At 43.7% G+C, this 72,089-nt stretch overlaps 1 protein-coding gene across 1 annotated transcript; it reads left to right on the top strand.

Moving 5' to 3' along the window:
• The first annotated feature begins 20,098 nt into the window (after window positions 1-20,098).
• Window positions 20,099-43,839, top strand: RIPK4 (receptor interacting serine/threonine kinase 4). Its single transcript, XM_054384348.1, has 9 exons — window positions 20,099-20,144; window positions 20,176-20,367; window positions 28,961-29,252; window positions 37,753-37,901; window positions 38,672-38,721; window positions 39,716-39,874; window positions 40,808-40,914; window positions 41,415-41,667; window positions 42,662-43,839. Exons 2-9 carry the CDS (start codon window positions 20,186-20,188, stop codon window positions 43,837-43,839), a joined length of 2,370 nt encoding a protein of 789 aa, XP_054240323.1. The 5' UTR covers window positions 20,099-20,144; window positions 20,176-20,185.
• The last annotated feature ends 28,250 nt before the right edge of the window (window positions 43,840-72,089 follow it).

Here is a 72,089-nt window from a genome sequence, read left to right as displayed (position 1 = left end):
CACTGGGCACCACTGAAAAGAGACTGGCACCTTCGTCTTGACACCCACCTCTCAGATATTTATAGACATTGATAAGATCTCCTCAACTCCCAATTAGTCTAAATTGGGAACTGCCAGTACGAGGCTGGGTTTCCTCATAATCCTGTCTGTGGTTGATAGCTCATACAGCATCCAAACACACTTTTTAGTTCTACCACTCAAATCAAGGGAAGTGAGCACACCTATTGCCATCCTAGTATTTTTCATGCACTCTCTTATATTGCTAGCTACCTCCTGTGTTAAAATTATTGTCATGTGGCTTCAAAGCTGATGTTATGCCCTTGGCTCTACCATAGAAGCCACATTCCATTGACAGTCTTTCATAGCAGATGCCTTGATTGTTTGAGTAAGGGCTAAACTATTTGGACTGCTACTTGATGTGCATGCCATACAGCTTCAGACCTACAAAGTGCATGAGGAGAGCCTCTGCAGAAGAAAGGATTTTCTGCTGAAGAACAATTGAGACAATTTGTGGGACTCTGTTCTTGGAACAGATCATTCTGTGCTTGCTTTAAAATAATCAGTTTGGCTATGTCTTGTAAAACGTGTCAGCAATGTCCAGGTTTGTTTGGAACCCTCATGGTGGACTCCCCAGATAGGTGTCTTCTCAATTTATGGGTTGAACTTAGTTTTAGGGTTAGCTATCCACTGCAATCAGCAAATGCAAGGTGACATAATTTTGTTCCTTTTCCCTCTTGTGATTGGCTGACAGATGCGCAGGGGTTTTTTATGGATGGGTAACTCAGTCCAGTGACCTGATAATCTATCATCCTTAGAGGAGGAAAAATCACACATCAGTGTGAGTATAGCTTCAGAAAATAAAGCTCATTAGCACATGTGAAGGGGCTCCCCTGACTGTGTGGCCTAAATAACAGAAGAGGGAAAAGGGAAATGGGGAAGAAAAGGAACATGATATGTCTCCAAACATGTTTAAGAAATGTCTTGCTGTTAGGAACAGTGAAATCATCTGTTCTCCATATCTGTGCTAGAAAGGATGAGATGTAATGAGCTTCAATTCTAACAAGAGAGGTGCAAGATGTAAGTTAGGAAAGCCATTTTAACAGGGTATTTTATAATTCTGTAGTAGTTGCCAGCTGACCTTTTGGAGGTTGACTATCACTAGATAGTTGACACTTCTTTTGAGACCCAGGTGAGGTGATCCCATCTCTGGACATTCAGGGTGGGGGTATTTGAAAGTGACATATGGAATCATAATGCCCAGGCAGTGGAAGACATTTTCTCATTCACACCTCCAAACTTAACAAGCAAGGACAAGCCAAAATAGTCTGCTCTTTGTGAGGAAGTAGTTGTCTTGAAACTGGGACAACAGATAGAAAGTGATCAGTTTTTTCCAGGGACCCTGGGTGTACTAACTGGTGATCTGAATTGGTTTGAATTGGTGCAGGTACAGCAAGAATGGGCTGCTCTGCAAGGGAAGGCAAAGTAGGAGCTAAGGGTGACAATTTATCAGGCAGGGATCTCACTGGCAGGGTGCAGTCTCACAGAACCTGAACAAGAAGGTGCTAGCCAAGGTCAGCCACAGCCCAGTGATCACCAGCCAAGTCGACTGTGATAAGAAAAATCTGGTAAGAGTCTTCTGGCCAGGAAGTCCAGATAGCAAGTCAGTGGTAGGGCCAGTGAGGTGCAGCTCCCATGCCAGAGAGCACAGGGTGTGTGAGAGGAGGCCCTAGATGAGGCAGTGAGACTGCTCTTTTTCACAGAAGTGTGTTACAGCAGACCTCAAACTCCTCTTAGATGCGTGGAGTGGAACTTGCTGCAAAGGACTACAGACAAAGATGGCTGCATCTTTGTCTGATCAGGGCAGCCAGCGGCTGCTTGGTATACTCAGGACCCTGGCAGAGTTCACAAAGGAAGCATCTAAGAGAGGCTCAATCTGATGTCTTGCATATTACATTTTGAATCTGAGGTTAAACAGAAAGAAGCTCTCTGTGATGCTGAATAACCAGTCCTCAGGCTTCGAACTTAGACATGGGAGCTTGTACATTTTTCTATAGCTGCACCTGATTGGAAGTGTCCTTGTCCTTCCCAAGGTCCCTTTACTAAGAATGTTAATCTGGAGCTCAGAACTCCTTTCTGAGAAGCTGCCTGCATTCTACCTACTGCAGTGGATGTGGGTTGCTATCAAGGCTGTTACATTCTTCTTGTACTTGAGCAAAAGTTCTGATGAATAGAAGAAATGGAACTCATAACAGCCATACCTGGTTAAATGAACTAGGCAAATTCTTTATGTTAAATGAATTTTATGTATGCATTTCTGAGATCTAAAAGTATCCTACCCATTACTAAATTTGATACACTAGTTACTCCTATCGTGTGTCATCCACACAGATTCACAGACTGCATTGGGTTGAAAGGGACTCTCAAAGGTCATCTTGTCCTACATCCCTGCAGTGAGCAGGGACACCTCCAACTAGCCCAAGCTGGACAGGGCGACCCAGGGTCACAAAAGAGTAATTTATCTTTCCCTACCTCTTGGTCTTGATTTTGAATTTAGTCCTTGATTCTTGGGAGTCTTTGAGTCCATACTATCATTTCACCTTTCTAAAATAGTAGCTTTCTGCATAGATTTTATCCTTGTTAGGTAGGTGTGAGAGATTTGTGGGTGCTTCTCCTTATGTGAGGAGGGTAGGCTATTCCTTCACATCTGTCCTGGAAGTACTTGATGTGCTCCATTTACACCAATACATTAACCTACTCAGTATTTTCCCCTTATTTGTCACATTGTCAATACCCAGAACTTTCTATTTGTGCTATTAAAACTTGCACTGCATCCACAGTACCAGAACTGTTCCTGAGATCTTCAAGAGATCACAGTGTCACAGTACATTAGAGGTTGGAAGGGACTTCAAGAGATCGTCAGGTCCAACCCCCTGCTAAAGCAGGATCACCTGGGGTAGTCCTCATAGGAACATATCCAGGTGGGTTTTGAATGTCTCCAGAGAAGGAGACTCCACAACCCCCCTGGGCAGCCTGTTCCAGGGCTCTGTCACCCTCACTGTAAGGAAGTTTCTCCTCATCTTGAGGTGAAATCTTCTATATTCAAGCTTGTACCTGCTGTTCCTTGTGTTATTATTGCATACCACTGAAAAGAGATTGCCCCCCTCCACTTGACATCCACCCCTCAGATATTTATAGACATTGATCAGATCCCCTCTCAGTCTTCTCTTCTCAAGACTGAACAGCCCCAGATCTTTCAGTTTCTCTTCATAGGGGAGATGCTCAGTCCCCTATGAAGTCCCCTAATCATCCTCATGGCTCTCCATTGGATTTTCTCCAGCAGGTCCCTGTCTCTGTTGATCTGGGGAGCCCCAAACTGGACACAGTATTCCAGGTGAGTATTCCAGAGATGAGGACATAGCTATTTGCATGCAAAGATTGTTTGGTGGATAGCTGATTGCTTGCAGATAACCACTATGAGCATGTGGACATAAATATAGAAAATGTGAATATATATGAAAAAAACCAAAACAAAACAAAACCAAAACAACAGTAAGCAGAGTTCTTGAAGATGTACAGCTGTCATGTATTCAAGACCCCATCTTGTTCTTCCAGTTCTCCAGAGAGCATAGCAATTGCTGGAGTTCTGAGACTGGGGGGGGGGAGGGGGAAGCAACAGAAATAGTAAATAAATGTTATCTCTATTCTACTGCTGCGCCAGGGGAGGTTTAGACTGGAGGTGAGGAGAAAGTTCTTCACAGAGAGAGTGGTTGGCCATTGGAATGGGCTGCCCAGGGAGGTGGTGGAGTCACCATCCCTGGAGGTGTTCAAGAGGGGATTGGACGTGGCACTTGGTGCCATGGTTTAGATAGTCATGAGGTTTAGGGTGACAGGTTGGACTCGATGATCTTTGAGGTCCCTTCCAGCCTTCTTGATTCTATGATTCTATGATTCTATGATTGTTAAGCTTGGCAGGGACTGGGAGAGATAATACTTGTTAGCTGCTTAACAGCTTTTGAGTTTTGTCCAGGGGGCGTCTAAGCTACTGTCGGGTTATATGTATATATATGGATATGTTTATTTCCTTTTATACCTAGTTTACTTTTGTATTTAGTCTAGTTTTGTAAATATTATTTTCATTTAACTTCCAAATTCTATGCGAGTGTCATTATTTACTCTTTTTGGAGTAAATTCTGCATTGTGTCTGATGCCAAACTACCACACATGGATATTCGCAAGGTTAACTGTCACCTGATGTTTAATAGTACCAGTCTGACTTTTTTTTCCTAGAAGCAGCTCTTTTATGTGTTTCTAAAAATATGACAGTAAGAGTATGTAACAGCCTTTTCTGTTTCTACCTAAGAAAGAGTACAGTACTCATGTGCAGCTTTTTTTTTTTCTGTTTGTTTGATTTAGATCTCTTAGGTGTATATAAAGGAAAGCATAATGATAACTTCTCTGTATCTATAGGATCATTTGAGAACCCACACATGAGAAAGAGTTGTAGAATGTCCTGCTGGTGGAGGAATGCTCTCCAGTAACACTAAGGCATTTTATCATGCAAATAACCAAGTTTCAGAAAATAGGAAGTGGATATGTTCTTATTTCTGTTTGTTTCAAAAGGGATTATCATTTAAGGTGCTTTGAAATAATATGCTCATGTGATTTCATTAGTATTTCTACTTTTCATATAAGTCAATTGCATGAAAGCAGAGTTTACTCCAGGAAGGCAGTTGCTTTCATAAAGCATGGAAGTTCTCTTGACCTTGCATGTCTGATGAATTAGGGTAATGAGCCTGAGCAACACAACACCCTTAGAGCCACGTTTCAGCAGAAAAGCTGTCCACTTGGCAGCTGCCTCTCTTTCCTTGGTGCCCATGGTATAGCAAGATCTTCCACTGACACTGGGAAACTGCCTGTGAATGGGAAAGACTTTTGATTACTGAATAGAGAAAGTCCACGAGAGCCAGACTTGGATTACAAAATCTCTGCAAGTAATCAAAATAAACATTTAACTACTTTCAGGTTAAAAGGCAATTTTTTTTCCTCTTCATCTTTGCTTTTCCAGTAAGTATTTTCTTCACCAGAACACTCCCAACATCAGCCAATCGTGTTTCTGCTGGCATGCTTTTCTACATGCTAAAGAGGGAGGGAGAGGTGGGTTTTTTTTTTTGGTTTTAAGTACTCGGAATATATTTAGGAACTCTGAATGTTTTATGAGGGAAAGTAGTTGCATTGTAGGTAAGCTCAAATTTCAAACTGTTGGAGTGTTGAACAGATTATTATTATTCTGTTTAGGATAAAATTAACTTACTGATAAACAATTCTTTTTCCTTAAGCCTAAACTGCATTTTATTCTGAACAGTGTTGGTAATTAAAAAGAATATTGAAGCTGTCTCACTGCTGTGTTAGTTTATTCATGAAACTGGCAGCTGTGGGTTCCTAATTAATAAATCGTTCATAAGTTATTTGTATTGCCACTAAATAGTTTCAATTTAAATTCAGTACAAATATTTGTTTGCCAGAACTGTCAGAAGCATTTTGCCAATGAGAAGCTGCTATGAGATCACATGAAGGGACATGGTATGTCAGAGCTTTTTAAAATGTAATGTACTTTTCTAAAGGTCACCTTGTACACACCAGACTTGATAAACTACAGTTATAAGTGCCATTATATAAGCTAACAAAATTACTACGTGCAACTAGGTGCTGGAGCATGTCCAGAGAAGGGCCACAAGGATGATCAGAGGGCTGGAGCACCTCTCTGATGAAGACAGACTGAGAGAGTTGGGGCTATTCAGTCTGGGGAGGAGAAGGCTCTGAGGAGACCTTATTGTGGCCTTCCAGTATCTGAAGGGGGCCTACCTGAAAGCTGGGGAGGGACTTTTTAGGATGTTGGGTAGTGTCCAGAGAAGGGCAACGAAGCAGGTGAGAGGCCTGGAGCGCAAACCCTATGAGGAGAGGCTGAGGGAGCTGGGACTGTTTAGCCTGGAGAAGAGGAGGCTCAGGGGTGACCTCATTGCTGTCTACAACTACCTGAGGGGAGGTTGTAGGCAGGTGGGGCTTGGTCTCTTCTCCCAGGCAACTAGCATCAGAACAAAAGGACAGTGTCAAGTTGTGCCAGGGGAGGTATAGGCTGGATGTTAGGAGGAAGTTCTTCACAGAGAGGGTGATTGCTCATTGGAATGGGCTGCCCAGGGAGGTGGTGGAGTCACCATCACTGGAGACATTCAAGAGGAGACTGGATAAGGCACTTAGTGCCATGGTCTAGTTGATTGCTTAAGGCTGGGTGATAGGTTGGACTGGATGATCTTGGAGGTCTCTTCCTACCTGGTTGATTCTATGATTCTATGATAGGACTAGAGAGGGATGGAGCAAAACTAGAAGTCGGTAGATTCAGATTGGATGTTAGGAAGAAGTTCTTCACCATGAGGGTGGTGAGACTCTGCAACAGATTGCCCAGGGAGGTGGTAGAAGCCTCATCCCTGGAGGTTTTTAAGGCCAGACTGGATGTGGCTCTGCGCAACCTGATTCAATGGAAGGTGTCCCTGCCCATGGCAGGGGGGGTTCGAACTGGACGATCCATGAGGTCCTTTCCAACCCTAACATTTCTACAATTCTATGATTCTAACCGCATTACTAATGCTGGGAGGTAAGAATTTCATTGCTGGTCCCTCTGAAGCATGAAAACACCCTTCTTCATGCCTTCTGATTGAAAGTCTGCAGACCTCTTCTGTTTTGCAGTAGCTCCCATGCAGATGCTTATTCTTCACTCGCATCTCTACTTACCTGCTTGCGTGACTAGGGGCATGGTTAAAGCCAGGCAACGTTGTAGCTTGCACTGCAGCTCTGCTCACCTTGCAGTGCATAATCAGCCTCACTCAAATTCGTTGACCTAGCCACAATATCCCTGAGGTCCCCAGATTATTCCCACTAGTTATAGTACAACAGCTATGACTTGCTGGGAAAGAATCCTTCAGCATCTAAGCACAAGGAAATGAATGATATTGCTGTTGGACTCACAGGAAACGCAGAAGCGGAGAGGTGGGTGGGAATGTTTCAACCATGTAGCCAGACTTGGGGACCAGTCATTTAGGTTGTATAAACATAAAAGTAGTTTTGTGCTGACATGCTCAGTCAGGGTAGATTCTGCTTTCTAGTTGCATTTTTACAGAAATGTGATTTTTTTCATTGTCTGCAAGTCAACAACGATGCTTAGCATCTATACATTTGATTTGGTGCATACTGTGACTGACCAGGACTGACCACGTTTGTATATCAGTATTTTTATAGTTGACATGCATCTGACTAAAATGTCTTAACTTTATATTTGGTACTAGAAACTAGAGAATAATTTTTATTTACTAGATTAGTTTTATTCCTTTGTCTCAAAGTGATTTTGAATAGAAAATGGAAATAACTACAAATTCATATTTTATTAGCTGATGAAACAGTTTAACTATGCTGGTTTGGTTTCTTCATCAAAGCACAACACACATTAAGGTAGATTTGCTGTATTAAATAAAGCACATGGCTAATTTAGCTATTTGCTTCTGGTCACTCTGGTTGTGCTTGTGAATTGCACTGGCTGTCTTTGTCCACTGATCATTTAGACCATGTTCTGCTTGCACAGTCAGGGAAAATCACAAGGTGGCTGAACCTAGGAACAAGGATGTTGTGAACCTGTGTCATGTTCCAGGAAGCCACAGAGAACCAGCTGCGATGTGAACTTGGCTGTGGGAGCCAACTGTTGAGGCACAACCTAAATCCCTGCAGATACTGGAGCCAGTTACTTCTATGGTTCATGATTCAGCTTTCTTTAGAAGTCCTGGCAGCATATGTGTCTGCATGTCAGCACAGACTGCTAGTGCAGACATGGCATTTGCAGATTCTTGCCCCAGTATATTTCATAATTGCTTGCTGGTATAGATAAATATATTGACATTTTCTTTTACAGAGCTTGCTTACTTACAAGAAAATATTCTGAAATGAGCTGTGATGTGAATGCAAATGCTATAGGTATTCTGAAATCACTTCATATGTAGACATAGCTACATAATAGACAACAAAGTAAGCTTCTGGGTACTCCGGTTTCAAAAGACTGGTGAATTTGACAGATGCTGTTTTTCAGACTAAGTTCTTCCAGACTCAGTTTCCCCATGAAACTTTAGGGAAGAAAAAAAAAAGGAAAAGTCATTTTTCCTGGTTTAAGAGAAACTATGAGGAAAAGTTCCTATGCAGGGAGTGACTCCAGAATAGTCACAGTGCATTACATTTCTTCCTTTTTTGAGAAAACATGAGCACTTCAGCTGCAAGGTTTTCTTTGGCCACCTGTAAAGCCCTGGGCTGATGATAAGACAATGTGCTGTTTCAAAGTCTGAAACAGAACAGGTTATCTAAATCCAAAACTCTTTATTGAGACTCTTCCTACTGCATTCATCAGGTTGCTGATTCATATGCAGCAAAGCAAGCATTTGTTCATCTTAAGATGTTAGAGCCTGCCTGCCAGACTGCCAGAGGTTCTCCCTGGTTCCAGAGTCGACTTGTGCCTCAGCCACTGCAGTTTATAGTCTGGCGGCTTAAGTGAACATATCTGAATGTGAAAGGGGGAGGCGGAGGACAGGCACAGATTCTTTCTGCGAACTCTTTTACGAGTGGTAATACCTTCAACACTACAAGTAGATTTGCCAGTGCTTGTCTGTCAGAAGGCCTCCAGACAACATCCACCTTTTACAAATCCTCCCAAAGTGCCAAGGGCAAGATGATAATCAACCTTTTTGTTAGAACTTAGAGAGTGAAATGTGATCCTCTGCATCTTTTTCCCTTACCACACGTTTTTTCAAAGTAACTTAAAACTTTACAAATTTGACTATTATTTTACCACTCTCTTTATGCTATTTGCATTCTATTTCTATATATTTTTTCTGTGTATTTTACTCCCAAGCATATTGTCATCTGTTCATTTTAATATTATATTTTCATATATTTTTTTGTCTTACATTGCAGACAATATCTTGGTGAAGCTGTGATACAGAACTAAAAGTATCTTTCTTACTACTGTTTTTAACTAACCATTACTTGTGCTCTTTGTGATATGGTATGCACAAGTGTCACCTTGCTGAAAGCACACATCAAATTCCAGCACTGTGATGAACATCCTTTGCATGTTCAACCAGTGACAGAACAAGAGGACACAGTCTCAAGCTGTGCCAGGGGAAGTTTAGGCCAGTGGAATGGGCTGCCCAGGGAGGTGGTGGAGTCACCGCCCCTGGAGGTGTTCAAAGAAAGATTAGATGTGGCACTTGGTTTAGTTGTCAGGAGGTGTTAGGTATTAGGTAATAGGTTGGACTTGATGATCTCTGAGGTCCTTTCAAACCTGTTTGAATCTGTGATTCTATGATCACCTCTGTGACAGCAGCATAGAAAATTTAAGGTTCATAGCTATGTGAGCAGAACTGTAGAACCAAATTAGTGTTTTACATGAGTTAGTAAGGAAAGAAAAGTTCTCAGCCACCAAATCAATGGTTCAATGAAGAAATCTAACAAAGATTCATCTACTGGTCATCTGCTTTCAGCTGCTGAGACACTGTAGTTTATGATCTAATGGTGCACAGGGAACTGATGCATTAAAAGGTCAATTTTCTTGGTACTGAATTTTTCTGCCAAGGATGTGGTTTTACTTCATAGACTTTACTAACTTTCAGACAGCGTTACAAGAGAACATGTGGTGACTATATTAAATAGCAGAATAAAATATTTTGCTCTAAATGAGAGTAAAGTTTCAAATTTAAGATGGTGTATTACAAAATGGTCATCATGACAGGATGAGAACTGTAGCCATTGTGCTGGTTGTTTGCTAGGAAAGTCTTCTCTGAGAGATTTTCTGCCACAGCCTTGATCTACCTTCTGTTGTCTTGCATTGTCATTTTTCTATGGGAGATTCTTTTTAGCTTTTACCTATGATGCCACACAGCAGCAAAATAAAACATTTAAAAAGTAATACTAAAAGTGGCACTGTGATGTGATAGGTTTGCATATGTAAGCATTGGCAAATTATGTTTAACTTTGCAAGAGAGGATGAGAGGTCTAGCCTTTGCTTGCTGGAAGTGGGATAAAGCATGTGGGTAGACAGAGGAAATCATCTGAATTTCTAGACCAGAGAAAAGGAAGTGACTGATCAATAATGGATGAGAATTTTCTCTGTGTTAACAGAGAGAGAGGCTGAAACCTTGCAACATGGCTGTGGAAAAATTACCTAGATTTGGGCATGGTGTGGATGTGTGGGAAGAAAAAGGGAATAGAAAATGAAATCCAGAGCACATCAAAGAGATGTCTGTACAATCCCCTTTTCACAGGTGGAAAAAATGAGCTGGAGAAGCGATTTACACGTATTCCGCTTTCACTTGTCATTGTCGGAGCCAAAAATTGCTACCTCCCAGTCCTAAACATTAACCACAAGACTACTCCTCTGTACTATTATATCTGTTATTTATTTTACCTTGTTTCCAGTTTTAAGAACACGTAGGATCTGCATAAACATGTTGAAACACACAATGATTCAGATGCCTACAGCTGTGATGTTGAAGGATGTGGTTTTACTTCATGGACTTTACTAACTCTGAGAGAGCATTACAAGAGTGAACATGTGGTGAGTATATTAAATAGCAGAATAAAATATTTTGCTCTAAATGAGACTGAAGTTTCATATTTGCTTGCATTTAGTTTCTTGTGAATTAATGAAATGTTTCAATTTTGCATCAGATCAAGTCTTTATTTGCACACGTTTCTGGGACTCTTGCAAGTATTATCTTATTGTTTTTGTCTTATCACCAAGACAAACAGTCTTGGAAGTGAAGGAGAGAACTCTTGCAAAAGAGTCCTTTTATATAAGATAAAACTTTTTCACTGCGAGGGTGGCAGAGCACTGGAACAGGCTGCCTGGGGAAATTGTAGACTCTTGCAACTATCTGACTCACTCTTACCTACAGATTTTGTGTGCTTACCTTACGTGCATGCAGCTGCATGCTGACAGTCTTGAACTCTGGCCAATGCCCTGTCTCACTCCCCCCCCCTCCCCCCTCTCCTCCCTTCCCTTTTTCTTTTTTTCTAAAGAATAAAAATAAAAAGACCATGCCATCCTAATCTCAACAGCAAAATAATTTGGGCATTAAAATCCAATGTCATCTTTCTCCTCACGTTGGAACTCCATCTTTAGAGCTAATATGCTATCTGAAAATAGATAAAGTGTGTAAAGCTTCCATCACTCTTAATTGGGTGAGCCTGGCTACATTAAAATACAGTTTGGCTCCTATAGTTGATACACACTTGCTGCCTGTTTCTTCAGCTTCCTGATGTAGGATCACTGTTGTGTTGTAAAATAAAAATATTTCAGTGTAGTAGAAGCTGCATGTCATACTGCTGTTGGAGGTATCTGCCATATTGATGGCCAGTGCAGAGAATTTCAATGTTCACTGGGGCTCCTTAATCAGACAAGTCCTAAACTCCACAAATTGTAAATGTTTCAGGAAGCTAACTTCAAAAAGGTTTTCATCTAGTTAGTGTGAGTTTCCCCTTTTCACCAAGAATTAATTATTGTCATTTACACATGCAAACCTTCAATGACTCTAACAGTCTTTCTTTCTGAGAGTAATGACATTCTGAAAAAGAAATTCCACATCTGTTCAAAATCTTTCTTTTGGAGTTGTACATTGACTCTACATCTTTGAAAAGCTCATAAACTCTGAACAGTCATTCTAATTTCAGATGTTACCCATTGATTCTTGTTCACATCACAAAATACTATTCTTTAAGCATTTTGTTTATGACATCAAGATATTTAATTAAATGCTATCTTTAGTTTGGTTGCATTTTAAACATTCAAGCATGAAACAATTACTGCTTAGGTTTCACTATCATGATGGCAAAACTAGTGTAAGATGGCTAAAAAAAAGATCTTCTTGCTTTTATAGCTTTTACCACTGTGAAACACTTGTAGCCTAGACTGTTGAAATAAACTTTTTGACCCTGCAAGCTTTATCCAGCAAAAAGAGTACACAAATCTATCAACAGCTTCTGCAGTACAAATAAGTTGTACTCTCCATCTGGGGGGAAGAAAATCCAGCAAATAAAATGTAATTACAAATAGGCATATCTTATTTTCTGTTATGTGATATTTCATAAAAACTACTTACTGGAACCCTCTTGCAGGTGTTCCTTCATATAAAGTGTCTTTTGTTTGAGTGTCACTTAGTAAATAGCAATCTAGTTCGTCTTTTAATTGCTGACATTCTCAGTTTTGGCAATCTAATGAGATTTTCTCCTTATTTTCTCCTGTAAATGTTATGTCTCTAACTTGTATTTTCAATTTTATTCCCTTAGATGTAAAAAAGATGATGAGGGTCATATATGTTTGAATGTAGCCAAACAGGAGTTTAGGTCAGACTCTTAGTAACAAGACAGCAATTAAGTCTTCACCAAGACAAAACAGTTTTGGAAGTGAAGGAGAGAACTCTTGGAAAAGAGTCCTTTTACGTAAGATCAAACTTTTTCACTGTGAGGGTGACAAAGCACTGGAACAGGCTGCCTGGGGAAATTGTGGCATCTTCTTCCCTGAAGACATTCAAAACCTGCCTGGATGTGCTCCTGTGAGACCTACTCTAGGTGATCCTGCTCTGGCAGGGAGGTTGGACTAAACGATGTTTTGAGGTCCCTTTTAACCCATAACATTCTGCAATTTTGTAATTCTGTGTGACACTTCAGCAGCAGAAGTACTTTTCAGCCACAGTCACAAACTACTAATGTTCTGGTAGCAACAGAAACTTCTACATCAGAGCCTTCTATTCTGAACTTTGAACTACTGTACAGCCTTTTGAAAGCTGTTCAACATCTGCTGATGAAGCAGCATCAATGAATGTGAAGGAAATACTAGAAGTGGAACTGGGCTTGGCAATTCAGATAGCTTTCTAGGAAAAAACCCATCCTTTTGGTGAATTTTTACTGTGAAAAACATACTCTTCAGAAATGCTGTGGGTTTGTTTTGGTTTTAAACAAAATATGTTTTAAAGTCTTTGCATTTATCCTTGTCAAATGTTGTACATAATACTGTGTTTTTCTCAGCTTTCATGTTAAATTATACAATGTGCTTAGAGAATATATGCAAGATAAACACAGTATTATACACATATAATACTTTCATTTATAGTCTTTTGGAGAAGAATGTATGTATATTCACATAGCATATATAATGCGTGTGTGTTTATTTATTTATTAAATAAATATAACCTAGGGGGCGAAAGTGTAGAGCCAATGCATGAGACAAACAGTTTGAACTGGTAGATAAAACATCCTGGTTTTTATTAGCCCAACATGTTTTTTACTAGAAATCAGTTAACAGTTTATGAGATATTTATGAAATAAATAAATAAATAAATACAATTTTGGCAGTTTTCTTAGCTTTACTTAGTGACCAAAATTCTTTCAAGATTTATTAGAGAGACTTTAATATTATAACAGAATTTTAAAATACATTGTATTCTTAAATTAATACACTTCAAATAAAAAAAAGAAGGTCGTGTGTAAATAAAACAGTTAAAGATGTTCACAGAGCTGACTTTAGGATTTATATACCCTTTGGTATGATGGAAATTTTATAGTTACTTGTTGGGTGCTGCAGGTACAATGACAAGAAGGTAAATGGATGATATTGGCAGCATAGCTAAATGTACCTCACTGTATTCTCATAAGTAATTCCACATAGCCATAGTTATTCTGACCTGTTTGGAAAGGTGCTTGGCACAGACAAAATGATAGGTATCATTCATCACAGTACAAAGGAATCACAAAGTTTGAAACATTTTTTAAAACAAGAACTGAATGAGCCCTCAACTAAAACACGTGAGTCTCACACACAGAAGGTAGTACTTAGCCTGTTAGAACCCTCACTTAACCTGTATTAGCTACTACCAGTCCTCTCCTGAGGACTCTCAAAGGGCTTGCTGTGCCACTAGAAAAGCAACTTTCAGTGCATATACAGAGCAATAGTGCATCACCACTGCATACTGAATGTTCACTCCTTCATGACACTGACAGCCTGGAACAAGCAATCAAACTGCACACAGGTGAGTCCCCAGCCAACTGGAATGGAGTATCAGACAGACTGGAGATAGTTTGAACAAAAATAGGCCATCTGAAATGGAAGTGTTCTTGCCATGTAGCCTGAAGCACTTGAGCACCTCAGTTTGGTGCATCTTTTGTAGAAAACTGACTCCCCTGAACTGGCCTCTCATTTAACTGCTGACTGCTGTTGCACATGAGGCCTATGGAGGATATGGGGCCATGCTAGATCTGTGTGCAGGGCCAGGGAAGGAAGGGCTCATTCCCTCACAGCTGGAAGCATACAGTGCTCTGACCAGGACCCCCATGAAGCCTGGTAAGAGTGGGTGAGAAGGTAGTATCAGCATAGGATCTGTTACATTCTTACATGAACTGTCCTTTGCTTCCTACATTTGGTGTCAAAAAGAGCAGGGGGAGAGTAAGCCAACTGAAGGGTCTGTGCCATTCTGCTACAGCTGCTTTGTTATTGGGAGTGGGGCTTGCGGGAGGAGCCCTAAACCACATCTCTGACCATGCACCTCTGTGCAGATGGCAGTGCTCACTGCTGCTTCAGCCTAACCTACACCAACATTTAGCAATCTTGGCCAGAGAGAGAAATCATGTCACTCATACAGGCAGATTTAAAGTGACAGCTGTAAAAAATCTCCTTCCATAGCTGTCCACCTTGTCACTGCCTTGAAAGTTCCTTCCTCTATAGGCATCTGAGATCTTTGTGCTCAGGTTTTAGTGTTATTAAATATGCTGGGCTGTAATTTGTGGCTGAATTGCTGATGTCTGAAGAGCAGTTGAGCCATCTGTGCAGCAGGGGTAGACTAGACAGATGTGGGTGGCAGCCTGATTTTAATCTGCCTTTGTGCATGAATCAGAGACCCAGCATTTTTAATACTTTTATAATCCTGGTAAAACTGACTCACGTTTCTCTGGGCAATGAATAGGTACCACTATAGCCGCTGGGATTTCCCCTGCTAAATATCAAAGGCCTGCAACAAACAACAGAGGTGTTAAGGCTTCCCAGAGAAAGAGTCCTTTATAATGGAAAGTATTAGTCAACCAGAATATAGAGGAGTCTTTTCCAGATCTTTTACAATAATTTACCAGAAGCCTCTAATCCAATATCCAACAATTTACTTCTTTGGACACATCCCTATGCCTGCCTGATTGAGAGGCTGCTGCCTGCAGTGCAAGCTGCATTGCAGGTACCAAAGTTAATTTGCAGAAAGGCCATTCACATGACAGACTTAAACATGGCATTATAGATTTGTACTTGAGCTCTGGAACCACACTTGCAGGACAGAGGTATGACCTGCGAGTTCTAAATTGCCACAGCTTAATGGGAGCTTATTAAACACGTTGTTGAAGACAAAATCAACTGTTGGAGCAGACACGATGGGATTACAATTTATTAATAGAAACCTAATTTTAAAAATCATATTCGAAAATCGTTTCCCTCATTTATGATGCATAATGACACTCCAGAGTTTATTCTACCAGTACTTGGGTTCATCATCCACTTTATTATTATTCACAGTGTTTGCATTCATACAAATACTTTGGAAAGCTAAAAAGTTACATCCATTTTCTTGTCAGTCATTTAGAATAGGATTTACATTCTCATATTAGTTTGTGTATGAAAGCTTTGTTAATACCTGTGTATTTACCAGGCAAGAGTAGAGAACAGATTTCAAAGTTGTTTTTCCAGAGTTTTTCCAAAGTTCATATTAAGTGTATAGATGCTGATTTGCATGTACAAAACAAAAGGAAACAGCCATCTGAAGGAAAGCACTTTGTTGAAAAGAGGATTGGTTATTTTTATACCAAATTAGAGACTCGTCAGGGTAGTTATTTGTACTAAAATAACTGTACACCTATAGTAAAATCTATTCAGTAAATCTATTCAGTTTTGAAAACTAATTTGTTTGTTTGTTTGTTTCTGCTCGATTTCCAACGTGATTCAGAAGCTGCTTTCTCCCCAGGAAGCGCGGCTGTGTGCCGTCCCATGAAGAGTCCATAGAGGGTGCCAGCGGACTGAACGCTCTGACTCACCCTGACACCTCGTCGCACAACGTCGTGTGACGTGGGGTATTTGTCAAGCAAATATCTTGGTTAAATACAAACTTTATTCAGCGCCTCCTAGAAGAAAATATCTCTACGAAAACATTATTAGCTGGGATATGTGGGACCCAGCTTGAAAAATAACTTCTTCCCCAGCGCACTAGGTATGAAGTGGACATGAGTCATTAGGGATTTGTTCTCATGGAGCTAGATTATCAGATAAAGTAAACTGGAGCAGGTCCACTCGAGTCTGCAAAACCAGAATAATGTCTAACTGCAGCTCTGGCACAGGACCTTTGTGGATTTCAGTGAGACTGGACTAGCCCTCATCTTTGTGGGGGCAAGAGGAAACAACTTGCCAAGCTGACAAAGAAACCCTGTGATGGTAACTTCGGAGATGGTGCCCTGCAGCGCTGCTAACAGCAGGGAAAAAGTGTACCTAAAAAATGATGGTGTCTGCCCGGAAGCAGAGCAAGATCAAGCTGGAGGAACTCACGCAGAGAATGTTTTTTGTTCTTAAAGCTTTTGAGATGAATATGTAAAACTAGGCATTCTTTTTCCTAATACCACAGAAACAACTATGTTGGTCATTCACTCCATACATGAATATGATTAATCTTTCTTTTAACTTGTATTTTTTTTCACTTTGTACAGGCTCTCTACCATCATAAACATGATGCACATTATGATGTGTCTCAGTTTTCTAAAGAGTTCTCAGCTTTACAAGGAAGCCATGAGATTTTTATTAACTTCTGTTCTGATTTGTTCAGCTGCTACAGTCACAAGCACTGAAAACACAAAAGTGAAGGCCCAGGGACGGTCCTAAACTTGCTCTTTAATTCATGTCTTACTTTTGTAGTTCAGATCAGATTATAAAGGAACTGACTCTTGAGGTACTGAGCAGGCAGAGCTGCTATTAACTTAATCTCTGAACTAGCAAAAATTCACAGATGTGTCTGACTGGGCACTAGTAGCAGCCTAGCTGGAGTGTGTTGTGGAGTTCAGTAAAATTACGTACACTGTGATTTATTTGTTCATTTTCTTCAGTGGAAAAGTTGGTTTAAGAATTCCCACCCTCTTCCTGCTGCTCATTTCCACACCACGCTTCTCGGTTGTTTGCGAGGGTGTACTCTAAATGAGATCAGCAAGGAACTCCAACATCTACTACGATGTGTAACTATGCACCTTTCATCACCTTCCTCTTTGGAGATAGTTTCCTTCCAGAATACTTGCCTCCCTTTCTGTGGACAATAATAAGCATCTGGTAAGTCAGGCCAGCTTTCTGATCTGTCTGAAAACTAACCAAGTGAGATCATTAAGCTGATTCAGTTACTGTTAAACCACGTGAACCTGAGCACAACCATGTGAATACGAGCGCCCACACAAAAAGAGAATGGCAGCCTCCTTCCAAGACAATGTAGGTTGGCTTAAGCCAGCTGCAGTATTACACTGTTTATGTATAAAAACCTAAGCCGTAGCTTAAATGTTCGTAGAGTGAGTGAATAGGTGGATTTTTGTTTTATCTCTGCAAGTTGCAAATTAGTGCTCTTTTATATCATCTTTAAAGCAATTGCACAGTTGTCATCTGCTATCTGTTTGCAGAACATCAAATCAAAATAGTTTAGCTCTAATACTCAGGATAAAGGTGCCCTACAATCTGATGAAACTTCAGGTTGGCCGACTTCATACAATTGTTGAGAAAGATTTAATTCTGAAAAGAAAAGGCTAAAGCTCTGGATTAAATCCTGTTCTCCGAAGGACTGAGAAATACTGCAAGACAGTGAAACAGAGTGGGAAGAGAATCTTTTTGTGATGCCACTGCTGATGTATATGCGTGGGAGAGAAAGATTTATGCAAGACTTGCCACAAAAAGATACATTAGGTTGGTTTCACGTGATTTGTTCTCAGTAAATCTAGTACGGACTGTTGTTTGTCAGATTGGCTAGCTATAGCACATCTTCTTTATTTATTTGTTTACTTATTTATTTTTAGTCAGGGACCTGACTGCTCTAGAATTCCCTTGCCACCTTGTTTTTCTGCCTCTTTAATACAAGATCTTCTGGAACGCTTTTCCTGCCTTCCCATACCGCATGAACTAAAAGTTTGGAGTCTGGGCAGCCAGTTCTCTAAGCACCCTAAATGTGAATTTTATTTAGGCCTGGCTGTCTTGAAAGCACTGAAGTAATTAAAATACTCTTAGATGAGCTCTTTCCCTGTTCTATCATGAGCTCTCACCCCTTTGTTGCTGGTGTTCATTGACTTAACTCTTAAATCACAGTGCAGAGAGAAAGTAAACTACTTTTTGCTTAAACTCAACTGCCAAGTGCAAGTGGGGTTTTATCTAACTCAGTTTTTCATCTTTCACCATCTTCCCAATGAAACAGTGGAATAAACATCTGATGTGCTATTTCAAACAATGTGGTACACACCTCCATAACACATAGTATCCAAGACCCTGGTTCTCCAAATCGCTTCAACTTAAGTAGAGGCTCTTGAGAGCATGGAGTCCAGGCTGATCCAGTTGCAGCTGAAGTTCCAAATTAAAGCAAGGAAGAAGTTAGGATGACAGCCAGGAGAAAGAGGTAAGATAGAGGTATACTTTTGGGTCATGCAGGTGACCTAAGGGCTTGCTCTACACATAGCTATTTCTTATTCCTGATTTATTTATATATATTATAGGTGTCCTCATTCAGTGTGAGCCATTGTTTAGTTTAATCTGAAGTAAATTAAGCAGGAACAAGTCCATATGGAATAAAGCCCTAAGAACAGATTTGATGTCCCTTGTCTTTTGAAAGTAATTAAATGTGTCTATAGATTCTTTTTCAGGGGAGCTTTGCAAAGACAAGACTGCCTACTGCCATTATCCTAGCTTTAAAACACATTGTCCTCTATCTATTGCCTATCCCACCAGATTAAATTATCAGATACTAACTGCCCAGATCAACTTCAGTCTGATATTCAGTATAACAAACAAGCACGAGCTTCATTAACCTTTATACATGCAATAGGTGTGAAGGTCAGGATATAGACTGGAATAGCCTCTTTACTATCGTGTTACAGACCACAGGTTGCAGGCACCTTCTTTCAAACTGCAGCGTCTCAGTAACAGAGCAAGACCCATTAGTCCGAGTCCTATGGTACCTGCAATTAGATCCACAAAAGGATTCAAGCACTGAAATCTGCCTCTGGGATCATCAAAGCACCTACTCCCAGGGGCAACTAAAAACCAGAGGCACATCAGTCTTGGCTGTACAGTTTCCTAGAGCCTAAAAAATGTTGCTTTACAGTGTGCCTGGACAGAGGCCAGCCTCTGCCACCCAGAGCAGGTTGACCCGAGTCTCGCAGACCCGAGCAACATGCACTGGTTATGGGTTTATTCTTCTTTGCTGAAGGGACGCAGACCCTCTGGGGTTTCCATAGCAGGAATGCAACTGCTGGTGTTTCGCTCCCCTTTGTATTTAACAGCTTAATCGTCACAGCTCTAAAGTGCTCTGTCCTGCCCCATCGCTTTTGCCTAAGGAGCTTTTGGATATGCGTGCTGCACCGCACTGCCAGGCTTCTGGACACAGAGGCTTGCAGGGTGCCGGGAAGAGACGAAGGGCCCCTGGAGAAGCCACCTGCGAGTGGAGGATTCTGCCCTTTACAGGTGTCGGGAGAAACAAGGGCAAGCCCCATACCCTGCTCTGTCCTGCCTGGGAACATCCCGCCCGCGTCCGAGGGGCCACGGAGTGCGCTATGACTCTGAGGCCGCTACCTGTGCCAGGCTGGCAGCAGCACCGGGGAAGGGAGGGCCGGGCCGGGCCGGACCAGCCCAAGACAGGCCACGCCACAGCTGCCCTCCCCGACAAGCGAACGTAGCCCTCAGCTCTCCGCGGTGGCGGGGTGGGAGGCGGCCGGTCCCGGCCCAGGAAGTGACGCCACCCCAGGCACACCTGACTCACCTGGGCAGGCGGCGGCGCTGGCGCTGCTCACCGTGGTGCCGGGCGGGCGGCTGGCTGGCTGGCTGCTGGAGAGCAGCAGCAGCATGGCGCGGGAGAGCGGCTCACCGTGGGCTATGGGACTGCTGAAAACCTTCGAGGAGAGCGAGTTCTGCAGCTGGGAGAAGATCGGCTCGGGTGGGTTCGGGCAGGTGTACAAGGTGCGACACCTCCACTGGAAGACCTGGCTCGCCATCAAGTGTTCGCCCAGCCTCCATGTGGACGAGAAGTAAGGAGCGACGGACTGAGGGACTAGGGAGGGAAGGAGCGAGCGGGAGTAAGCGGCTTTTTCCGCAGGAGCGACCCTCTCCAGGCTCCCCGGAGCTCTCAGTCGCTCTGAGGCTTCTGTGCACATGCAGCGGGGAAGCCGCGGAGCGACTGACGGCTGACTGACTGACTTCACAACCCTGCTCAGCTCCCGAGAGTTTACGGATTACTGTTTTAATTTGTTTGTTTGTTCTGTTATTGTGGGGGTGTTTTTTGTTTGTTCGATTTGGTTGTGGGGTTTTTCCTTGTTTTCTCGTGGCTCGGCTTACAGAAGGCATGTAAATATAGGTAGTTGTGCTTAACGGCAGTCTAAACTCATCTGAGGCCAAACGAGATACACAAACACAGCCTGTGCAAAACTTTATTTTTGAGAAACAAATCAAGCCATGGGCTATAGCCCATATGAGTTACAAGCTCATACAATGTTACAGGTCTTGGGAGTGTGCTGGCGAAAAAGAACAAACTGGCCCAGGACAGCCGCAGGCTAACAGGGCCGGAGCTACAGCCGATCTCCCAGCCCTGTTTACCAACAGCCACAACGGGTATGAAGGCCTGACTAAACGCGGCCAGGAGAGCCGCGCAATTAATTATTCCCTAGGCAAACGTGGCCTTTGCCACACTTAAGCGAAGGCCGGACCAACACCTTTAGTTGTATATAATGGGGCTGGCCTCCCTCAAAGAATAAGCTATGTTGCTTAGCCACTTGCAGCAGCTTGGGAACAGTCGCCGCACGGCTGCAGCGTAGGGCTTGCCCATTCCCTCGGAGCCATTTGGAAGGCATTTTGCCCTGCCCTAGTCATGCATGTACTGGCTTGTGCTAAAGCGTTAACGCCTGCTACAGCTCTGAAGGTCATGGAAGGCAGTCCTGAACGGGAAGGGTAGGAGGAGTGAAAATGCCAAATGGGATCCGGGGGCTTCTCAGGCCTGCCGTGTCTCACTCTACCTTGAGAAAAGCCAGTCCTTTGGCTTGTGTTTGCAGGTGTGTTTAGTTGTATCTTCTGTGTGATAGATGGTGGTGGTAAGCAGCAGGGGGGTGTTGGGGTGTGGGCGCTGCAGCTGTCTTTCAGGAGTGGATGCTGAAAGGAGACGTGCTGGGAAAGACGTTCTCCAGCTTCCCTTCAGGGCCAGCACTTCTCCCTGCATCTGCCCGGGATGCACTCTCACTGAGTAGGCCACAATGGAGCTGTAAGTATTGCAGGTAAAGATACCACATGTTGAGAACCCTTTCCAGCTTGGTTGCTCTCTCTGACTAGCTGTGGCCTGTGCTGGAGGACGGTCGGCTGTGCAGTGCTCATACAGTGTGTGCGTGTGTGTGGTGGAGGCCTCTCAAGTAGAGCTCTGATTCCCTAAGTGAAGAAGGCTGACAGGTGTGTCTTTAGAAATGTCCTTCTGTTTTGAGGCACAGTAGTGATTTCCCAGCAGGTGTGTATCAATGCAGAAGGAGATGAATATGACCAAGCTGTCTTCATGGAGTTTTTCCAACTCCACCTTGATCTTTGGGAACTCTGCCAACTTACTAGCTGATTCTGCAGTTAATTTTTTGAGATGTGGGTTGGTTCAGTCACAAAAGACTTCCCTTGTGATTCCTGCAGGAGGAATGATTGGCCCAAGATTGAACACATTTGTAATCCTGTCTTCTACAAGATTACTAGGGTAGTTGGGCATCTTGTCCTTCGTGTGAATTGCTGGCTTTGCTGTAGGCATGGCTTATATAGTATAGGAAATGAGATAAAATGTCACTTTCTTTTAAAAGAGGAGAGGGAGAACTTAATATAGGCCTGGGGTAACTGTGTTTGTGAATCAAAAGGGAAAGACCTCAAAGTGGCAGAGGGTGTTTTATTGTGTTAACCTGCAAGCTCTCCTACCATTAAAACTCCAAAGCAGTTTTCAGAATTGGTGCTTGTTGAGACTTAAGGAAATAGTACCATAGCTGACTATTTTTTTCAGTTAAACATCTGTTAAAAATAAGCCAGAATATTTGCTATGTTTTTTATTTTTGGAATACACCTAGAAATTTACTCAAAAGTTAATTTTCAGTCTGAGACAAAGGATGCTGCCACCTATTTTAATATGAACAATTGATTTTGAGAGTTGCTACCAAATTTCTATATTTAATGTATTCAATGTGCAACAGAGAACCACCTGTCCCTCAGTGCCTATGAGGTGTGCAGGTGTTGGAGAGACCATGTGAACACACAGTACAATAAACTGAAGCAACATAAGAATTTAGGAAATTTGAGGGTATGGGACTCCTGCAGCTCCTACATAACAAACCAATCCTTACAACTAATGTATTTGTTTTACTGCAGAATTTATGCTTCAGATGCTTAAGGGGAGCACTAATTAGAAAGCAGAGGGTCCCTGGCCTTTGAAATGACTGCGTCTGCAAAATAAAGCTAACCAAACTTTCTGTAGTTGGTGATGCTGCCCTGCAAAGAGACTTTTCACCCGAAAAACCTTTCTAAGAAGTTTGTGCCATTCAAGTGGTGAGGTGGGGGGCACAGACAAAATAAAACACCACCTCTTTAGTTTGCAGGTTGAAACAAGCCTATATAATTAGATTGTTGATCCAGAAGATTAATTTGACAACCTGTTTCTTGGAACCTTGTGAAGCAGAGGTTAGAATTACCAGTGGTATCAGAAGCATTAACTGAAAAACAGAAGCTTTTTCTTATTTATTTGGTGCCACATTAAAACTTCATTTGTAATGGCTTGGTGGTGGTAATGCTCTGTAATGTCTTACTGTGTTTCTCTAGACAGTAAGAGATTTGGAGTAATTCCCTTGGCAGTTATCACACCATAAAGCCAAATGGCCTCAAGCAGAAGAAACACTGAATGTACAGCCAGAAGCATTTTTACCTTTAAACCAAAGCCCTCTCAGGTGATCAAGGCAAATTCCACTCCTAACACCTTATTTACTCACACTGGCTGTCTCCTGAGATTGCATTTCCCACATGCGACTAAAGATGCTGTCAAGATGGGAAGGTTCAGTGTAAGCCTGAGGAAGGTGTGACCCAGAAAGATGGGGGAGCCTCTGCCCCAGGACTTGCAGTGGACAGTGCAAAGTCCCTTCTCTTTACTCATGTTGGCCAGAATGGAAGTGTGGTCTGGAGACAAAAAAGTGGTGCAATCGGAGAGAACAACCTGGAATCCTTTGTGGATTACCTGTAGATGACCATAAATGTGCAAACTATAAAGAGTATGAATGATGTAACAGTTCCCAGAGAGGGCTTTTCACTGGAGGTTTTAGGTGGTGGGAGTGGAAAGGTCTGCTGTCTTGAGTGGAGGAAAAAAAAAAAAAAAGGCAAATAAAAAACCCCAAAGTGCCTTACTCTACAGGACCTGGATTTAGGAGAAGAATAGAACTTAGAAATTTAGCAAGTTTTAGAAGTGTCTTGTTGTTAGCAGCCATTACATTTGTTTGGTGATAAAGTGAAGAATATCTGTTCTGGTGGTCTCTGGATGTGTAGGTAGAACTTAAGAGGTAACTCACATCCCCCACTGGAGAACAGCATGGCTGTATGGGACTGGATTTCCCCTGGGCTGGGAGAAGCCTGTCTGCTCAGCATCTGGAGGTGGTTCATACAAATGGCCTTGCTACAGGTTTTCAGGGCTTTTTGAGTTTCTGTGGAGCAATTTTAACTGCTTGATCCCAGACTCCATTAGGAAAATGTGAAGGTAGTGGTGGTGGACTATAAAACTGCAAGGACCGCCTTGTGAGTTTAAACTTGTGTTTTTATAACATGGTGTTATCTCTAGGGTATTGGATACGTGCAAATGTGGATAGAGTCACGATTTGTGCTTTCTTGTGGCAGGGTTTGTGGAACAAGGGTTGGGCTCTGGTTGTGGGGGGTGAGGCAGTGAGCAAGAGTAAGTCCCTTGTCTCTCCAGGAGAATCTAAAGAATGCAGCCCTATCCATTCAGAGTCTGACTTTGAGTGGAAGCAGACAGCTGTTTCAAAGATATTGGTGGTCGCTTGTTCGTGTTCGGTTAGCAATTGCTTTGAAAATGGCTGATCTATCCTGGACTCTGTGACAGAAATGCTATTTGGCACTGAACCCAGGGCTGGATCTCTTTGTGTATGTGCCCCTGTCTTTTAATATTGTTATATGGGGAAGTGTGTGCACCCTGTGATTTGCAAGAGCTCAGGGGCCCTGTGTGCAAGACTTTTTATTACTGTGTTAGGATCTAGTACTGAAAGAAGAAGGGAATGGAGCTAAGGTGCTTGGAGAAGGTAATTCTGACTCTTTAATCATATAGGTGTTAGATGAGAAATTCTATTACAGTAGTGGCTATTCCCATGCTTCTTCACTGGAAAACCTCATGAAGAGCTTTTATTTTCCTCCATTTTGTAGGGAAGTGTTTCTTGGTTATAGTGCAGAATGATTTCTAAGTGCCAGGAGTAATTGAGTAGCGTCACTCCTCCTATCCCATGCTTTGTTAAATGTGAGCTTGAAAGATACCTACTTACTGTGGACCATAAGTTATCCATGGGACAGCAGTATGCCCTTGTGGCCAAGAAGGCCAGTATCATCCCAAGGTGCATCAAGAAGAGTGTGTCCAGCAGGTCATAGGAGGTTCTCTCAGCCCTTGACACAGCCCTAGTGAGACCACATCTGGAGTATTGTGTCCAGTTGTGGGCTCCCCAGTTGAAAAGGGACTGGGGTATGTTAGAAAATGTCCAACAGAGGGCTATGAGGATGATTAAGGAACTGGAACATTTGTCTTTTGAGGAAAGGCTGAGAGACCTGGGACTGTTTAGTCTGGAGAACAGAAGACTGAGAGGGTATCTTACTAATGTTTACCAATATCTGAAGGGTGGATGTCAAGAAGGGGGCAGTCTCTTTTCACCGATGCCCAGTGATAGGACAAGAGGTAACGGACACAAACTGAAATGCAGGAAGTTCTTCCTCAATGTGAGGAAAAACCTACAATAAAGTTGATGAAGCACTGGAACAGGCTGCCTAGAGAGCTTTTAAAGTCTCTTTCCCTAGAGATTTTGGAGACCCATCTGGACACATTTCTGTGTGACCTGCCCCAGGTGATCCTGCTTTGGCAAGGGGATTTTGGACTCCGGAGGTCCCTTCCAACCCCTACGATTCTATGATACAGCATCCTTTGTTGAAGCATTAACACTTGTGTATTGAAGCGAAGGGCACACTGAGAACACCATAGACCATGCTGAGTGCCAGTAGCACCTTGTACTATGAGAAAAAGGAAGGAAAAGACCTTTCATCTTTGCCTCATGGAGCAGATCTTGGTTTAAGGAGCTGTTTATGTTAATGCAATTAATGCAAGGGCGCTCCAGCACTTGGCTAATGACTGAGTTGTATTTTGTCTCTATTTCTTTTGTCTTTTCTCCTTTTCTAAAGGTGACAGGTCTGTATTTGAAAACTCCCCAGCTGTAGAGATAACCGATTCAGAGCTGAACAATTTGAATATGGGAGGATGCTAAAGGTGACAATTGCTTGTATGGGGCTTTTGTTTGAACAGCCAAATTAGATAAAGGGCACTTGCTTGTTAATTAGTCAGTTAATTCACTCATCTAACAGGGTCTGGTTGAAGCAGACAGGAAGCTTTCTCTTTTCTTATTCTCTCTTATTTTTTCTACCTCTTTTTTTTTTTTTTTTTTTTTTTTGGTCCTTTCTTACTATTTTACTCTTCCCCGTCCCCCTTTTCTTCTTCTCTTCCCCGTCCCCCTTTTCTTCTTCTCTTCCCCGTCCCCCTTTTCTTCTTCTCTTCCCCGTCCCCCTTTTCTTCTTCTCTTCCCCGTCCCCTTTCTTCTTCTCTCCCGTCCCCTTCGTCCCCCTTTTCTTCTTCTCTTCCCCGTCCCCCTTTTCTTCTTCTCTTCCCCGTCCCCCTTTTCTTCTTCTCTTCCCCGTCCCCCTTTTCTTCTCTCGTCCCCTTTCTTCCTTCCCGTCCCCCTTTTCTTCTTCTCTTCCCCGTCCCCCTTTTCTTCTTCTCTTCCCCGTCCCCTTTCTTCTCTTCCCGTCCCCCTTTTCTTCTTCTCTTCCCCGTCCCCCTTTTCTTCTTCTCTTCCCCGTCCCCCTTTTCTTCTTCTCTTCCCCGTCCCCCTTTTCTTCTTCTCTTCCCCGTCCCCCCACCCCCCCTGCCCCTGCTTTCCATTTTTTTCCCCTCTTTTTCCATTTTTTTCAGTCTGTGATTTTGTTGAAATGAAATTCTGTCTTCCTAGGGAAAAACTTTCTGAGTTTGCTAGCCCCGGAAGCCTGTCTCTGGGATTCTAGTGGTTCTTGTTAGGCTTTACCTGTTGCTGGGCTCTTGCCTTGCCTTGGAGGGCTCAGACAGGTACTTTACATCCCTGACTCCAGAGCTCAGCCCGCTGAAGCCTGGTGAATTATGCTGGCTATGCATGTGGCTTGGGGGCAAGGAGTTGGTTGCATTATTCATAGGCGCTCCCTTGCAGCGTGCCAAAGAGCAAACTGGGTGCTTGTCTACAAAGGCAATTATTTCACAAGCAAGCTGCTGTAGGGAGCAGCAGTTGCCAACATGGTTAATAGAGAGAAAAGAGTTGCCTTATCTTTCTTTTATTTTTTTACTTTCAGTGTGTACATCCCTCTCAAACCATTTTTCAGTCTGATCTTGCCTCTGAAATAGGTCTGCTGCCTCTTGCTAGGCTAGACTCACCCCTAGGGTGAAATGTTAACTGCACTGGGTTATTGCAGGCTGCTACAGCTGATGAGGAGCAGGCAGCTCATCTGGGCAAACATAACTTTGTGCTTCCTGCAGCAGGGAAAGGGGCTGGGAACACGGAAGTGTCCTAATGCAGGATCTAAGGGCTAAATGACAGCTCCCAAAAATGCTCCCAAGTGGGAGCAGAGTGCCCCTTGCAGGCTGTGTTTGTGTCATCATGGTGCATGCTGCCCCCTGGGTGCTGCTCCAGGCATTGGTGAGGGGACATACGGGAAGGAGAGACTTCACTACACTAAGGCTGGACTTGGTATCTTCAATTCTTAGAAATGGTGCCTTTTTTACAAAAAAAAAAAAAAAAAAAAAAAAAAAGTAAAGTAAGTCTGATTTCGCTGATAGCTCTCCTGTGGCAGGAGCTCCCACAGTGGTTAAGTGGCATCTCTTGTTAGTGACAAAGGGCACAAATGGCAACTGGGTCAGGATTGGTCCCCAGATATTTTCCAGCTCTCAGAAACTGGCAGAGGGGACAGATGACAGAGCTTCCTGCCTTGGGGAGCATCTTTCTTCTGATCCATTGTTGTGGCCACTGTGAATGTTCTTGCTGGGCTTTGTATTTAAACCCTGAGTTTTCCAGGAGAGCTGGTCATCGCAAAATGCCTGTGGAGAAACAGCAAAGCAATGTGGTTGTTTTGAGTTTTTTCTTGTTTGTTTTGTGGTGTTGTTTTTGTTTTTTCTTTTTAAAGTGAGACTTGCTGTTTACCAGGTGTCTGTGTCAAAACTTGGTCCTGTTACTTCAGGTACTGTTCTCCATTAAATAGTGTGCACACCTTGGGTACTTTATAGAAACTGTTGTGTAGTGAGAGGGGGTGTGTTCAGGAAATGTTGCCTATCTGACCCTCCTGTGCCCTCTTTTGTGAATTAGTTGGTGGCAGCAACAGTGATGCGTCAGTACCCCTGGCACAAAACTGCCCTAGGTACTGTCCATCGTCACTGATAATGAAGGTTTTGAGAGACTGGAAGTTCTTTCACCTATCATGTGTAGCTTGTCTTTGGGGGTGCAGTCACCCTGGGGAGGTGGCCTTGTTTCCTCTTTCCAACTCAATGCCTACCAGGTCCTCATAGGCTGTTGCAACTCCTGTGTGAGGTGCAGGGTGAGAGCATGGCAATAAAGGGTCTTGACCTGGGAGGCTGCAGCTTGGCCTGACTAACAATGCTCTGCAAGGTCAGGCTAAAGCGACCTGTAAACAACCTAGGGGTGCTCATTACGTGTGCCAGTGCTGGGCCTGTTACATCACCAAAAATGGTGCACCGGGATTCTTTGGCATTTGCTGGAGCTGATTCAGCATAGTATTGGAGTTGCCAAATCTGGGGTTTGAGGATGAGGAAGCTTTTGCTGTATCCCGCTAGCTATAGCAGGTGGCCTGCTCCCCTAAGTGGTGGGTCCTGGGGTTTCTTTTCCCAAGGTCTGTGCCTGTGTACTGGCAGCCTGTGCCTGCAGAGCAGCTGAACAATGCTGTCTGTGCTCTCTCCTGATTAACACTGTCTTATGACTCACAAAAAGTTAATGACTTTAGCTCAAGGAGTTACGGCAGTGGTAAATCTGGGCACTACATGTATCGTCCTCCTTCTTAATAGCACAGCAGAAACATCAAAGCAGGGAGATGGCCTTTATGCCTGGGATATTTACACAACTCACGTGTGGATCAGCAGCTGCAAGCTCCCTACCATTAGAAGCATAAAACAAAGTTAGTAAATGTGGAAATAGACCTGGAGCACAGGCTGGTGAAATGTAGCATGGTTTGTCCAAGTGGTGGTCATGAAATGTGTTTAATAGAATATTTTGCACATGTTTGTCGAGGGGAGAAACAGCTATTCTATCTTTCACCCTCTGCTCTCTTTCCTTCCAGGGAGCGCATGGAGTTATTGGAAGAAGCCAGGAAAATGGAGATGGCAAAGTTTCGCTACATCCTTCCTGTTTATGGCATCTGTAAAGAGCCAGTTGGTTTGGTCATGGAATACATGGAAACAGGATCACTGGAAAAGCTCCTGGCCTCTGAACCTCTGCCCTGGGAACTGCGCTTCCGCATCATCCATGAGACAGCTGTGGGGATGAACTTCCTGCACTGCATGTCCCCTCCATTACTCCATCTGGACCTCAAGCCTGCAAACATCCTGCTTGATGCCCACTATCATGTCAAGGTATGCACTGGACACTCTCTGCCAGGGACCCACCTTTGGATACTTTTTTGTGGCTCCTGCCAAACCCAAAGGCCTGGGAGAAACCATCAACAATCCTTTTCATAGAATCCTAGAATTGTTTTGCTTGGAAAAGACCTTTAAGGTCATTGAATAAGAAAAATACTCACCAACCAAACCCCTCCAATCTCCAAACTTCTCCACCTGATTTATGCACCGTTTTGGTACATAACTGAGGTAGAGTTAGGAAGCTTATGAGAACTCTCTTAAAACGTTAGGAGGGTGCTTGTGTAGTGAACTCTGGTTTTGAGACCTAATGGGTCCTGCTATAATTTTTTTTTATTTTATTTTTTGCAGCAGGGTTATAAAGCAGGGAGAGAAGAGCAATTTGAACTTCTAAATAATCTATGCCACTTTCACAGCTCTCAGCTGTAATCTTGTTCTGTCTAGGTCCTTCGGGCTTTGTAGGCTCCACTAAATACCCAAACCTCATTTACAGTTGCAGTCCAGAGAAGCCTTCCCAGAGGCAACTCCTTTTCTTTCATTTGCTCAGAGCATGTACAGTGAAGAAGTAGCTCTGTCCTGACTTTATGCATATCAGACATGACTTAAGGGAATCTTTGTGGCTGTATCAGTATGAAGTTCTCTTTTAATCCATTTTCAGAGTAAGCTTAGCAAACTTGTTGTCCTTCTCTGTTGGAGGTTCTGTTTTGACAGCTGGACTAAGGAGGTTGTTCTTGCTTTCTGATGCTTTGTTTTGGAGAGGAAAGACACCAAAACACATATTTTTTTCCCTTTTGGGAGTGGGGGGGGGAGGGGAGGGAGATAGTGGGGGTGATTTTGGCTTTCCCCCTCCCCGAATCAGTGGCCAAACCTCCTAACTTTTGACCTTCAGGATTAATCATGCTGAATGGCTGATAAAACCTAGTACAAGTAGTCATAGATTTTTATCAGTGCCATCATCCATCTGCTCCCTGTTTTCCTATCCCACTCAAACTGGCCGGGCAGCTTTGGTCTTTCTGTACCATTCTAAAAGTGAAGTTTTCATTAAGGAATATATCTCTTCCAATGTCATGAGAGGGTTGGAGCCTTAAGAGGTGTGTGCCTCGAATGAAATCATACCTGTGACAGTCTCAGCATTTTCACTAAGCCTCTTAGTGGTTTACTTCTTGGAAGGATTTTGTTCCTGGCATAGGAGGCATCTACAAGTGGTACATGATATTATGACTTTCTGGTCATAATCATCAGGATCTGAACTGCTGAAAGTGTATCCTTGCACACTGGTGCTGAGAGGCCCTTGCTGAGTGTTTATTTACTTGAAGTTTGTGCTTGCTTGCATAACTTCTGAAATTCCTAATTCTTGACTCATCTATGAGCCAAGATATGAAGGCTCTATTTTCCTCACTGTTTCAGGAGGCTGAAATGCTGCCTGATATTCTGCCTGCTCTGTAGTCTATATCTGGATGGTGATGTAATGTAAGGGGCAAAGTGCAAAATGTACCAAAAAGGAGAGAAAAAAACAAACCCCAAACATCTTACTGGTGAGGTCATCCCTAAACGGTTGTTACTTGCTCTGTGTGTAAAAGCTATGAGGGTCTTCAGACCGTTTCTGTTCCATTCCAAGTTCAGAAGAATGGTCAAACCTTTTTATAGTCAGTATTTAACATCTACAGATGTCTTTGAAATGCCTGTGAGCAGCAAAGCAGACATAGGAACCTATATGCAAAATAAGAGATGTACATATTCTGTGAGGTGCCTTCACTTTAAAAATGTGGCCCCAAACCTTCTTTTTGTGTGATGTGAAACTTGTAATTAAATTTCAGACCCTGCAGCTTGACTTAATGTGCATTTTCTTGCTGAAAGGCTAGTCAAGCTGTTGATTGAAGTGTTTTTGCTTTTTAAATGTTAGCATTAATTTACTAGGTGACCTGTCCCTAATAGAATCCTAAAGTGAGTGAAGAGATGTTGCAGACTGCAAAAGAAGAGTTTGGAGGTAGGGAGGGTTTGTATGAACTGTTTGCCCTTGAGCCAGGAAACAGTCTTCCAATGGAGCACATTAGAAATGCTTCTGAGCCATATTGCTAGTTAAATGGAAACACACCCTTCTTTTTACCAGCACAATGCTTACTGTAAAAACCCCAGGTGAGGATGATGACTAACACAGTAGTGTTGCACAGAACTTATCATCAAGTGGGTGCCTCCATATCATAAAGCTGTCTCCGGTGTATTACATAAGCGTGTGCTGAATTTTGTTCTTGGGAGGATAATTAGGAGGCTGGCATTGGCCTGAGCACTGAGCAGAGATGTAGATGGACAGGTATTAACTTTTTTGAAGGCATGTTGGGGGATTCCTTGGTGACTTTAAATGTATGTATATAATCTGTACAATGAAAGATGAGGCTTTGCTGATGTGTGTTGTTTTGTTTGTTTGTTTTGGAGGATGGATGCATGCCTGTCTCCTCCCTTGTGAGTGGTGGTGGAGCTCAGTACTAACAGGAGCCTGAGCCTGGAGCTCCCTTCCCCACCATATCATGCTCTGTCTTTGTTGCCTGAAGCAGTGCGGCTTTCTTGGGATTTCCACACCCAGGCAGGTTTTTGCTGGCAGGGATCAGCTTTCATTTAGTTGTTTTTTCTTAATGTCAACCTGTTCTAATTGTACCAGCAAGATCCCCCCTGCCCCTTTCTCTAGGGTTCCATATATTCAGCTTTCCAATATTTATAGGCTAGCACCTCGTTTTTGCTTAACTGAATCATTTCTTATGAGCTTGTTCTTCAACTCTCCTGCCTTCCATACACATTCTGGATGTACCCCTGAGCAGCCTGTGATGTGGCAATCGTTTGCAGGGAACCGTGGCTGGGGAAACAATGCCACATTCCAGCACTGCCTCTGTGGGCTGTTAGTTTGCTGTTCCCTGCTCAGATGTGAACATCTCTCCAGGGCCCTCAGTAGAATACACCACCCCCTTGATGCAGTAGTCTCATACCCTAACTTGTTGCCAGCTACCATGCCCACATGCTTCCCAGGTTTCTTATTGTCAATATCTCATGGTTAAGTGTTAATTTTGCTCAAGTATTTAAAATTAAGTCAACCTGCAACTTAATACTTTCAGGCAAAACCATTTTTTGTAAGTTCTTGTTTCTCTTACTTATCCATTCATTTTATTTGCAGCTCCTCACCTTGCTTTATATATATGCACATAAACTCACACACTTGGGTATATCTGTGTGGGTACATGCACACACAGAGGGAAATTCCACCAGTTATTTTTCATCTCCCAGATTTTGTTTTTGAAGAATGTAAAAACTGGAATAGCTGGTCGGAGCTGTGCACTGTTTTAAGTTCACTTGTAGCTGCTTTTATTTTTTTTTTCTCCTAATGCTTCAATTTAAACTAGCATGAAGTTGCTGCTGTGTTGTACTGTGTCACAGGTTGCCTCTGTGGTCTTCACTTTTATTTGCTTTAGCTGAAGAATGGGCTGCAAAATTTCTCAGTTTGGAGATAGAAGAAGCCTAGTCAGATGGCAAATTTGTTTATCAGAAAGCTTCTTAGTGTAGGTTGTTAACTGTAGGTCACAGTAATACCCAGAGGCCAGCCTAGTAAAGAGCAGGTTGGCTCTTTTTATTAGACTAGATGATGTAGTTAACACAGACTTTTTTTCCTTTTTTTAATCAACTGTAAATATTCCATTGTTACTAGAAATGAGAAGAGGCTTTGTTGTTTTGGGTGTCCCTTCTCCCTGTTTCCCACCCCTCCACCTGATCAAGGTTTCAGTGTAGGGCTGTTGTTACATGGCACTTTAATCCCAACCAAAAAAGCTGGTTTTCAACTTGATGAATTCTCTAATTGTGCTGGGGAGACATACCACCCCCCCAGGGGAGGGAACAAGACCATCCCTATTACAGTAATGCAGATTTATGGTGGAGTTCTTCACAGAGAGAGTTGTTAGACATTGGAATGTGCTGTCCAGGGAGGTGGTGGAGTCACCATCCTTGGAGGTGTTCAAGAGGGGATTGGACGTGGCACTTGGTGACATGGTTTAGTAGTCATGAGGTCTTGGGTGACAGGTTGGACTTTGATGATCCTTGAGGTCTTTTCCAACCTTACTGATTCTGTGATCAAAATGGATATTTGACCATGGCTTTGGTTTCTGCTGCTTCTGAAGAGAGCATTACAAAAGTCACACTTGAAACAGGTTTTGAGGAGTTAGGGTTTCAGGGCACGTTGGAAAAGGACAGAAATACAGTCTGTTTCAGAAAGGCTTCTTTCAGTAGCTAAGGAAGTGTGTTCATTAATACTGAAGTAAAGACTTAAGTTTGAAGTGCAGATGCTTGGAAGTAGTTTTTATTGCTACTTTGTTAGCAGTCCAAATCTGTGACCCACGTCAGTGTTAAAAATTTCTGCCATTTCTTAATGAACAAAATTGTAACATTTAGCCTTTCTCCCCTACCCCCAGGAAAAAACCAAACAAGGCTGACGTTCTCTCTCTTTCCCCAGCAAACACCCCAAAACCTCATAGACAAACGTGGTTGTGTTCTCTTATATTCAAGTGCACAGAGACTTTGGTCAGAGACAAATACTGGATATGCCAGCAGTGATTAAAAATTAATCTGATGGCTCTGTTACCTATTTGATGAAGTAAACCTTTTGCTGAGCTCTGAGTCCATTGCAGTGGGTTCTTGAGTCTTATTTGCAGAAACACGACATGCAGCATCAGAAGCTAAGTGCACACTTCAGGATGGCCTGTCAGGAGTCATCAGTGAAAGCACATTCCAAGCTCTGATTCTTGTTCCTGGAGTGTTTGGGAATAGCCGACTTCAGTAACCATTGTAGTGATTTCAAAAAAATAACTTGACAAACTCAAAGCATCTAAAGCTTTGGAAGTGTTTTCTAGAATGAAAATGTCCACAGATGTCAGAAGCGTAGAAAGACCTGTGCGCACAGTATGCTCAGTTTAAAACAAAACTAAAAAAAAACAACCAAAACACACACAGGGGGGGGAAAAAAAAAAGGCAGCAAAACCAAAACAACGAAGCCCTGAAAGAAAAGAACTCCGAAAATGTCTTCAAATTTTGGAGTCTCTCAGTAAATTAAGTGCTGCTGGGAAGTGGACAGGAAAATACGTTCAGCTCCGCTCCCCAGTCACCACTCACGTGTTTGTTCTCATGCAGACCTTGAAAGAGCAGAGATGGAGCGAGCTGTCTGAACATGAACAATCCCACTGTCTGCGTGGGTTTTGGCCAATGTGTTTTCTCTTCTTCCTACCTCTTCACCGCATGTTTTGCATGAAGCAGTCTGTCGCCTCCATGTCTCTTCTTAACTCTGCTGATATTAGGTATGCTTTTGAAGCATGATGGGAGCCACCTGAAATAACTGATAGGAGGAGTGAGATTATGGGTTCTGTTGGATCAGAGAGCAGGGCAAATCCCACGGTGGGCTGCAAGAGCTAGTGGGGGACGCGGAGGAAGAAGTAGGGAGGGGCGCTTCGCTTTTGCTACCTTCTGCAAGGGTGCCTTGTGTTGCAGAATTAGATACCTGGCAAGCAATTTAAAGGCAAAATAGGTAAGTTAAGTGGCTGCATTTTCCACCCACAGTACAGTTCCCACTGATGTTTAAAGAAACTGCATGGCAAAATACACCATGCAGTGTGGAAAATTTACGCTAAAGGAAATAATAAAGCTACAAAAGCTGTCTGCAGAATCTTACTCTTTTGTTGCAGCCTGGAAGATAATAGTTCTCCAACTCCCAGTGCTTTCTGCAGAATTTGATGTGATTGACACTCTGCAGATGAATTTCCTATTAGTTGGTATAAAACCTAGTCCTTCACGGTAGGTGGGGACAGATTCACACAGTAAAGTTCTTTGTAGCCTGAGGGGGATGCACTATGTACCTTAGCTGTTTCTTGGTTTGTTTGTAGGCTGAGACTGAGACCTTTTCTGTCTAGTGTGCTTAGCCTCTTGTCTTAGCCCTTAGCCTTTGATTCATGCAGTGTAGCTGGTGGCTCTTAGCACAGGAGTGTCACTATGCTGTCTGCATTTCACCTCTTTTTCTTAGCTTGCACAGAAGGAAACCCGGTATTGTTTAGACAAAGAGGATGGTGTATTATTTAATTATGCCTGCATGCCATATGGATTTCTTGAGGTGTGTTTAAGTCTCTGCTTCATGTTAATCAAAGGACAGCAGCGCTTCACCAAGTCAGATCTGCTCAGACTTGCAGCAGTTGGTTCACTTATTAACCTGACACCATGGGCTTGTATGATGCTGGGGTTGTGCTTTTGTTCTCTTGTGGCACATTAAGCACCCCAAACTCATGCAGCACTTCCTGTGGCATTCAATTCAGCTCTTCCCAGAATAAGTTGGCTTGCAAACCTGAGTTTCTTGGTTGTTTACTGCTTTCCTGGACTCCAGTGCTTAGTTTGAGGAGGCCAGTAATCTCCCTCTGACAGCGTGGCCCTACAAGCATGAGAAACGATTCTTCCAGATGACTTTGCTTTTTTTTTTTTTTTTTTTTCCTTTTTTTTCCCCTCTCCTTTTTTCTTCTCAAGTTATTCTCACATCACCCCATAGAGCTGAGATACAGGTGGACAACAGGTTGGATATACTTGTGTGCTAGGGTACAGGACTTTGACAGTTCCTGAGAATGCATTCAGTTGAGTTCCTTGTCCCTGGGAGAAGTTCTTCCTGGAGTTGTGTGGGTTGCTTTGTTTGTGTTATGTCAAAGGAAGATTCCTACTACTTGAAGACCGATGGCTGCGTAGCCTGCCTGTTCTCCACAAGACTGAAGCTGGCAGCAGGTTTCTCCCTTTCCAGTAATGGATACGTGTTAGGACTGGCTTTGTGGTAATGTTTAGACAGAAACTTCTGTAAGTGTAAGGTTGGAGCCTATTAAAAAAAAAGGGCACATTTAAAATTATGCTTGTTTGAGGGAGAACTTTCCCCTTGTACTCAGCTCTGGTGAGGCCACACCTTGAGTATTGTGTCCAGTTTTGGGCACCTCAGTACATGAGATGTCGAGGTGCTGAAGTGAGTGCAGAGAAGGGCAATGAAGCTGGTGAAGGGCCTGGAGAATAAATCTGATGAAGAGCGACTGAAAGAGCTGGGGCTGTTTAGTTTGAAGAAGAGGAAGCTGAGGAACTGCTGTCTACAACTACCTGAAAGGATGTTGTAGAGAGGCTGGTGCTGGTCTCTTCCTCCAGGTAATTAGTGATAGAGCAAGAGGGAACGGCCTCAAGCTGCAACTGGTTTAGACTGGACATTAGGAAAAATTTTTTCATAGAAAGAGTGGTCAGGCATTGGGATGAGCTGCCCAGGGTCACCAACCCTGGATGTGTTTAAAGGTCGCTTGGATGTCGTGCTTGGGGATATGGTTCAGGGGTGAACCTTGTGGAGTAGGGTTATCGGTTGGACTTGGTGATCCTGAGGGTCTCTTCCAACCTCATTCTGTGAAAGGAGAAGCTGTGAAGATCAGATCAAAAGGGGAATGAGTCACTGAAAAACCAGGGTTATTTGTTAGATAAAAAGAGTGTGAAAGTCAGGAAAGGGGGAATCTTATCTGACTTATAAACAAAAAAAAGAGTGGGCTGAGTGATCTTCTGAGTGACTTCTCTTGAAATTTCCACTTAACATAATAGACATTTTTTACCAGTGGGAAATAACTAAGACAAAGGAAATTCCTTGCCTATCTGTTTGCTTGATGATTGGGTATGCCTGTGAGAGCAAATGAATGCATATTTGTTTGACACTTCAAATTAAAGTGGAGGTGTGTTTTTCCTTTTTAGAAACTTGCTGTCACTTGTTTTGTTCATTTCAGCTGTGTTCACTGCGTCACTGCACCAGCTTGCCATATCTCCTAGTTGCCGAAAAGAATTCCCTGCGTGGGTTTTTGCTATGTGTGTGTGTTTTGGTCTGGGTTTTCTTAACACTTGGTGCCTCTGGTGTTGAGCTTAGTCCTTATTAGCATGGTCAATGTAATAGCAATATCTGAAAGAGCAATTTTCTTGAACTCATTGGAGAGGTTATGGTATGAAAACAGGTGCCCAGAACATAGTATACAATGTGAGGTTGCATAGGGCAAGAGGGTGGCAGAACCAATAATTATGTTAAAATAGTTTGCACTAGCTAAATTTGACTAGTTTTAAATTACAATAAATTGTCTTTTCTCTTTGTTGTCTTTGTTGTATAGTGGGCCAACAAGTTGCAGCTTGCAAAAAACATCTTTTATAGTTTTCTTTTCCCCTTTCTTTTTGTGTGTATGGGGTTTGTTTGTTTGTTTGTTTGTTTGGGGTTCTTTTGTTGTTTGGTTTGGGTTTTTTAGTTTAACCATAACGAAAAGTCTACCATTGTGTTATGCTTCCAGAGATGGTATCTTAGCTTAGTATTTCTGAATGGCAGCCTGCTATATTTTGTTGGGTCATCCTGGTTACATGTAGAGTTGTTTGCTAACACCTTTGAAGTCTAATGGTAGCATGCACTTCTCTTCCCTTCTTCCTCCTCCATTTTTTGCAGATTTCTGACTTTGGACTTGCAAAGTGCAATGGCTTGTCCCATTCCCATGATATCAGCATGGATGGCTTGTGTGGCACTATTGCGTACCTTCCTCCGGAGCGCATCAAAGAGAAAAACAGGTGTTTTGACACCAAACATGATGTGTACAGGTCAGTTAACTATGCAAATACTTAAAAGCACTTTAATGCTGTAAAATGAGTCCTCTTTTTCTTTTCTGCTTGTAACACCTGATTGAGCATGAAACCCATAAATCTGTTTGGAGCCTCATCTTGCGAAGAGTCACATTTGACTTTTTGCAAAGTGTTTATAGGGCAGAAAGTTGCAGCTAGTCTTGAGAGTTGCTATGCTAAGTAACATTTATTAGGGACTGGTGTGGGAAACACTCCAGCCATCTTTAATTTCCCCATGGAAAGGTACCTCCTCACCTACTTTTTGAGTCTGTGACAAAATTCCTAGTTATCTTCAGTGAATTTCATCACTATGTCTGGTTCTTCTTTCATGGTAAAATTATTGGGAAAAGAAAATCATAGCTTTAGATTAAAAGGTCATATTCTAAATGAAATGTATGTCTTTAAAGTCATCTTGTAGGGTAGTATTAACAAAAATCCACAGCAATCCTTTGCTGCTCTCTGATTGTGTCAGTGTTGGAGAGCAGTAGTTGGTGAATGTTACCAAGAACTCAGCAGCCTCCAGCAAGACCCTATGTTTGCTGCCTGAGGTTCTTCCCTGCATAAATTACACTTTCAAATCCTGGTTTGTGCCTGCATCTTGCTTGTCTGTGTGTTCATCAGATGAATTAGATGCAGAGGTGGAGAACCAAAGAAAACAAATTATAATTCTATGAAGTTTTTTGCCTTTTTTGCTGAGTTTGTTGGGTTTTTTTAAAGCTTTTCTAGAATTTTTTATCATTTATTTTTAGCTTTTCCATTGTGATTTGGGGAGTTCTTACACAGAAGAAGCCTTTTGCAGGTGAGTTCAATTTGGTGTGGGTTGTGTTGGGTTTTTTTCTTTCTTTCTCCTGTTAATAAGCATGTTTCCTGCCCCCACCAGCCCCTGATTACATGCATATCCTCCAAATTCCCACAGCCTTGTATGGCAGACACATTTAAGCTTTCTAATTCTGATTGCAAATGTAAGTCTTCCTTTGTCTTAAATGTGGAAGCAGAATCTCTATTGCTGCAGAAGGCCCTAATCTGTACCTTTTTGCTTCTACTGTAGCATGCTGTACAGATCCAGGTTAGCATGTGACCTACATGGATTTCTGGTATGTCTGGCAAACAGTGCAGACCAAAGCCACTTGGTAGGGAACTGTGCTGTTGTCAGAAACAGCTTTCCAGTAGAGGGGTTCTGTTGTTTATTTGTGGATTGTGGGTACAGATTTTGTTCTTAAAAAAAAAAAAAAAAAGAAGGAGCTGTCTCTGAGAATAAGCCTTGTTCCACCCCATAGTAAATGCACCAATCAACAGGCAACTATTTATTCTCAATGACTTTTCCTGTGTGTATGACTAGCCTATGTATAGCAAACATGCTTGAACAGGTTCCAGTCTACTATTACATTTTCTCCAGGTGAGAGATCCTATTTAGCTCCATAGTTTCTAAATAAAATCTGTGTTTCTGCTTTCTCACAGCAGTAATAGAAATCCAAAGAGAGGCAGCAAAGAGCTGTTTGAGCTTTTTCCTTTGTTTCTGTGTCTTTTAAGGGTGGACAGAGCACATGGTCACCCACTGACAATTGTTTTTAACTAACATACAGGAAGTAGGTGTTACTGCATTGACAAATGGGTTGTGGGAGAATAAGACCAACTTCTTTTTCCCTGTTGATAAAGGAAAGCACTCTGAATCTAGGGGGAAAAAGTGCATAAAAACAAAGTTTCAGCCTAATACATTGTTAATGCTCTTAGACAAAATAAATATAATTTCTTTTGCTGGAACATCTTAATTTTGTGTGTCTTCGCTTTTACAGAAGAAAACAACATTTTACATATTATGGTAAAAGTAGTTAAAGGCCACCGCCCAGAGCTACCTGCTGTTTCCAAATCCAGACCTCATTCATGTAATAACTTGATCAAACTGATGCAAAAATGTTGGCAAGATGATCCTGGTGAACGGCCAACATTTCAAGGTAAGATTTCCTCGTAACTTGGCTGCCCATTTATTCTTCTATGACTCACGTTATTGCTCAAGACTGTTAATCGTTGGGGTAAATGCTCTGAACCTCTGTGACAGAATAAATAGAGCACATTGTATGGTGGAGACAATGATACAGGCCACTTACTCATTTGTGGAGGAAGGGATTATCTGGGGACATGTCTAACCATGACAGTGTTATGTAAACACGTCAGAAATAAGACCTGTACGGAGCCAGCTGAACCATTTAACCAGAAATTCTATTAATTTCTGACTGTTTATCAGGGCATATGCCAAGCTGGAGCTGCTGTGGTTTTCTCCATACCACAGTGCTAAAGGCCCTGCCTCTTGAAATTTACTGCTGTGTGCTGAGAAGTGGAATTGTTTTCTTGTAAGAAAACAATTTGTACTGTCATTTTTCTGGCAACAAAAAGCAATTCCGATGAAAGGCTTGAACTTACCCAAAGCACTTGTTAAAAATTCAAATGTGCAGAAGGATGTAGTGAGTGTTATTTCCAGGTAGCTTCATTTAGCGTTAATGAGAGTGATTTGCCTCTTCCCTCTCCTCCTAGCCAAACAAGGTATGGGGACTTCAGGGAAGAGGGATCCCATCTTTTCAAAAACATGTGCCTAAATCTGCCAGCAGTAGTCTGTTTTCCATTTCACAGTCTTGCAGTGTAGCCACCCTGTAACACCAGTCTGGTCTGAATGTGAAAATGAATCGTTTGGTCAACCCTATGCACGCTTTGCCTAGTTATACACTTGTACCTCCTAGTGAGATGCTAGGTGGTGTAGTCAAAATTTGCAGTTGTTCTCCCACAGTATCTGAAAGCTGTTAAGCTCTAATGGTAGAAACAGGCAGCAGAGCATCTCAGAAAAGTCTCCTATTAAAAAAATGTAACAAAACCTTCTTTTGCTGTCTTTGAAGAAATCACTTCAGAAACAGAGGTGCTTTGTGAAAAACCAGATGAAGAAACAAAAGAGATGGTAACTCAGGACCTCAACACCAAGAATTCCCCAGAGCAGCAGCCTCAGGTATTTTCTCTTCCTGTTTGTTCAAGTGCAGTAAGTTTTGTGAGGAACTGTTTCCTCTGTGATCTGTATCTTCCCAAGCAGCTTTCTCTTCGCTGCTCTTGAGCACCCTCTTGTCTCATAGAAGTGAGTCTTGGTGAAGGACCAGAATACAAAAGTGACACCAGATGCATGGACAATCTCAAAAAACTTCAGTGCAGGACTAAGTGCAAGTAGATACTAGACTGTCAAGGGAGAGCGTGGCAGTTAGGACATGAAGGCTGGAACTGTGTGAACGTGACCAATCTTAAAAAACACTGTGGACAGAAGAGCCATGTGGCTTTAGTGGCTATGTGAGTACTGATGAGAGCTGCCCTCCTGCATCTGAAAATTTTCAGTGGCTTTATTCGTAGGTTTCATTTAATACAAATAATGTTTAAACTAACAAATGTCTGCTTCTACAGAACCTCATGCTCAGTTTTCTTTGCTGACTTTTCTAAACTGCTTGTGTCCTTCTCTTGAAGGGGGTGTCTCCATTGTCCCAGCCAAAACAGGAGCCTGCTCTACCATCAGTTAAGGATTACAGTCTCTCAGAGTTGTTGTCCCAGCTGGATTCAGGGATTTCACAGACTATGGAAGGCCCTGAGGATCTCAGCCGCAGCTCTTCTGAGTCCAAACTCGCTGCCAGTGACAAGCGGCTTTCAGGAGTTTCATCTGTAGATTCAGCTTTTTCATCCAGAGGCTCCCTTTCCCTTTCCTTTGAAAGGGAGAGTTCAGGTAATGGTCAGGGGCTTTTTGGGTTTGGTTGGTTATGGGTTTTGTGGTGTTTTTTTTTTCTTTAATAGTTTGTACTGGGGCATGGGAGTTGGAGAGTAGTCATATGAAAAAAATGCATTCTGGAAATTGCTGTCAGCCTTGCTTTCTCTCACTGTCAGTGCTACAAATGTGTTCACTGGAGGTGATTATTTCAAGAAAAAAAAATAAAAGGTGGTTCCCACCCACATGATCTAAGGAAAAATAATAAATCTCATTTACTTTTATGGGAACTCTGGTAACTTTTTCAAAGCAATTACACAGTCACATAAAGGTTGGTTGGAAGGGAGCTCGCCTAGTCTGGAGTCCCACTCAAAGTGGGACTAAAGCCAATGCCCAGTCAGGTCAGCTGAGTTCAAGGCTTTTTCAGTATGAGCACCTACTGTTTTAGAAGACTCAAGCCACCTTCTCAGCAGCCTCCATGAACATTGTAATAAAACGCCCTGCTGTTGCACACAACGCCTCTCTCCTTTCAATGCAAAACTCCTAACTTCTATTCTCCAGTTAGGCAAACAATGCTTAGTACAGGGAGATCAACCAGAGCATCCTTTGTTTTATCATTCAGAGTAAGTGGGGCTCCAAATCTGACCTGAAAGTGTTCTTTCTTCTGCGGGGAAGGGAGAGGGGGAAGAGGGGAGGATATTTTCTTGCAGTCAAGTCATTGCTGAAGCCACCAGATATGTTACCTACAGGCAAGCAAGGTTTGATGAATATCAGCATTGTGATGGTGGTTTTTTTATAGAATAGTTTGGGTTGGAAGGGACTTTTAAAGGTTGTTTAGTCCAACCCCAGCTTCAATGAGCAGAGACATCTTCAATTAGATCAGGTTGCTCAGAGCTCCATCCAACCTGGCCTTGCATTTTTCCAGGGATGGGGCATCCACTACCTCTCTGGCAAACTTGTTCCAGTGTTTCACCACCCTCATTGTAAAAAAAATGTCTTACTTATATCCATCTAGATATCGGTACTACAGACATACAGAAGAGGAAACTAACAGAGGCCATTTTATCTGGAGATACCAGCAAGCTGATGAAGATCCTCCAGCCTCAAGATGTTGATATTGTTTTAGATGGGAACTCCAGTCTTTTGCACTTGGCTGTTGAAGCTGGTCAAGAAGAATGCGTCAAATGGCTCCTCCTGTACAATGCTAACCCTAACCTCACCAACAAGAAAGGATCCACCCCTCTTCACATAGCCATTGAGAAGAAGTTTAAAAGCATTGCGGAGCTGATTATGGCTAGGAAAATCAATGTTAATGCCAAAGATGAGGATCAGTGGACTGCTCTTCACTTTGCTGCCCAAAATGGGGATGATTTCAGCACCAAAATGCTGCTCGATAAGAATGCATCCTTAAATGAGGTAGATTTTGAAGGCAGAGCCCCCATCCACATAGCCTGTCAGTATGGCCAAGAGAATATTGTGCGCATCTTCCTGAGAAGAGGTGTCAATGTAGACATCAAAGGAAAGGATGACTGGGTGCCGCTGCACTATGCTGCCTGGCAAGGTCATCTCCCCATCGTGAAGCTTCTGGCCAAGCAGCAGGGTGCAAACGTCAATGTGCAGACTGTAGACGGGAGGACCTCGCTGCACTTGGCCGCTCAACGAGGACACTACCGCGTGGCTCGGCTGCTCATCGACCTGGAGTCGGACGTCAACATACAGAACACGCTCTTGCAGACTGCCCTCCATATAGCTGCTGAGACCGGGCACACAAGCACCTCCAGGCTGCTCCTTAAACACGGTGCAGACATCGAGGCGGCAACGGCAGAAGGATACACTGCGCTGCACCTGGCATCTCGCAGCGGCCACGTTGCAACGACTAAGCTGCTGATAGATGAAGGGGCCAATGTTCTAGCCAGAGGCCCTTTCAATAGGACAGCGTTGCATCTTGCTGCAGAAAATGGGCACTCTGAAGTAGTAGAAGAACTGGTCAGTTCAGAAAATATCGATGTTTCTGACAGTGAAGGGTTTGCAGCTCTTCACCTGGCTGCACGAGGAGGGCACACAAAAACAGTTGAGGTTCTTCTGCAGCGCGGGGCACGCTCTAGCATGCAAAGGCCCACAGATCAGACCCTGCTACAGATTGCTCAGCAGAGCAGCAACGGCTCAGTTGCCATGTTGTTAAGTGATACTTAAGCAGAAAGTACAGGACTTGCTACCTTTCTACCTGGTGTGAGAAGGCTGATGGAGCTTGGCTCATTGGGCCCTTCTCCATTTGTGCAGTGGCCTGCTCATCAGCAATGTTAGCTGATGGACTTGAGGGGCAACCAGCAGAAGTTACCTGTGTTTGATTGTACAAGCGAGAGCACACATGGACTAAAGCCAGATCCAAGGCCAAGCACTGGAGTCTGCCATGTTGTGGTGTGTATCGGTCACTCTGCACATGCCTGCCTTGCCTGTACATTGATATTTTTTCCTCCCAAGGATGTTGTGAGAGAAGGATGAAACTCGTGGGTTTCCCCCTTGCTTTTAAAGGCAAAACTAATTTAAGAGCTACCATTCTGCTTTTTTATGTTATTCCCACCCCACCCCGAAAAAAGGAAAAAAAAGTAGATTCTGTGTTTGTTGTAAAGATCTATATTTTGGGCTGAAAACCTCCAGCATAAGATAAAGCATAACACAAATCTGCTTGAAGTTAATGCAAAAGATAAGGAAAAGGCTATTTAAGATATAGCTAATCATATTACCATGTCAGAAGGTGCTTTCTTCAATAGAAACCCTGATTATAGACTTCCATGTACTCAAAATGCATTAAGACAGACTTACTAACAAAGCAGGATCCTGAAAATGCATAAGTGGAAGCAAAAGCTTAACGTTGGTATCTTCACATATACAATACTACCTTGTATGTATTCTTAGATCAGTAAGCTGAACTAGATGTTTAGTGGTTTGTCTTAAAAAGTCAAAAGTTACAATTCATACTGGACTGTAAGTGGCTGGTATATTTGAACACCATTATACCAATCTGCAAAGCAATGTTTGGAGGGGCTGATGACTAGAACAATATACTGTGTATATAGTATTTCTACCTGTTGTATGCCTTTTTTTTTTTCTACTGAAGAAAATAGATTGCTTAGAGTGGGTATGTTTTAATACACCTTTTAATTTCACTCTTTTTGAAGTTCAAATGTGATCTGTTATTAATAAAAGACTCTGTTCCATATCTGCCTGTGTTGTGTAATTTTTAAAGCAACTGCTATCCCGTTGACCACCAGCAGCACACAACTGCAATTTTTACACAACATTGAAGCCCAAATTGTGGAGGTGTAAAGCTGTCCGCAGTTTCACGTGCTCCATACATAGGTTTTACATGGAAGGTAAGGAACTTGACTGAATTGGAGGTGTTATTTACAGAATAACACTCCATATAACCTAGCCTTTATGTGCAAAACACATTGCTGTACAACTGGGATGCTTTCTTATGCTTAGCTGTTAAGAGCTTAGTTTTCTTCCCCACCCTGAAGCCAAGTCGAATGCTTTTCTGTCTTCCCTGTTGACCAATGGGCTGCTGCTCCTTGGTGGTGTGTTCCCACCATGTGTACCACGGAGCAAGTAGCAGTGCTGTGCTTTGCTCCCATCCCTGCTGACAGGAAAGTTACTTCTGCTTGAGACCTTCCTCTGAACATAGCTGATGTCAGTGATATGAATACCAGCGCTACCTCAGTATCTGACTTTAGGAGTTGTAGTGCTGCTCTGGGAATCTAGTCCTGTTCTTAAAGCCCCAAACCCCATTTTCCTGTCATTGGAGATGAGCTGAGGGTAATACCCAAAGGAGGATAGGTGCTTGTAGAGGGGTTAAGGAGCCTGCTGCTGCTGGGTACTGTTCCTGACTCCCAAGTAGATACATCTCTCTACCTGTGTGCAACTCCCCTAGTTCAATTTACTGAATTTCAGGGCAGTTCACTCACTGCTTAATGGTATTGAGTTAAAGAATAGATGGTGAAGCCTTGCTCATGCTAGTTTATGGAGTTTACAAAGCAATATACCTCTTACCAGAGCATAGCAGTCACAGTAAGATTCCTAAAAGTGTTGACAATGCACCTTCTCATTAAACAAAATAGTAGCTTTCTCACTGCTTCCTACAACTGTTTTTGAGACAAATGAGGTTGCCATGTTTCATAAGCTCTACTTAATCAGTCTCTCCTTATAGCAAATTCAGCCACTTAGTCTGTCAAGTCCTGTGCCACTGTGATTAAGCATTTGGCCTAGCCTAGCACATGCCATTCCCTTCTGTTTCAAAGCCCCTGAACAGTGAGATTTGACAGACTTGACTTCCAGCAGTATTTGCCTGAACTGTAAGAGAACCAAGACCAGGTAACACCAGCCTTGTGCCTCCTAATAAAGGTGGTGCATGCCAGCAAGGCAAGGGGAAAGTACACTTACAAAATGCTTTTAAAACAGCTCAAGCGCTGCTTTGCCAGTACATTCCTCCAGTGCCTAATAGTAATAGCACATTAGCTTCTAATTAACTATGAGGCCACACTCATGAGTCTTTATTTTCCATGTCATCTTTCACAATAACAGCAGCTATGCACTACTTTGATGGCAACATGGCTAGCACTGGAGAAAAAAAAAAAAGGCAACAAAGGGATTGCAATGCCATGCTGCCAGTGCTGGAGTGGATATTTGTCCCTGTGATCCAGCCTTCCTTGGGGGCAGGAAAGCTGACTGGGGGTGCTAAATTAGCACTAATGCAGGAATTACAAATTACTGTTTTGTAAAGGTCTCCTGCAAGTAACTTTCCTCATAGTATGTTCAGTCCTTTGACTTGGCTGAAGTCCTAACTGGGCTGCTGACCTAAAGCTTACAGGCCTTTCTTTGCTTTTTTCCAATCTCAGCCACATTCTTATTTAAATTAATAAATAAAACCACCACTACCACCCAATCAAAAAAAAAAAAAAACCCAAAACCCAGCAAACAAAACAAAAAACACCAAAAACCCCACCTGAAATCCAAACCCCAATCAACCAATGAAAAAAAAAAAAAACAAAACCCACCAACAAACCACCCAGAAAAATACACAAAATCACCTAATGGTAGTACTAGTCTTTGTCCCTGCTTACCTACACATAATTAAATCAAATCCAGCCCTCTACCAAAATTAAAAAATAAATCCCCAGACTCTACCATAAATGCACACTTGGTATCATTGAATGACTTTTCCCTAGCTGAGTTGGCAGAGTGAACTCAGCTGCTCCAAGCTTGAAATGAAACCTGTTCTTCCCACTATTTTCTGCCAGCTTCCCTCCCTCCAGTTCACGCCTTGAAGCAAGCCAAGGCAATGGTGTGAACCAGCTCCTAAGCCACAGGCTCTGCCCACTCACCTACCAGCTCCAGCCCTCGCACAAACCCCTAAAACGTGCATAAAACTCCACATGCTCAGGTAGCAGGTTTGAGAGGTGGTGTGAAGGCACAGAGAGCTCCACAGAGCTAAGCCTTGCTCCAGGTCCCCCCCACTGCCTAACTGTCCCCTGGCAGCAGAAAGGGCTGCAGTATAGGCATAAGCTCCTCTTGCTCACCTCCAAAGTCGGCTGGAAGTTTCTTGCAGGGTGTCTGTGTACATCATGCTTGCCTATTTCCTTGGGGTTTCTGACCCTGGCCCCAAGTGGCTATTTCAGCTCAGAGGAACAAATCAAAAAGATACAGTGAAATGGTGTTAGGGACCACAAGCTTCACCTTTTCATCTCTAGACATGTTTTTTCAAACCGGCTTCTGCCTGCATGCCTGTGGTAGTGTAGTCTGGGTTTCTGCCAGCACCCACTGGTGCCAGCTCCCCATAGAAGAGCCCCAGCAGCAGGGAAGGTGCCTCACATCATCCCCATTCCTCGCTCCTCCATCCCAGCCTTTGCCTCCAGGGGATCGCGCAGCCCCTGATGCATTACCTGTCTTTGCAACAGTTTGTTCCCAGCACCCAGTAGCTTTATTTACCTGCTGCTTAGCATGAGGTGCTGCAGCACCATGTTTCTACAGGCCTCGAGAGGACTTGACAAGCCTGCAGTTGAAACATGCTCAGCAGTGGCGGCAGGGGAGAGAATTGCTGGGTGATTGCAAAGAGGCCTGGAGGCAAACCTCAGCCCTTTCATTCCTACCTCTTCTCTTGCACCACCTTGGTACAACACGGTTGCAACAAAAACAAGGCATGTGGGAGCTGCTCTACTAGGTCTCCTTTAGCGGAGAGGTTGCGGGGGGGGGGTGGGGGGGTGGGGGATAGCTGCTCTCCTTCATGCTCCTTGAACCCTAGCTGGGTAGCATAAGGTGCAAACTGGCTTGCAGGTATCCCCAAAACCCCAGGCAAAGCCTTTGGGTGCCACAGTGCTCTGCTACTGGAGTGCAAACCGAGTTTACCTACCCAGCTGTACCTGAGCCAAGCTGCTGATCAGATCCTATCATCCCTGCACCTTGGGGAGGGGGTGTCCTGCCTTCCCCCCTTCCTCAAAAAGTGAAGACTTTCTTCAAGCAGCGTTAATTTTGATCTGTTTCTTTGAAAGAGAGCCACGCAAGCAAGGAATACAAAGAGCACAAGAGAGTGCTGGGCTTCTTTACCCACAAGTCCTAGGGCCAGGGGTTTGAGATAAGACTGCAGCCATGCTTTAGCCTGTCCTGTTCTTTGGCCAAAGCTGCCACACATGGACCCATGCCTCTGCCTGAAACCTTTGTTTTTGCAACACTGGTTTGGTGTTGTAGGGGATGGGTCATGCACAGCACTCCTCATCTCCCTCCCCTCCCCCTGCTTTTGGGACACACTTTAACCTGGGGACTGTGGCAAAACATGGAGCCAGGGAGAGATTCAGAAGCCAGAGAGAGTGCTGATTAAACAGGCCAGCCTAACAGCACAGGAAACCCTTTCAACAAGGGAGGTGGCAGGAGGCAGATCCCAACATGTCCAGCCACAGGCCATGGCGGCTCGGCAGCTAAGCGTCACAGGCAACCAGACGTGGGCTGGTGGGCAGTGTGCTGTGGCTGCGAGCAGCTTGAAAGGGCTGTGTCAGTGGGGAGGGTGGGCATGATGCCCAGCTTGGCCACAAAGTATTCACTGCTGCATCGGGAAGTCCTGAGCTTGCATGGAACCATACGGTCACCACTTAAGCAAAAATGGGGTTTAAAAATCACTTCTGCCTCAATCTTCTTTATCTTGTGTTTTTGAAATGCTGTGGGAGAGGCTTCCAGGCTTTTCTCTGCAGTTGTACAGAGCAAAGACCATTGTAAAGCTAATAAAGAGCAATTCACAATCTACACAGAAACACCTGGCTCTGTGAGGCTGGAGTAGCAGCATGCAGAAGGACAAAGCATACTGCAGCTGTGGCAAAGGCAAGGGGAAAGGTGCTCTGCACTCTTCCCTAGAAGAGCAGGCAAGAGCACATTTGCAGGCACTGCTCCTTCAGGCAGGCTCTGCCCCACAAGCAGCAAGTAACCCTTGGCATCGGCAGGAATAAGAGCCCACAGGCTGCAGACACTATATGCATAGGAGAAAAATTTGTCTGATGTGTCTCTCCCTTGAAGTCTCCATCAGTTGATTGGACCAGAGGAAACAAATCCTAGCAGAGCCTGTTTTCACGTGAGTTCATACCTGACCCTGCATCAACAGGGACCAGGTCCAATATGTTTCCTTCTTATCTATTTAAAGATTGCTTTTCTTAGTCCACTGACAGATAAAACGTGCCACATCCTGTGCTGCCATTACTGATGTCTGCCATGCATTTTAAAACTTCCAGTGAGGCTGGCTTTGTCCCAGCATCATCTTGCTCTTTGCAAAGATGCTTAACTAGGGGCATCATAGGAGGTTAAGCACACCACAATTGTAACTGACATTAGGAACATTTATCAGAGTAGATATCCAAAAGCACATGTGCAATGGGGATAGACATTTGCAAAATCAAAGTCTTGAAGTTTGTATGCAGTGAATATAAAGGCTGACTCTGAGTCACCTTCTGCCAGTCTTAAGGGCTCACAAAAATCCCAAACATCTTCCTTAAAAAAAAGAAAGAAAGAAAAGAAACCAACTAAAAAAAAAAAATCCCACAAAAAAATCCACCAAAAAACCCCCCACCACATTTTAGATCTAATCAGTACATTAGTCCATCCTAGCTTCAAGAAGATGATAGATGCCTTGAGATTAACTTAGCCTGACCACCAGCTTCCCATTAGCTGAAAAGCTTTCATTTCACAGTATCTTCCCACTTGGTTCCAATTCCTGCGCATGGCAGCACCCCACTGCCCATTGCAGCTGGGGTGCAACTTGAATAGTACCTACATGGAACAACAATGTGCTCTTGTGACCAAGAGAGCCAATGGGATTCTGGGATGTATCAAGAAAGGTGTGTCCACCAGGTCTAGGAAGTTCTACCTCTCTACTCTGCCCTGCTGAGACCACACCTGGAATCCTGTGTCCAGTTCTGGGCTCCCCAGTTCAAGAGAGACAGAGACCTGCTGGAGAGAATCCAATGGAGAGCCATGAGGATGATTAGGGGACTTGAGCATCTCCCCTGTGAAGAGAGACTGAGAGCCCTGGGGCTGTTTATTGTGGAGAAGACTGAGAGGGGATCTGATCAATGTCTATCAATATCTGAGGGGTGGGTGTCAAGTGGAGGGGGCCAGGCTCTTTTCAGTGGTTCACAGTGATAAGACAAGGAACAATGGGTTCAAACTTGAACATAGAAGAGTTCACCTCAACCTGAGGAAAAACTTCTTTACAGTGAGCGTGACAGAGCCCTGGAACAGGCTGACCAGGGGAATTGTGGAGTCTCTTTCTCTGGAGACTTTCAAAACCCACCTGGATGCATTCCTGTGCAGACTATCCTAAGTGATCCTGCTCTGGCAGGGGGGTTGGACCTGATGATCTCTTGAGGTCTCTTCCAACCTCTGATATACTGTGATACTGTCATGCTGTCATACAGAATGGGTGGGAGGTACCAGGCTTTCTCCCCATGTTGAAGCTCCTTGTTTTTCCCTACACCCCAACTGAACTCCCTGCTGGGGACAATAGGGAGGCTGAGGATGAGGAAGCTGCACTGCATGGCTACTGCTATAGAATCACAGAATCAACCAGATTGGAAAAGACCTGAGAGATCGTCAAGTCCAACCTATTACCTAACACCTCCTGACAACTAAACCATGGCTATAAGTGCCACATCCAATCTTCTTTTGAACACCTTCAGGGATAGTGACTCCACCACCTCCCTGAGCAGCACATTCCACTGGCCAATTACTCTTTCTGTGAAGAACTTTCTCCTCACCTCAAGCCTAAACTTCCTCTGGTGCAGCTTGAGACTGTGTCCTCTTGTTCTGGTGCTGGTTGCCTGGGAGAAGAGACCAACCCCCACCTGCCTACAACCTCCTTTCAGGCAGTTGTAGAGAGCAATAAGGTCTCCTCTGAGCCTCCTCCTCTCCAGGCTAAACACCCCCAGCTCCCTCAACCTCTCCTCACAGGGCTTGTGCTTGAGACCTCTCACCAGCCTCCTTGCCCTTCTCTGGACACATTCAAGTACCTCAATGTCCTTCTTAAACTGAGAAGCCCAGAACTGGACACAGTACTCAAGGTGTGGTCTAACCAGTGCTGAGTACAGGGGCAGAATGACTTCTCTGCTCCTGCTGGCCACGCTATTTCTAATAGTGTGTGCCACCTGGGCACACTTCTGGCTCGTATTCAGCCTACTGTCAACCAGTACCCCCAGGTCCCTTTCTGCCTGGCTGCTCTCCAGCCACTCTGTCCCCAGCCTGTAGCACTGCATGGGGTTGTTGTGGCCAAAGTGCAGCACCCGGCACTTAGACATGTTAAATGCCATCATGTTGGACTCTGCCCATCTGTCTAGCCTGTCAAGGTCCCTCTGCAAGTGGTAACTGTGGCCTGGGGAAACAGATCAGCAAAGAGCCATTGATGACTGATGAACAGTCAAGACTTTGTGTTTCCACTTGACCTAAAATTCAGTTTCAGATGATGGTTCTCTAAGGAAAAGCAGTACTGCTCCATTGCTCACCAAGTCAAATTGCTCTCAGGACCAACCATGTTCTTCTCTCCTCCTTTAGGCTCCTGACACATTTCTCAGTTCACCAACTCCCAGGGAAGAAGTTTGCTTTAGTGCAGGACAAACAATGCAGATGCAAACAAGCTCCTTTGCTATAACTATAATCTGCAGCATGTATTGCCCTCCCTTTCACCAGCACAGTGTTTTCTTTGCTGGAAAGGTCCCAGGGACATCTCCAAAGCCAAAAGCTTTGTAGAATTGGAAAATAATAGGCTCCCTTCCCATCCTTGGCTCTGCCACTTCAGAGAAAGAGAGATGTGCAGAACTGCTCCTGCCATCCCCTTCCTGGGGCCATGGCAGTGCCAAGGACGTAGTCCCAGACATGCTTTTGGCTGAGCACCCTTTCTCCTTCCTCCTCACAGACCTGCCAGAACTAGGCAGCTCTGCAGCCCTTTGCCCTGGGTGGTGAGTGAATCATAGCAGCTCACGTGGCATGTGCCAGCATGCACTGTGCTACAGGTGGCTCTGGCTCACCACTGCCTGCCTTTCTGTCATGGGAGGCTCCTGCCCAAACAAGGCTGTCTGAGGTTTTCTAGCCGTTTTTCTGGCAGGGAAATGGCTTTGCAGGTGCTGCTGGGCTTTCTCCATTCATTTCTCCCTAGCAGTAACCAAAACAGCTGCTCCAGCCTTAAGCTTGATGGTGAAAGCAGTGGTAATTAGCTATGCTGGCAGCTCACCCAGCAAAGCAAAATGGCTGAGGAGTCATCATGCCTCATAACCAGCCTGTGCCAGTGGGGAAACTGAGGCCTCCCTGATCTTTTCATTCCTCCCTCTGAGCTTCCCTCACCTCTCATTTAGTTACCTCTTTCCCAGAGGAATTAAAAGAAAACAATCTAAAAGATCATCAAACACAGAGGAACGCACCAGCTTCTCCCTGCCCACAGAGATGTGTGCCTGAAGTGTGGGGGGTACCATTTTCACCCCTGCTGGGGTGCATGCTGGTAGCAGAAAGGCAGTGTTGAAGAATGGCTGGGTTGGGGTCAGGCAGAGGGTACAGCTCTCCAGTGGCAGCACAGCTAGCCAAGTTCACCCTCAGAAAGGGGCTGTTTTGCTCCATCATGTTTTGGGGCCAGTAGGGTCATGACAGAGTCTCTCCAGGCTGGAGTGGGCCAGGAAGAGCTACTTTAGGGGAGGCTGTTATTCCCTTAACAACAGCAACCCATTCCCAAGAGATTTTATGCATCTGACTCCCACTACGACCAGAGGAACTCTGATTTAAGGGAATGGGCCAGTATTGTGCTTGACACCTGCTGGTGGCTGGGACCATTCTTTCAGATGCCACCTCCTCTCTTCCCTCCTGAACCACAGAGTAGATGGGCACCCTGCTGCCTCCCTCCAGCTGACAGTCCAGTGAGTGCCTAGAGTCACTCAAGAAGAAGACCCACAGAGTTTAAAATCGGGTTGCTTCCATGTAAAATTCCCAGAACTAGGAAACCATTCTCTGAGGCATGCTGCAAGGGGCCCTCGGGCACACCAGCAGTTTGTCCCCTCTGTGAGATCACAGGCAGAGGTCTTCCTCATCCCCTCTCCCTCTGCCCTTTGCTCAGCTGCAGCCAGTGTCACAGCTTGGCACAACAGTCACAAGGTAGTGTGGCTATCCAGCTACGGATCCGACCCACCGAGCAGTTCCTTGGCAACGTGCAGCAACTCTGGCTGCCACTGCATCCCTGCTGCTGTTTGTGAGCAATTAACAGGGACATGGGACAGGGTGAGGCTGGGTGAGGTAGGAGACCAGAGGTGAGAAGCACAGGATCTCAAGCTATTTCAGCTTTTTAACACAGCTTTCTTCACTGTGCTCACAGGGACGGCCGGGTGTTGGTGCATGTGTGCCACCCACACGGGCACACACGCTGCTCTGCCTGCACACCCAGGCTTGCAGGAGCACACGTGCCTGCTCTCTGCCTGCACACATGGGTTTGCCCCTTCAAACACACATCCATGAACACACTATTAGTTCTTTTTCTTTTTTTTTTTCTTTTTTTTTGTGAAAATGAGCCACTTTTCAAGGCAGGGACCTCTCAGACCACTGGGTCCATCAAACTCACCCCAGCCTAAGCCATAATTCTTTGCTTTCAGAAGCAGACCACAAAACTGAGAAAGGAGAGGGCAGTAACACTCTGCTGCTTGCACAACACTTTGCTAACCTAATCCTGCCAACCACTTAGCACCACAGCACTTTGCAGCTCTCCCCTTAAGCTACTCCATCCCTGCTCCCTGTGGTCTATCAAAGTATTCAGATGGTTGCCTCAGGGTGCGTCCCTCAAGGTTGTCAAAGGTTCATCCGGGCGCTGCTGCAACCCTGTAAGCCACTCCTATGGGACACCACCACTGTCAGAACGAAATCAAATCCCAGTTGCAAAACTTGCACAGCCACAAACACTGGTACAGTTGTTCTCATTTGATTATTCCTAACCCAGGAAACACAATTTGGATCAGAACAGCATTCTCCAAAATCCCTCAAAATCTCTCCTGGTAAAAGCCTAAGGAAGAATCAAAGCATAATCATGCTTTAAGCAGTTAGGAAACAAAATGCTCACTTTCCACATGCAGGTCACTTATCAAAGTGGTCACATTACCTATAATAAATATTTGAATATTATCAGAATCCTACAATTGTTCTTAACAGTTACAATTATTTTAAAAATATTTACATACACATACAGATTTCAATGATTTTATAATATTACAAGTATTTACACATTAAATGTATTACTATTTATAATAGATAATTATGACTACTAAATTATTCTCAATGTTTTATAATATTTATACATCTATATGTACATATAGATAAGGATTTTCATATATATATGTACATATATATTCATACATACATATATATGTGAAATATATATAATTTTGCAAATAATAAAGCAAAGTAATGATTGAAAGCATTATTTTAACAGTTTAAAGACATCCTGCCTTTGGATTCTGCTTCTCTGTCCTGTTGTGGTGAGCAAACTGTCTTTACCTCCGCTCTAGCAGTCACATGAGATACAAACCCCTACAGTTTCTTATATTTAATGACAATAGCTCCTACCCCATCCACAAAACCCACATCCAAACCTAGCAGCCAGCATTTGGCTCCAAAATGTTACATGTGGGTGCTGCTCGTATATCACCAAAAAAGAAAAAAAAACCCAAAACAAAACAAAGGAGGAACTGGGAGTAACTTACTTACATTTGACAGTTTATCTTTGCAGAGACTTATTCCTCTCCCTGTCCCCCAGATGCCTTCCTCAACACATGTTGTAATAACTGTCTGTGCTGATCAGCAACAGCCTTGAGTTTACACTGAGGGGAGTCTTTGGCCTGTGGAGAAGGCATTTACCAGTTAGTTCTTACACCAATGGTACACACAGAGTAAGTGGTCAGTTGCAGGGTTAGACTGCTTTTATAAGCAGCAATATTTCAAGCCTTCAAGCCCTTCTGCTGTTTCCCCAAGCTTTCTTTGTTTTCCTAGATTTGCTCTAGGCCTTAAATATCACAGAATCACAGAAACCTAGGAGATTGGAAGGGACCTCCAGAGATCAGCAAGTCCACCCCCACCCCCTGCCAAAGCAGGAGCACCTACGGTAGGCCACAGAGAAATGCATCCAGGTGGGTTTAGAAAGTCTCTAGAGAAGGAGACTCTACAACCTCTCTGGGGCAGCCTGTTCCAGTGCTCTGTCACCCTCACTGTGAAGAAGTATCTCTGTGTGTTGAAGAGACAGTATGTTCCACATCAACAAAATTCACTGCAAGGAGGGCCAAAAATTACAGCCAAGCACACCAGGTCCCCTAGCAAATCTCAGCTCAAAGTGTCCCCTTGTCCCCTCCCAACGCCTGGTGGGTGCCAAGGGCTTCATGCCAAGCCCTGGCCACTCCTTGCCAGCCACGTGAGCAGCAGCTCCCTTGACATACCAGAGGATTATGGCTTCCTCGAAGGTCTTCCAAGCATCTTTAATTATCTTCCTTGATCAGATCTCGAAGCTCCTCTGCCAACAGTAAGTGATGGGAGCAGATGCAGCTGGGGAAAATGTGCTCTTGGGCAAGGCACTGGGCTATATCAGGGAGCTGTTGCTGAGCTCCCCAGTGGGGCTGGTCATAAGGAAATTAAGCATCAGCACCTTGGCTTCCCAAAAATGCTAATTTCTGGAGGTGTCTGTTTGGGAGAGAAGAGCAGACTGGCTCTTGAGAGATGCTGGGGCTTTGGGGGCAGCTCTGCTGCTAACCACAAGAGGAGAGGAGGTAGGTGAGTCAGAGAAAGAAAATCAGTGATGCTGCTGAAGAAATCTGCCAGAAGCCCAGGGCCAGTTAGTTTTGGGGCTTGACACCTGCTCCCAGCACAGTGCTTTTAACTCCTTAATGACCTCTCTGAACAACCAGTCCAATCCTGTTTTGCCCAAAAGGCATTTGGGCAACAGCAGTGAAGTTAAGATGTCAGTACAAACACATGTGTTGCCAGCAGAGCTTGGCTGCAGAGCTGAGTTGTGACATAGTTAATATGTAATGAGGTTATTAATAGTGTATTGTGATCACCAGGTTTCCACTGAATATGTAATTATTGAGGAGCTATGAAATAATCCTTTAACTACAGATTAAATTCAGTTCTGTTTGACATTCCATCCTTCATTCAAACCACTGAAAGAACCCAGGTCAGGAAGCTATCCTTGTTCTTCACCAGAAATGCTCACATGCAGATGGAATATTTTTCTAATAGATATGCAAATAAGAAGTTATGAGGTTCTCCAAGGAATGCCTGCTCCAAACTAGTGCCTAGGTTACATTAGATGCTGTTATCTTGTCTCAAAAAAGGCCATTAAGCTGCAAACCTGTCTGTCCCATCTTAGACTTCATTCTTGACTGCAAACTTAATGCAGCAGACTTTAAAAACAGCTCTTAGATGCCTATATCTGCTTTTTCCTGAAAGCAGCAGGTGAAGAAGATGCTGCCACTGCAGGGTCACCTGTCTGTACCTTCTGGGTGTGTAGGTGTGCCTGCAGCTCCCACACATGCCAGCAGCCCAGCCTGTCCTTCTTTTCCTTAGGTGTGCCAGCTGCCAGTGTAAGGGTACTTAATTCTGCTGTCTTAAACTCCTACTCCACTTCTGAGTCCTGCCTTTTGAATCATTATTGAGCACATCCAGAGCTGAAGGGTGAAGCCTTAATGACTCATGGGAGCAGGGAAAACGAACACTAGGGATGGACCATGTGTTTCAGCCCCTGGTGCAGGTTTTTCTTCCCCTCTGTATCCTGCAGGCCTTTACCATGTGCTCTGAAGGCTGGAGACAGCAGGTGTCTGCTCCTCTGAAGAAGTTAAGTACAGCTGCCAGCACCCTCTGTAGCTCAGCCTAGCTGTACCCCAGTCCAGTCTCTGTAGGCTTTCCCCCTCTCTCCTCTGCAGGGACTTCCACCTGTGATGTGGGTCCTCACAGATCCTTCTTTCACTTACTCCTGACTTGGCTGAGCCAAATTATCAATGATGTCTCTCTAGCAGCAATCAAACAGAGCAAGACACAGGAAAGACTGAGTGAATGAGTAGAAAGCCAGGTCCTGAAACAAACGTGGAGGAGAAGGGAGAAAATGAAGAAGGCAGCTGGGAAAGAAAAGCACATTTTGGAATTATGCAGCATCCCTGAACAAAATCAGTTATTCAGCTACTTGTGAGGGCACTTATTTGCATTATCCATAGGGTATTAATTACACCACTTTTTTTTTTTTGAGTCTTTGCCTTTACAACTCAACACCTGCAGCAGGTAGCCCAGCAGCACTTTTCTGCCTCTGCTCCCCCCAACACAGACTATTCAGTTTTCTCCTCCTGCCTAATTATGACAATTACATTCTTATCCTCCTCTTTTATTTCCCTTTACTTGCATTGTTTGAGCCAGCTATTACAGCTTTAATGTTCTTGTAACAAAGCTGCTCTCTGCAAAGGCCCCACCCAAGATGGCATCACGATATCAAGCTTTTATCAGCTAACAGAACTGCAGCTGGAATCAGCTTTCCACCAGATGCATTTCTGATAGTTCCTAACAAAAAGGAGTCTGTGGGCTTGTTTTTTGTTTGTTTGTTTGTTTTGGTTTTGTTTGTTTGTTGGTTTTGTTTGGGGTTGGTTTGTTTGTTGGTTGGTGGGGGATTTGTGTTTTTGTTTGTTTGGTTGGGTTTTTTCTCTAGCTGCTGCATTTCTCCATTGCCTTCTCTTACCGTCCTTTCCTGCTCAGTGTGCTTTGGATGAACACGGGTGCATGGTCTCAGAGAGTTTTTCTGAAGTTGCAGGTGTCCAAAGGAAGTGCTCAGCTGACTGCCTAAGCACAGCATCCCAGCTGAAATCTTTGGCACCAAGAGTCTAAGCATCACTGAGGACTCATACTTACAAGCCTCCTGCAGCAGGACCTGCATGGGCTCCTCTCCTGCATGTCCCAAATCACCATGCAGGATACTTTATGCAGATCACAGTGGCTAAGGTGCTTACTAATTACTAACAGCACCACCAAAGAACCAAAAGAAACCATTTGCAAGTGCTAGAAACACATGACCAAGTTAGAGACTAATAAAACAGGAGGAATAGGGTTAGTCAGCAACACTCACTCACAGCTTTTTAGATTATTAATTAGGTATAACTTTTCACAGCTAGGTAGACTGCAGCACACCGTATTTTAAGCCTCTAATAGGCTGCAAGCATGCAAAAGCTCCCTCAGCAGTCAGTGGAGATAAAAAGATGAAAACTCAGAGTATTTAGTCATCCCACCTTATGATGACACCAAGCTGTGTCTCTGTATACTGACCAGACAGGGAGAGCAGACTGCCCAGATGAACCCTGGGGAACTGGGCTGGACAAAGTAAGGAGACCCACATCCCATCCAGACTGCCAGCACTTTATTGTTAAAATAGCCTCAGGAAAGGCCTACAATAAGAAGTTCCTGTGACATGCCTCAGGGTATCACAAATTATGACAGAGTTTTGGTCTAGGAGCTAGGGAGTTGGGCCCATGACTGTGTGTTGTGGAGTCTCTTGAGGAAGAGAGGACTGTGGCAGCAGCAGAGCCAAGCATCTCACCTGATGGGTTCTCCTAGAGTGAGGGCTGTTTGTGAGAGATTGCTGTCAAAGTTACTTGTCTAATAGTTTGGGTTGAGTTGACCAAGCCACTGGGCTAACACTAGGGTTATGCTTATGGACAAGGACAGAAGAAACTGAAGAACTGGGTCTACCAGCTCTGTGAAACGCTTTCTCTAGGGCTAATCAGGTCATCAGCTCTTGAGCTAACAGTGCTTCACTGGTCTCCTATGTTAGGATTGCCCTGACATAGGCATGGAGGTAAGTTCCTGAAGGATAATTCCCAAACTGGGTGAGGATTCCTACGTATTGGGAAGCTCATGACTGGAGAGATAGGTTGGATGATCATTTGGTTGTCTTGGGGTTTTGTGACAAGGTTTTGGTAGCAGGGAGGCTATGGGAATGGCTTCTATGAGAAGCTGCTACAGAAGTTGCTTCCTGTATGCCAGATAAAGCAAATGAGAGCCATCTCCAAGATGGAGTTGCTGCTGGCCAAGTCCAAGCCAATCTGCAACAGTGGTAGCACCTCTGTAATGACATATTTAAGAAGGGGAGAAATTTATTGTGCAAGAGCAATTGCAGCTACAGAGAGGATAGAGAATATGTGAAACAACTCTTCGGACACCAAGGTCACAGAAGGAAGAGGGAGAAGAGGAGCTCCAGGTGCCAGAGCAGAGATTCCCCTGCAGCCCATGATGAAGACCATGGCGAGGCAGGTTGTCCCCATGCAGCCCATAGAGGTTAAATGGTGGAGCAGACATGTACCTGCTGCCCATGAATGACCCCATGCTGGAGTAGGTGGTTACCTGAAGGAGGTTGTGACTCTGTGGGAAGCCCAAGATAGAGCAGGCTCTCGACAGGACCTGTAGACCTACAGAGAGAGAAGTCCATGACAGAGCAGGTTTGCTGGCAGCACACCAGGCACCAGCCTCACATTCAATGATCAGTCAAACTTGCTACTCACTTCCCTTCACAATGAGGATAACTTCTGCTTTGCTGAGACCCAACACCTGACTTACTCCTTGTCTTAAGCCTAGGCCACAATGCTGCCTGCTTTCCCGCTGTAGTTTCCTATATGCTGGGTGCAAACCATAATGTCCTGGTCAAGAATTTGAACCTGGCCCAGAAAAATCTACACTGGATTCACACCAGGAGGCATCCACTCATTTTAGGCTTACAGAAAAATTAATCCCACTTCTGAGCAAATTAAAGGCAATTTTCCTTTGCATGATGCAACTCTTATCTTAGCCAGACAGGTTCTGCAGATGCTTATAAAAAAATTCAGCTTTTAACACTCTAGTTCAATGATGTTGAGCTGAACCTAATTACAACCCTTTTACCCCAACTCTTACTTTTTACAGGACTACAAGAACCAAACAGAAACTACAGTCCTTTGTGAGCCACCCTGAGCCCTAATGTGGTAGTTTCAGGCTGTACCTTTAAAATTTTCCACAGATCTTGAACAGAAAGTGGCAGAATGTAAATAAAAAAGGAAAAAGGAAAATAGTGATAAGTTCTAAATAATCCCATTGGACAGATAACAGACATAAGGCTGGTAATGTAAGCTATCTTTCTTTTTGGCTTCCTTGCTCTGGGAGACACTAACTTGTTTCTGGCTGGCTTTGCTGACCTTGGCTGTGTTCTTTGTTTTGGCTAAGTACTAAACCCCAATTCTCTGCTCTTTCTCTTTTCCCTTTGTGTCCAGGGGGGTAAGGAGGGAAGCAGGGAAGGGAAAGCACAGTTCTTGTGCTGTTTATAAATTGTAAATACCTGTAAATATATGTAAATATTGTATATTTTATATATATTCATTGCAGTCCATTGTAGATTGTGGTTTTGCTTGTAAATACAGCTTCATTTGCTTCCAACTGGGCTGGTCTGGCAATTTAATATTGGGGGGAATTTTCAACCCACCACACCTAACAATAGGCTTGATATTCTTGCTTATAGACCCTGAGTTGGTACAAAAACAAAAAAAAAAAAAAAAAAAAAAAGGAAAAAAGAAAAAAAAGAGAGAATTCTTTCATCCACATGGTAGCCATTCTACATTTAAAAGTGTAACAGGACCCAAGAGAACAGAATGCAAAGCCCATGACATTTTCAGTTTATGCTAATCCAAACCCTAACCATCGTGCCTTCTGCTGTGTTCTTTTAAAACCAGACCCAAACAAATCAAAGATCAATGTTTCCCCCCAGGATGCCACCCTCACTTCTGCTTGTTTTGCCTTGCAGGCACATGCACATAGTGACCCACGCAACTCTGTAGACTTTCACCGTTCCATGTGGTCCCTCAGACGCAGGAGTCACAAACTCCCACTCATGTGGCACCAGTGCTAATCAAAGCCCAAAGGCAGTGGAAACACCCCAGAAAGCTTAAGGCAGGGCCAAGGCTTCATTCAACAGGAGCTGAGGAGTTTCCTGTTTTACCATGAGGTAAATCTGAGGGCCCGGGATGAGAGCCTGTGCACAGTCCTCGAGGGCTTAGTTGTTTTTCATAAGGATGAGCTCTCAGAGCTCCTGTGCTAAGAGGAGGGCCAGGATTAGGAAAAGCAGAGTTTGAGCAGCCCGAATGATTAGCAAAACTCAGATAAGCAGGAGGAGGGCTGATATTAAAAGGAGCAAACTTTTGGACTATTTTGGGATGTGGTAGGGACTACTGCTTATGTGTCTATGGGCACACACTTAATCCTTGGGTCGGAAGAACCTGTTTCTCTGCTGTAATTGACCCAGTGGGAAGGCAGGATGGTGTCATGCTGTCGGGGTTATTTAGCCCTTCTCATCATCTCAGTGAGCACTATCTAGCCAAACTCACCCATCTGTCCCACCCCTGGGGTCTTCCCAGCTCCAGCAGCAAATGTTTTTCAGGCTATGTCAACTCTACCCTGCCCAGTGCTAGCAAACCTCAGCAGCTCCCACATCTTGTGTCTCCAACCACTTTTTGGTGAAGAGCAGCCACTCATCACAGCTGCCAAAGCCTTCTATTATATATCAAAGGAAGAGGATTGGCCAGGATTAGGAATCAAAACAATGCATAGAATATCTCAGCCTGCTTCTGAATCATTCAGCGCTCAGAGGCTAGGATTAGAGATGGTGCTACTGGAAGTCAGTATCTCCTGCTTCTTTTCTGGGGCAGGGAGAGTTTGCTGGAATCCTACTCCATGGCACTTTATCCCAAACTCTATGCCAAATGATAAATCCTGCAGATTTGCATAAATACTGGTGTCAGTCTGGATGGCTGCTGTGTAACTGTGGGGCATGTGTGGATCTCTTGGATATACAATAGCAGAAGCAAATAACTTAATAGGTCTGTTGTGAGAAAAGCCTGCTTCAAAGGCTGGAATTGAAGTCCTGATTAAGAAAACCAAGAGATGAAGAGCTAAGCTGATTTGCACATTTTGCAACACCTCCCAAAGTAGAATGAGGGCTGCTGGTAATAGCAGCAAGCGTCTTCTGGTTTGTCTTGGGGCACAAATTGTTTTCCAGACAAACATGGGCAAGCCTAGAACTGGGCTTAATATTAGGGAAAGAGGCAACACAAAGTGAAGACCTCTTTATTGTTTTCTCTTAAGCTTAGAGCATTACATTAGACGCTGCCCTGGCAGGAGTTTACTGATACATTCAGCTCTCACAGCCTGGCTGCTGCCTTGGGTTGATCAGCGTGCTGTGGTCGGTGCTCAGGCAGTCACACCAAAGGAACAATCTTTTTGCTCAAGCCCAGGAGGTCCATGGGCTTTAGTCCAGGTAACACCAGTAGAGTCACCTGCCTTACCAGGCTATCTAGCAGCACCTTTTCTTCTCAGTGCTAGCCCATGGAGCCACCTAGACATAAGCCCTCTATATTCCCACAGTATCATCCAGCCAGAATTTTTGCCCCTAGCTCCTGCTCCCTTTTCACTCCATCCTTTTCTGCAGCCCAGACATGTCCTGATACCCAAGACAAGACTATATGGTACACAGGGAACATAGACAAATCACCAGGGTAACTCCTTGGGAGCTACAGCTTCCAGGGTACACATACTGTTATTTGCCCCATTCTTCCAACAGCATATGTTGGCCTAGATGATCTTTCTGAATGTTTCCATTTCCAGTGAATTTATTTATGTGTCTAAAATACCTGTGTTTAAAAGAAGACAAAGGTTCACTTAGTAAGGTTACTGTTATCTATCAGAATTGGGGAACCTCTGTTGACTCTCTGAATAATTGCCTTTCTGCTTCAGTTTAGCATTATCAGAAAGGCTGTTGAAGCACATCTAACATGAAGCACCACAAACTATGGTTTATAAATTAACATTTTATTGCAGTAATCTTTCATACAAGAAGTACCTCATTTGTGTACCCATGTCCATCTTCATGTGCAAACATAATGCTCATGAATTTTTAATAGATCCTGGAAATGCTCACTGGAGCGAGAACAGACTCTTTTCACTGGCCACAAACATAATATGATGGCATGACACTAATTCTTTTGCACCCTGCTCATTTTTTTTGATCCTGGCTTCCTATTTAATAATAAAGCAGGCTGTGAACACAGTGACTCATCTCTTGTTTTCTCAAAATAGTGAGAAGTTTTATTTATTTTTTTTAGTCAGTAACTACCTGGGAGAAAGGAATGCCTCACAAGATAAAGGCATTTAATGAGTTTGTTTGCTGTTAAGAGAAGTATGTAGGTGGATGTGGGCAAGGTGCCAAGCCAAAGTGGTCTGGCTTTACTGACAGTTCAGCAAAGGAAAAAAAAAAAGATTAGACGTCATGGAAAAAATTACTCCCTGAACAGGAAAAGCTGGACACGGCACATATTTCTTTTCATGATCTAGCTTTGTAACAGTAAAAGGAACCACTAGCATTAGTTAACAGAACATGCTTAAGAGTTTAAAAGAGCCACAAAACTACAAAAGGTGTAGCTGAACTGGAGGGCTCTGCCAATTCCATGACTTCACATATCTTATTTTCCATTATTATTACAGCAAAAGTGAGCGCTCCCTTGAATTCCCAGACTGCACACAGGCCAACACATCAGCACTGCTCAGAGGCACTGTGGACGTCTGGCTGTGCCACACACGTTTCACAGCAGACTCAGAGGTCAGGCATATTACAAAGCACAGCACTTTCTGTATCCAGATTAGCAAACAAACAGCATCATATCAATCGTCCTAATCTTGATTTTAACGCTTTTCACATTCCTGTGGATGTGAAACACTCAAGATACAACGTGCTGGAATCTCAAAACACAAATGAACCCTGGGAGATTGTAGAGGATCACAAGCCTGCTTAGACTTCGGCCATTCTAGCTGAAGGTCAAATCTGTATTGCAACTGGGCATCCTTTGTACTCCTCTCACAACTGGATCCTTCTACTCCACTGCTGCCAGAGAGCTATTCCTCACACCTGGGTTTCTGCTACGTTCTGAATCACCAAAACACCCATCTCTACCAAGCTTCTCTCTGGTGACTGGAGGGCATTTCAAACAAAGCTTTCCAACTGGCCCCTACATCAGAAAAGTCTACTTAGCATATCTGGATACAGTGTCTTATTGACAGTCATCCTTTACCCTTTAGACTTTCGTCCCAGGTAATAACCAACCAATTCCATACCTTTCCTGAAATCCACGATTCTTATCATCATGACCTGCCTTATTTTAGGATCACTCAGTTAACTCCCACCTTAGGACTGTTAAACCAGTTTCTGTTAAGCGGGAGGGATACTGAAATACCCAGTCCATTATTAGCTGCCTCTTATTTCTGAGGTGAATTATTTCAACCACATTGGAGGAACCTGACTTCTTCTCCAACAGACCTTTAGGAAAGCAAGATGTCTGTTTACTGCAAGGTCACATCCCTCAGACAGGCATGATATCTGCCTTAAAATATATATATACACACACACATAAAAACAAACAAACAAAACCCCCAAACCAAACAAAAAACACCTATCACACTTATCCCTTCCCATAGTGCAGACACCCTCCTATCATATTACTTTAGCTTTCCCTTTTATAATTGGAGGCTTTGTGTGCCTGACTGCATGAACGCTCGCAAGGAACTTAGCGAGGCAGCTTCTTTGAAGCCAATCACCACCCAGCCAAGGTACCTGTAGAGGATATGTTGGTACACAGATCTCCAGAATAGGAGGCATCCAGCTTTGAAGATCAAGTTTGACATTTCCAGTAGCTCTTAGTGATGGTACAAGGACCCACTGGATAGGAGAAGATGGACATATGAACAGGAATTCATGAGAACAGGAATTTATGTCATGGACAAAGACCATGAGCAGATCAAAAGTGGGGTTTTTTTTTGGGGGGGGGGTGTTTTTATTTTTTTTTTTTTTTTAGGTGGATGGTCTGCTTCCCAGCCTGGCCCTCACCCCTTCTTCTCCCACAGGATCTTCCTTTGCATATGCTTCTCCCATTACCGCTTCCACTTCTCCTGCTTCCCAGTAAGACTTCTAACGTGTTCTTTACGTAACTCAGATTTCCCTGGGAGATGGGACAGGAACCCTACCTAAACAGCAACTGGCTCAGCACTTTTCACTGCTGAGACAGTAACACCAAAGGTAATGCCCACACCACAGGCTAAGAGGGTGCAACTGCTGCCTGGGAAGCCATGGCTCAGGCACTGGTGGTAGCTCATGTCCCCCAGCATGGCAGCAACAATCTTCCACACTCCTAGGCACGGTTTGCAACTTGTTATTTTACCCCATATTGCATCAGGACTGGTGTCAGAAACTTTTAATCTTGGCTGGTTACTTCTCCTCTCTAGGGTGTCAAGAGGGAATAAACTAGAACAACATTAGCTCTGAATTTTCTCCTCCAAGATAAAATAGAAGTTAAATCCCAGCTCAATATATCTGCATTTTATCCAATCTGGTCCCCCAGAGTGAGGATGAAGGCAACATGTTCTTCCTACTACATTCACATGGTTTGACTGCTTGTTGTCAAAGAAGCAACAACAGTCTCAGAACATGGGTTCCTCCAAGTTAATTTATTCCTTCATGTTTTATATCATCTTCTCTGGGTCATAGAATCATAGAACAGCTGAGGCTGGAAGAGACCTTAAAGATCATCTAATCCAACCTCCCTGCCATGGGCAGGGATGCCTCTCTTACTAGACCAGTTACTCAAGGCCCCATCCAACCTGGTCTTGAACATCTCCTGGGAGGGAGGTATCCTCAACATCTCTGGGCAATCCAGTCCAGAGTCTTGCCACCCTCATGGTGAAGAATTTCTTCCTAAGATCCAATCTAAACCTATTCTCCTTCAATTGAAATCCATTTCCCCTTGTCCTGTTGGTGGACACTCTTGTAAAAAGTCCCTCTCCAGCAGTATTCAAGGTGGGGTATCACAAGAGCAGACTAAAGGAGGAGAATCACCTCTCTTGATCTGCTGGCCACATTCCTCCTGGCCTTCTGGGCTGCATGAGAGCACTGCCAGATCATGTTGAGCTTCTCATCTGTCAACATCCCCAAGTCCTTCTCTTTAGAGCTACTCTCAACCCACTCTGTACCCAATTTATATTTGTGCCTGGTATTGGCACGACCTAGGCCTTGCACTTTGACTTGTTGAACCTCACACAGTTTGCACTGGCCCATTTCTCAAGCCTGCAAGGTCCCTGTGGATGGCATCTATTCCCTCAAGTGAGTCCACCACACCACACAGCTTGGTGTCATCAGCAAACCTGCTGAGGGTGCGCTCAATGCCTTTGTCCACATCACTGACAAAGATGTTGAACAGCACTGGACCCAGAACAGACCCCTGAAGAACTCCACTTGTCACTGGTCTCCAAATGGACATTGAGCCATTAACCACAACTCTTTGAGGGAGACCTTTTAGCTGGTTACTTATTCACCGAGTGGTCCATCCATCAAATCCTTCTCTCTCCGTCTTAGAGACAAGGATGTCCTGTGGGACAGTGTCAAATGCCTTGCACAAGTCCAGGTAAATGACGTCAGTTGCTTTTCCCATGCCAACCAGTGCTGTAGTTCTGTCCTGGAAGGCCACCAAATCAGTCAGGCATGACTTGCCCTTAGTGAAGCCATGTTGGCTGTCACCGATCACCTCGTTATTTTTCATGTGCCTTTGTACAGCTACCAGAAGGATCTGTTCCATGGTTTTACCTGGCATAGAGGTGAGGCCAACTGCTCTGTAGTTCCCTGGGTTTTCTCTGCTTCCCTTTTTAAAAATGGGGGTTATGTATCCCCTTTTCCAATCCATAGGACCCACACCGACTGCCATGACTTTCTCAGACGTCACAGCCCTTTGGGCAGGATGACACAGCTGTCATTTTGCAGAACACACACATTCTAGTGTGGGCCTTCATTCTCTCCTACCTCTCCTCTCCCCAGACTGATGAGCTTTTCCCTCTACCACAACCACAGCTGCTGGTTTTCACCAAGGAATGTTCCTGTGCTCCCATCACACATTACTAGAGCTGAACCATTTCCTTGAGAGGCTGATTTTGAAAGCTGACTCCTGAGCATAAAGGTGGGAAACCTCCATCTTGATGATAACTTCACTGGCACAACCTGGTGCCCGGTGAGGTCCCATCTCAATCTCCCATCCCTTCTTGATTGTTACCCAGTCTCCATTTCCCCTCTTTGTCCCAAAGAATGCTCTGGGATTCCCACTTCCCAACTCCACACAGACTGACGCCTGGGCTTGGGGCAGCTCAGTGCCACCTGGGGACTACAGCATGCCCCAAAAGCTGTGGGCTCGGCCAGCTGAAGAAACCTGATGCTGTGGGGTTGGGAGGCAGTAGGTGAGAAGGGGCACACAGCCAACTGGCTGTAGCCATGTTACTGTCTCAGGTCTGTGGGTAATGTATGGAGTCCAGGAGATGAAGGGAATACAGACTGATGTGTTTGCAGACAAGAGCCACTGACATGGCACCCAAGAGCTCTCTGCAGCCTCAGGTAAGGAAAAGGTTTCTCACCCTGTTCTAGTTGAACAAAAGCCTTTTCTCTTCACTTCAGTTCCTGTACGTTCCATGTTCAGCCCAGCACCCACAAAGCATTTAGCCATTTCATTAAGCCTTTGTAGACTGCAGCAGACACACACTGCATTATATGAAAAATATAGGAGTTAATGTAATTGTTTTTAAACATGCCACAGTCTCCAGCATCAATTAAATACTTAAAAGGTATGCATGGGAGATAATGGTAGGAGTACAAAAAGGGGATTTAGTCAAACAGCTTTTAAAGAACATGAATTTCTGGTCTGGGAGAAAAGAAAATATCAAGAGGGGAAGACTGAAAAAGATTCTATTACATAAAATGTCTCCAAAATAATTCACAAAAATTTGATGTGAAAATGAGTATAATATAGACTGGAGGACTCTTGAAAAAAATCTCAATATTCCTTATTTTTATTAATTTCATAGAATTATAGAATGGCTTAGGTTGGAAGGGACCTCAGAGATCTTGTACTCCAACATCCCCACCATGGGCAGGGATGCCTTCTAACTAGACTCAGCTACTCAAGGCCTCATCCAACCTGGTGTTGAACACCCCCAGGGAGGAGGCATCCACAGCCTCCCTGGGCAGCCTATTCCAGAGTTCCACCACCCTTGTACTGAAGAACTTCTTCCTAAGATTCAGTCTGAACCTGCTCTCCTCAGTTTAAAACAATTCCCTCTTGCCTTATTGCTAGACACTCTTCTGAAAAATCCCTCTCCAACCTTCCTGTAGGATCCCTTCAGGTATTGGAAGGCAGCTGTAAGATCCCCCAAGAGCCTTCTTTTCTCTAGGCTGAACAACCCCTGTTCCCTCAGTCTGTGCTCATAGCAGAGGTGTTCCAGCCCTTTGTGGTGCTCCTGTGGATTCGCTCCAGCAGCTCTGTGTCCTTCTTATGATGGGGACACCAGAACTGGATGCAGTATTTGAGTAGCATGTTTTGATATATATGTCAAATCACATTTTTATCTTAAAAAACTTTAAGTAAATAAACTGGTTGATCAGCTATTTGAAATTAGCAATTTAAGGAAAAGAGTCAAAACGTGGGAGGAACTATTAGAGAGAAAATGTTTCTCTTTGCCAATACATGAAGTAGAATATATTAAAAATGCCAATTAAAAATTAAACAGGAACAAGGATTTCATCTTTGTGAAATGCATATTGACACAAATATAAAATTCTGAGTAAATTAAAAGTTTTGCCCATAAAATAACCACCCAAAACCCACTGTAAACCCTATCTCCTCAAATGTTCCTCAATACTTCTTCCCCAGCAGCTATGTGGAAGAGAATGATGGATTTTAGGACACAAGAGATATGGGCAGTGTTTTAAAGGTATAAGGAAGCTCAAATAGGATGGAAAGAGGAATGAGAGAGGTGAGAAGACTTGAAAATATATCTCTTCAAAGAGAAAGCTTGATAAAGTAAGAACAGAAAAGTAGTAGGGAACAGGAAGCTGACTTAACAGCCTGTGAGCAATGGTGAGTGTTTCCAATGCTTGATGCTTACAGTAGCAAGTTTACACCCAGCTTTCACTCCAGCATCTGTCTCCCACAAGCTGAAAAAATGAGTTAGCTAATAACCTGCAGACTTCCCAGACAGTTCACCTGGGAATAGCATCATTGATTTATTATCAGTTTTATTTGGACACCAGTTAATAAGTTTGTCACGTAAACAGGTCAAAGGCACTGTCTGAGACACAAGATATGCTCTCCATAAAATTTTGCAGTCAAATATTGACATATAGGAAAGAATCTAGACTTGGGACATTTTTTCATTCCTGAACTGCATGCAGTTATTTTCATCTCTTATGTTAACTTCTCACTGTCATCCAGACAGATGTTTGGGGATTTTTTTTCAGCTTATCTTTTGCCTTAAAAAGCAGGTTGACTTCTCTTGTCTGTTCACAAATTTGCTGAACGCAGTCTTCCATATTATCCTCTGTTCCCTGCATCTACTGATGGCAGATGATAAAAACCTTCTTCACATAAACTGTACCTAGGCAAAGGGCATGCTGCAAGCCTAATGGCAGATGATAAAAACCTTCTTCACATAAACTGTACCTAGGCAAAGGGCACGCTGCAAGCCTAATGGCAGAGCAAAATGACTGGGCTCATCTACACATACCACTCTGGGTTTAGAGGAAGGAAGGACAGTCAGACAGAAGGCAAAACACAGCTATCATGAGGACAGGGAATTATGGAATTTGGAGAAGGTGGTTTGTTTCAAAGTTTTGCAGAACAGGGCCAGCTAGGGTACCAAGCTCTCTGAAGCGAGGGTCAGCATTGAAGGATCTCATGGCACAGAGCCAGGTATGGGAAAGGGAGGAGGTTTAGGGGGAGACGAAGAGTCCTAAACCATGTTTGAATTGCATCAGAGATCCACACCACCACCAGCAGCTCAGAACAACCTTTATATTGACAACAAGAGCTCTGAGTCCCACCTTGCTTCAAGACTGGGTGGAAGTCCTCCTAGCAGGCAGCTCTGATGACTCTGTGTGCACACATATACGCACACACACACAAGCTGATTCATCAGTGAGTGTGCATGAGCAGTTCTCACCACGGACAGCTTATCAGCAAGACAGCTATGGGAAAATGATAAAGACCAATATAATTACACCTGCTTGTCTCATCACTGGGTAAATAGTGTGGGACTCACGCTGAGGAGTGCTGAGTCCCCTAGAATTCACCCAAAGTCACCCCGCACCTCTCAGGATGTGACACAATACACAACTGCATTCTAAATAAAACTGAGGGAAATATCTGAGGGAAGAGATTTTGATTCAAATAAAAAGTCAGTTTAAACAGAATCAAAATGTTTTGCAGAAATAACTTAAGCTTCTCCAAGAAACAAAGGGATCAAACAAATTTTCACATTAACAAAATGGAATGAGGAAGTTGTTTTGATGAAGTGTTGTGTTTTGTTTTGTTTTGTTTTGTTTTAAACTATGTTCTATTAAAATAAGTTTACCTATATTATAGAAGAGTGTAATATGTTCATGCTATCAAATGAAAGTTTTTGTGGAGGATTTTGATTAGAATTAACTGAGTTTTGTTTTGCAAGAAATGTGGAATTTGTTCCCACACAGGATTCAAATGTCAACACTAAACTTCAGGAGTACTAATTTCTCAGCAGCTCCACCACTGAAAACATGTTTCCCCTAATTAAGTTTCACACTAACTCCTGTAATAAAGAACCAGATAAAGATAATTTTCCTCAGGAAGATGGAGAAAATTCTGTAACCCATACTTGCTTGGAAAAGAGATAAAGTTAATATGTTTTCCCACAATGGCATATTCTTTAGACTGGACAGAAGCCATCAAAAAGGCAGACAGAAGCCATCAACATGGCACACAGAAAAGCCATGTAGCACATAGCAAAGCCACATAATTTCTCACAGAGAAAATTTGCCATTGGGTGTTTTCATCTCCACATCTTCAAGTCATTACATCCCAACCACTCACAGGGTAAAGTTCAGCTAATTAGATCAGCCTCCCAGGTTTTAATCCTTGAATATCATTTGAAGTTTACACCATAACACAGAAAAGCTCCCTGACAATGGCAGTTCAGTTTGCTGTCATCGATCGCTCCTCTGCCACTTTAAATCAGATAGGCTGCAAAGTCAGAGACCCACTGAATGAGCTACCTGTGGTGCAATCCTGGGTGCGTAATACTGAGTTTTATATTAATAAAGGCTGATATCACAATGATGCACTCCTCAGGCAGATAGGAGATGCTGAAATGAGTGCAGTAATGAGGAGCCCCACCCTTTCCATATATACTTGTTCATAACTGGCTTCCCTTAATAAAGGTCTTCTAAAAGGACAAGCCTTTTCCTTCCCAGCAGCCATACATAATACCCACATAAGCATAAATGGAGATATTACCTTCCAAAGTGTTGCTCTTATGCAATGACATAAGGTATATCTCCATCAAGCCCAAGGCACATAAAGAGAAAACCAATATTAAGCACAAGAAAGTGAAGTCAAAGTGGGAACTCTCTTGTCTGTGAATAAACTCTTGTGAACAAGATACTATGTTCCCACGTACCTCACCCTCTCTTCCTAAGACTATCTTTTCTCAGGAGATGGGACAGAAAATGACTTATGCCCACTCTGCACCCCCCCTGAGTCCAAAGCATCTTAGTGCTATCCTGCCATTACTACTGTTTTCAGCAATTGAGCTGGACAACACAGAGTAGCAGCTGGGCTGAAGGTCCTCCTGTCCTCTATTCTGCCCCTCTGCACAGACAGCAACTTCCAGCAGAGGGGCAGAGCACAAGGGACATCAAAGAATCACAGCTGCATCTCCTAGAGCTCGTCTCTTGCCATCCTGTATCATATGCCTGTTACACACAAGCAACAGAAGAACCAAAGCCAAAATTT

Source organism: Indicator indicator, chromosome 1 (genome assembly GCF_027791375.1).
Source record: "Indicator indicator isolate 239-I01 chromosome 1, UM_Iind_1.1, whole genome shotgun sequence".
NCBI classification, from domain to species: domain Eukaryota; kingdom Metazoa; phylum Chordata; class Aves; order Piciformes; family Indicatoridae; genus Indicator; species Indicator indicator.
This window is presented reverse-complemented; position numbering and strand designations above follow the sequence as displayed.

Coding starts and splice junctions, on each gene's coding strand:
- RIPK4 (XM_054384348.1), top strand. CDS start 20,186: ATGGCGCGGGAGAGCGGCTCACCGTGGGCTATGGGACTGCTGAAAACC. Junction 29,253..37,752: donor ATGCCCACTATCATGTCAAG/GTATGCACTGGA, acceptor CATTTTTTGCAG/ATTTCTGACTTTGGACTTGC. Junction 38,722..39,715: donor ACAGAAGAAGCCTTTTGCAG/GTGAGTTCAATT, acceptor TCGCTTTTACAG/AAGAAAACAACATTTTACAT.